Consider the following 60,948-nt stretch of genomic DNA (forward strand, 5'->3'; position numbering starts at 1 on the left):
CCATCTCTGTTCAGCTTCCTCTGCAGCCACATACAGTTTCTATTAACGGCCTACTGATCTGCACAAGACTGTGACCCAGGGCACAGCTGCAAGTGTCTCTGTGATACTTCTGGCACCACGGCATGGGCTGGGAGCCAGGGTGTTTAGGAGCCTGCCCCAAGGGAAATATGCTCTGACAGTAATGGCCGCAGGAACTGACTTAAAATATGGGTGCACAATGGTATGTGGTATACGTGGGAGAGTCAGGCACGGTAGCAATATTGAGAGTATGAAACTTACAGATATGGGAATAAGAAGTGGGAGAGAAAATAAATGTGGAGTTTAACAGCAAAAGGTACTCTGGAGAAGAACACAAGGTGTCTAACTGATTAGCTTAGGTATGATTTTCTCCTGTGCCTTCAGAAAATTTTTAAAGCAGGTTTTGGAGCACATGCAGATAATAACCTTTGTAAGAACATGTGGAGCACTGGGAGCGTGTACAGGCCCTTTCACTGAAACCACAAAATTAAGCTGCACAGGGTAGAATGTTTTAGGTCTTCTGAAAGAGGTTGCGGTTCGTTGGCAGGCTGGCAATACTCCCCTCCCCGAGCTACAGGACCACCTGCTGGGGAGCCTGTTGTGCATCCATCACCTTCCCAGCTAACCATGCCCACAGAAGTCAGGTTTCTAAACGGGCAAACAGCAAAACCTCCAAATCCAAGTGCTGTGGCTGATCAAGGAGATGCTCTGTGCCACATTTCTTCTTTTTTTTCTTATTTTCCTCCCTCTCAGAAATATCCAAGGCTTGAACTCTGGGCTGCATGGAGCAAGGAAGAGGGAGCCAGCACAGGCACTCTGCTACCTGGAGTCCTAATGGATTCAGGCTCCAAGCTTTTCTGTAACAGTGACGATGTCAAGTTTGAGCTGGGGTGAAAAAGATTTCATCCTGCCTATCCTGATTTGTTGTGTACCAAGTGGCGATGGTGGTTTTTACACCAATCACACCAAACTCCTTTCCTCCATCCTTGCAATTCAGTGCCACTAAAGACAGCTTCACCACTGACTTGTAGTGATTTAAATGAGGAAAATATTATTTAAAAAGCTTCGAAACCTCATTTGACACCTTACTTAAACTGGTATGAAAGTGTTAAGTGAAGGGCCATTCAAGTTCTTTTTTGTTTGTTTGTTTTTAATTTTTTTTTTTTTTTTTAAAAGAATGCCGTAGTGTGTATAAAACCAGCAATGCAGTAGATTTTAATGTGCATTCCAGGGGAGGAAAATCAGTTGTTCAAGTCTCAGAACACATTTTACTCTCTTCGCTTTCTAATTGGAAGACTACTAAGAAAATTCATCAAAAATCAAAGCCCTGCTATACTAAGTATACATATATAACACACAGTTCTTGTCTCAAAGCAATGTTTGTGTGCACATTTTAATTCTATGGTTGCAGAGCCTGTTGAAACAATAAAGCAGATTTGATAGCCACAGCCTTCTCTCCATGCGCAAAAATAAAACCTTACTGTGTTTCCTTCAGTGCAGTGACTAACTGATTCAAAGAACAGTGGGAAAGCCTGTTTTCCTCTGCTCACTCCTCTGTTGTCAATATGAAGCAGAACACTCTGAGAAAGGCACACCGCTACCAGTTTGGGAATACTAGGGGGCATTGTAATCAAAATTTCTCAGTTCAGTTCTTTAACTGCAGCTAATATTTTCTTTGTTTCAAAAAAACCAAAAAGTTCAGACGTTGTTAGTGGGGAGAAGGAAACTGAATAAATCTTATTTTCTTGAGTCTTGATAGAAACACTGCAGTAATTACATTTAATATAGTAAGCCATCACCAGACTGACTTCTGAGGCTTTGGTGTTCATCAAGGTAATGAAGGGATAATTGGGCACAGAAGGACCAGCACTGTCACAACCTCCACAGTGACTCCCAGGAAGCCCTGGGCATGGTCCACGAAACCCCTCCTTTCGAGGCCTCCTATTTTCAGGTAGCTTGCTGGGAGGAAAGCCAGGGAAGTCTTTATTGTTCTTAGATTTTTCAGGCAGACCAGGTCCCATACACCGAGGCATGCAGGCTTCTCTGCTTTTCCACTGATCTTCCTCTGACTGACTGTTTGTGCTGGTGGTTCCTGACCTTCTGCTCAAAAAGAAAAAAAAAGAAAAAAAAAGAAAAAAAAGAAAAAAAAGAAAAAAAATGATGCAGCAAGAAAAGTCTGCATCAATGAGGAGCCTGTTGCGGCAGTTTGTCTGGGACTCGCCCCTTGCTTTGGTACATGCCCACGCACATACTCTCAAAAGCACAAAAGGACTCCAGGTCGACGGTGGGAGTAAGCTGCCTTGGTTTTTTTAAGACATGAAAAGAAGGCCTCTTCAAAATAACGGGTCATGGTGACTTTGAGCCGTGCAAGGAGAGGGATGCCAGAGCCACACTGAGTTGCATGTAAGCAACTCCAATGTCTGTAGCAGTCATCACAGGGTCCAGCCCTTTGCAAAGCCAGCACAAAGCAAGTATACTCTGTTATAAAGGCCATCCACGGCTGTCTTTCTACCTTGTTATTTTGCTAGCTTGGTTTCTCAGACAGAGTTTTAGTATCAGTTTTAACTACTTCCAAGCCTTCTTCCATATAGAAATGCAACAACCTGCTGCCTCCTCCTCACATGATATATAGATGTATCTGGCACTGCAAATAAATTTAAGTACTGCAGTCCAACTCTTGTTTGAAGAAAATACAAAAATGGCATAATCTTATACTTGGGAGTTGGAAGAAAAGAATACTAATATTGCAATTCTCATGAGTTTCGAGATAGAAAGTGCTCCTAGGAGGTGGCCACGTAAGGCTAAATCTTGCTTCATGCTTCAGGTGTTAAACTGTAAGGAAGCAGTATGTTTGGTGCCAGAAGAGAGTTGCTCTGGAGCGAAGTCCTTCCTTAAATTTCTAACCTCTGTTTTAAAGACAAATTTGATAAATAGATGTGTCTAATTTACCATCCTGTGTGGAGACAGATTGAATCCAACCTCTACTTGTATTATTCTGTGATTACCCAAGCTGATCCATTCTTGTTTTAGGGAGCTGACGTGTTTTGTCCTTCAACTTCTTGCCATCATTTCCTTTGAGTCTTCTTCTAATGACACTTCTTTTTGGCCTAAAATAGGCTAAGAGCCTTCACTTAGAAGATATTCTCTATCCCCTCTAGCATCCTGCCAGCAGCGTTTCTGCTCATACATTAGCTTAGTGACCATCTGCTTGTCCAGCACCCTACCTAACAGGGTTTTTGTCCAGGACCCAGGTTCCCAAGGGCTGCCAGGGATCCGCAAATGTTCCTGCCATGTTCCCCGAAATATAAAGCAGTAATATGTCATCACAGGTTCCTTTAGGCCAATTCTAATAACCTGAAATATTTCTTCTCACCAGTCCTTCCTCTTTTAAAAATCTCCCATCATGGAAGAAAAAAACATGAACAACTCCAGAGAAAATCTTCTTAGCAGGTATTTTGTTTCTCAATTTATGTTCACAAGGGTGCTGAAGGAACCCATAAAAACATGGAATTAGTTCCCGATGGTGATCTTTCCCTTGCATTTGCAGTTTTGAAATGAGAAAGCATATAGGAAGATGTATGGTTGAATCTTTCCATATAATCCACATCTGGAATTAAGAAGTGAGCCCACAACTTCCGAAGTCAATTTAACCACCCACCCCAACACAGAGCCAAATGAGCCCCTTCCTGAGGCCGGCATTAGTGGCACTCCGGGTGTCTGAGCACAGGCACCACTTCTGACCCAGCTGCCAACTTCTCTCCCAGGCCAAGGCATTAAAAAGCCTTTTCAGCGTTAGTATTTTGTTGCTAAACTGTTCGGGGAAAATAGCATTGATGCCCCGTATCTTTGATTCATGGAGTTACGGTCATGGTAAGTCTGCAGTTTCCCTAAGAAGTTGTGTTTAGAAATGCTGGCACTAAGTTCATTTGAAGAGCCACAGCTGTCTTCTTGAAAAGCTTTAGCATGTTTTTTACCCTCAAGAAGATATGATAGGTAGGTCTTGTTCTGAAAGGATGTCATCACTAAGAAGATGAAACCACCCCCCAACTTTGAAACCCCTTGCTGCCAGTCTGGTATGAAACAGAAAGGATGTATATGAAGGGAGGATGGCCAGATGGGTTGCAACGGAGCAGTCCCCGTTAGCATTCGGTTGTACAGCTTTCCCGTTTGCCACCACCAGCCAGGTCCCCCGGCAGCTGCAGGCTGCCGACTTCTGTAGCAGTAGCCATGCCCTGTGCTCTGAAACCATTCCAAGGGATTTATGGGGTCTCCTCAAGCCAAAGGCTGTTGGGGTTTTCTATTCAGGACCAGCAAAATCAGCAGGCGTGCAAGGCAGAGCCAGACCCTCTGCCGCGGGTAGCCAGCGGGCACGTCCTGGTCCCAGCAGCATGTGTTTTTCCTGCGGGTGCAAGACTCCTCGCCTCTTGTCAGCCTGACGCGTGGCATGACCACACATGATTTTTCTTCCTGTTCTTTCAAACAAAGGTTTCAAATGGAAACTGCTAGCACAGGCTGCGGTTGTTAATTGGAACAAATAAGACATCAGGTACCTGGAAGACACAATAAACGTTCAAACTGCAGGCAAGGCCCAGCCCGTGCCGGGTAACGCAGCCCCAGGAGACCTCTGGATGGAGCTGGGAGGCCTGGAGCTACGCCTCTGGGCAGGTCCCACCACCGCACTGCTTCTGCGTTTGCCCTGCATTCGCACAGGGCTGCCGATGGAGGAGTCAAAACCATCGCGAGACAGGTCTACGAGAGGCATAAATGCCTTTAAAGAGATACCTTCACTAGCAGGTGGCAAAATCTCCCCACGGCGATAAATTTCCACGCCAGAAGCGGGCTCCCGTTGCTGCGCGCCCGGTGTGAAAAGCGTTTCTTTCTAATATCACCACAGCGCTCAGAGCTGCTATAAAGCCATAAAGCTACACTTCAGCCCCGCGGCTGTTTTGTGGCTGTATCTCTGTAAAACGTCATCATTATGAAATTACTATTTCTTCCCCCCCCCTGCTGCAGTGAAACAATTTTTCTTTCTTTTTTTTTTTTTTTTTTAAATTGGATTAGTGAGCTCTGAGGTAAAGCAAAGCTGCCCTCGAGGATGTCTAACCTAACCTATACCCGTAACACAGCGTGACCCGACATAACGTGCCACCCACTGCTGCAGCTGCTGCACGGCTGCAGCCGCACCTAACGCCCGGGGCTGCCGGCTGCACGGCACCGCCCGCGGCGGGGCCGGTTCCCTGCCAGGCGCAGCGGGAGCCAAGCGCCGGGGGCTGCGCTGGGCCTGGGGCCCGCTGCTCCCCCGGAGGCCACCGAGGGTTTCGGGGTGCTCGCCCCCACCCCCCCGAGCTCGGCACCGGCCTCGGGGCGGGGCGACCCTGCTCTCTCCTGCCGCCCGGGGCGTGGTGGCGCGCCTGACACAGGCGGCGTGTGCGCTCCAGCCCCGGCCTCTCGGCCCGGGGACGGAGGCACCGCCACAGGGACCCGCCCGCCCGGCCCGGCCCCCGCCGCCCAGCCGGTGCCGGGACTCGAACCCGCGGCACCTCTCCCTCCTTCGGCTGTCGCTCCGACTGCGCATGCCTGCAGGCCCCTCCCGGGAAGGGGAGGAGAGGCGAGGCGCACGTGCCGCCGGCGTGCGCGGAGGGGGACCGGGGAGGAGGGAGCGGGGCGCAGCGCGCATGCGCAGACGGCGCGGCCGCATCCAGACGCGCATGCGCGGGGGCGGGGCGGGCGGTAGCAGCGCTTCCCCGCCGCCGGTCCGGGCGTCGCCCCCTCCCTCATCATGGACGAGCAGAGAGTGAGTGCCGGCGGCGGGAGCCTGCCTCCCCGCGGGGCGCGGCGGGCAGCCAGGCCGGGCCGGTGGCGGGGGGAAGGCGGGCCTGCCCGCCCTCAGCTGGCTGTGCCGGTGCCGCCGGGAGCCGCCGAGGAGGCAGGCGGGGCGTTTCCCTGGGCTGCCGGCGCTGCCCTGGTGCTCGGCCTGGCTGCCTGAGGAGGGGGGCAGCGGCCGAGGAAGTTAAGCGTTAGCCGCCGCCTGAGGGGAGGGCGGCAAGGCGGGAAGGGCGCTCGCCCCGCGCCCCGGGCTGCTGCGGGCGTTCGGGGACCCCCCTGCGGAGGGGCGGGGGAGCGGGGCGCCCAGCGAGGGCGGCACCCCCGTCTCGGCTTGCTTCGGGTGCCGGCGCCGCCGCTGCCCTTGCCGCATCTTAATGAAGCACGGCTCGGGTGTAGAGCTCATTCACATTGTGTGTTCCTGTCATAAGTAATTATGGTGCGTACATTGGCCCTTCTGTCTCCCACTGATGTAATCCTGTGTTGAAGGGGACTAATTCATAAAAGCGTTTTGTAGTTGTTTTTGTTTTTTTTTTTTTTTTCTTTTTTCATATGGCTGCTGCCCTGTAATTCCCTCCTTCCCTTACTTGCCATGTGCCCCCTGAGGGAAATCACCGAGGAGCAGAGATACGCCTGGCCAAGGGCTGGGCTTTCTAAAATTGATACTCTCTGCAAAAAGTTCTGACTCAGCCTTTTGGCTTTCAGTCTCGCACTCCAAAAGGGCTTCTGTTACTGTCTCTGTGAAGGCTGGGCTTTCCTTAACTTGGAAACTGGTTTGTGAGTAGGGTCTGGATAACTAGCACTCCTAATGGCTTGAAATTTACAGATGTTCACTATTTTAGTTAAGCGTTTGTGCACTGCCACTTCGTGCTCATCTATGCTTTCAAAGGTGAGATGTGAAATGCCCAAAAAAACGTGCTTCTGGTAGATACTATGTGAATTTGAGTCTGTCTGCCTTTGCCTGCTTTATATGAGATTAGTCTCTTGGAGAAGAGGTAAATAAGGGCTGCAGCTGTTGTGGGTGCTCTAGGTGGATGTTCCTGATGTCATTGATCATACTTGAATTTCAGTGCTGCTCAGAGGTTCTGAATGTGGTAGTGAAATTGCAGTTGATTGTGTATTTTACAATACTTTGTTAATTTGCTATTGTCACCTGTATTGTCTTAAGTACTCCTTCAAACTCTGGCAACTTCAACGTGTGGACAAGTGCAGAAGATTAAATTAATGGAGGCTAAGTAAGTATGTCCTCTTGTTTGAAATTTGATCTGCACGTGAAGGTTAGTATGACACAGGATTTTGTCCTAGGCCTGAGGCTGCTTCAGAAACTCTGTTCTGCATCATAAGACTTCAGTATGATCTTGAGCAAGTTGATAACTTGCTTCGTAAACAGAACTGATGTAATTGTTTAGTTTATCGAAGCTTACTCTTTAACTTTTATGAGGTGCCCATCTGCTTCAACAGGTGCTATGTGATGTTAGTTACTAACTATTCAAAGAAGGATATATTGTCTGCTTTTATGCTCCTGGCAAGACTACAAGCCACCACATGTTGCAGGGCCTCCGGTCCTTTTTCATATCCTTTTATGTTCTTCATCCCTTGTGCATCCACACTGTTGCTTTATGAATGCCATCCATTTTTTTCTGCAAAGAATGTATTAGATTCAGAGAATAAGAATGGGACATAAAAGTGAATAGCAGTATGAAGCTCACTGATAGCAACAAAAATGCCTTCTGTAATAAACATGTCATAATGTTTTGAAAATGAATTTGAAACTGACCTGACTTAACACTTGCTAGCCAGAGAGAAAACTAAACAAAAAATGTTTGTGATAGGATTCTGTGAAATACTACATCCATCAGTGGGCAATAGATTCAAATTTCCTTCAGTGTAGAAATACCAAGAAGCTTTACTGTGCTTCGTGCTGTTGTAATTCTTTTATGAAGTAGCTTAGAATGTAAGCCTCAACTGCTGCTTACGTTGGCAATTTTTCTAGCACCCTTTCCGTTACATGTAATTGTAGTGACTTTTCAGAAATTCCCGTTAAAGGAAGAAATGGCAACAGTGCAGTGTTTTGAATTTGGCATGTCTTGGTATGTTTGGAAGAAAATCTATTTATTTACATATTAGTGGTTAGAAAATTACATTAGAAAATATTATATGTTAGTGATTCCTAAAAGGTGACTTTCTGTTCTGGTGGCTTGTGCATTGGCGTTTAAGAAAAATTCTGTCTACTGCTGGTGGATATTTTTAGGCCTCTTGCATCTGTGTTTGTAGAAGGTCTCTAAACTTGTTTGAGTTTGACCAAACCTGATGCAATTTCTGTTTAGAGAAATTGGTAGCTTACTTTAAAAGAGCTTTTTGGTCAGTTGACTTTAACTTTAGATGTAGTGGAAAACCTTGTTTGAGAGCTATCTTCCAGTTGCTGCCATGTATTTGGCCGTGTAAAGGCTTTCTAAGCATTCCTCGCATGTACATCTTTTCCTTTAATCGTATGTAGCTGTAGAAACCAAAACCATTGTTCAGTACTATGTACAAGAAGAGTAATTTTTTTTTTTCCATGTGGTGCAACTGAGTAAGCCCTAAAATCCTAGCTGAAAGAGGATTGGGAGTTTTCTTGTTCATCCAAATTGACAGTTACGTTTATAGGATCTCAGGCTTAACTGCAGGCTGTCTGACATGCGAAAACAATTGCCTCTGGTCAGTAGTGAATGCAGAAGCAGCTGGTTGGACAATGGTGTTTCATCTGCCATTCTAATGCGTACAAAATTGTCTCTAAGCATGTTCAGTTTTAACCAGACAATGAAAAGATTCTGTAATGAAGTGATCAAGACTTGCTATACTCTTGGTTTCTGAAAGAAGCCAATCTGGTCTTGTTTCTCTTCCTCAGAGTCTCAATTTCAGTCATTGCTAGCCAGTCCGTTGTATTCTTACGTAACACCATCACACCACCTGTGGTAAAAGCAGTGAAACTTCACTTTCCTCTGCTAGTGGTTTAACTTTGTGAGCATGATGCTAGGCAAACAGGGAATGGGCTGGAGTACCAACAAATGCATCACTGCAGATTCATTGAGAACTGCGGAGGGAAGGGGTCAGAAGAAACAGGTACGAGCATGGCTTAGGACTAGTGGAGGGATTCCTTACATGGGACGTAGTCTCGAGGTTTGCTGTAGATGTTGTGAAAGGGTAAAATATTTTTCTTGCTTTTTAGCAAATGTAGTAGATGGTTATTAAGAAATTGCTTATGGGAGGGACCTCTGCAACATCTTTTTGGTGGTCTGGCTGTTTTTAAGATGTGCTTATTAGCTCCCCATGCCTCATTTTCCTAAATGTTGGCAAGTAACAATGTTAAGCTGAGCAACTTGAAACTCTGAGTCCAACTGATTAATAATTTCGTAATTATAATTAAGACAGGATTTACTTTTTTTTAAAGAGCCAAATCTAGCATTTTAGAGTCAGATTTGTTTCTAGAACTTATTATCAACCAGCCTGAATTAAACAACAGAAAATTCTTAGTTACCTCCTCACCTTGTTCTTTATTTTTACTTACATATGCTGGTATGCTCTGAGCTTTAATTATACAACTTGGCTTAGTTTTAAGTATGAAGTATTGATGTGTTTTTGTCAAATTCTTAGAATATGTGACTGACTACTCAACAAAATTAGACTTGGTAGTCTTATTTGATTTAAAAATACGTTTTGATGTGCTTAACAGTTTGCCTGCTTAGTATGTGTTCTGTAAGCTGAATCTACTGCCTTTTAATACCTGGAGTAGAACACCACAGAAATAACCTTGATTCTCTTTCTTGGCTATCAGTAAGCTTTCCTCTTTGAGGTCACTTTTAATTGGAATATATAAATTATTCACCAAAATGTTTTACCACTTGTAGAATAAGCTTACAAATCACTGTTACAGGTTTATTCTGTATCTAGAATAAACTGTCAGCTTAGTTATTTAACACTAGCTTCTTTTGGCAATGGAAAATGCTAAGTTTTCTTCTGGGTTAACTTTTACCAGCTGTTTTTTTTCTTTATTCGCTCTCTGTTTGGTTGTGTAAGCAGTGCTTTCTTATCTGGGGAAGTTGTGTATGGCAGAGTGGGGTGCCAGTAGGTAGTCTGGTTTAGATGACTCGGGAGTTGCAGTAACATGGGCAGCAAAACATGTGAAACAGTGGTGTACCATAAAACTGATCCTTGATTTCTCTTAAACTAACAACTGGAGATACTTAGTTTGGTGGAATGCTGCTTAGACCTTTGATATTTTTTCTCCTTTCTAACAAAAGGTATTTCCATCAGAATAAGAGTTGAATTCACCACAACTGGAATGTGTATGATGAATTTCCATATATGTTGAAATGGTGATGCTTAAAAAAATTACAAGGTTCTTTTACAACTTCTCTCACTTGTTTTTGTAATTCTAGGAGACTCTGCAAAGGATTGTCTCTACTCTAGCGAACAAAAATGATGAAATTCACAACTTCATTGACATGCTGAACCATACAATAAAAAATGTTCAGGTATATATATTAAGGCTCATAGGTTGTAGCTGAGAGGGGAGCAACTTTCCAGTTTTGTCAGTCTCAAACTGGGTACTGTGTAAGGGATGGGCTATAAGAATCAAGTTTAAAATACATCTTCATGTAGGAACCAGATAGAAAAATGTTTTATTTTTTAAGTCTGTCAGTAGTTGAAAGGTATGGTGGTTTTGCTTTTCATGCAAAAAGCTATTGTAGGATTTGATTTGTGTAGAAGAGAAAATCTGGATTTTGATGCAAGACATTTTTGCTTGGCAGACTGAAAAATGAGACCATCCTGACACTTGAGATAAAATTCTTTGCTCTTTCTCTTTTCAGTAGCTGCAAATTGTTGGGCTTGATGAGGTTTAGGTTCCTTTAGCCTATCAATAAGCTATAAGTCGTTTGTTTTGTGTTAAAGTAAGTCATCCAGCAGATCTTTAAGCTGGCTTCTTTAGTGCAGTTTTTAGTATCGTGTGAAACCATTTAATGTGGAACTGGGTAACTACCTCCTTGCAAACGTCTAGCAATCCATATGTAATTGTGAGAGGGAAATCGAGGCCTTTTGGCATGGAACAAAGTTGCCAAGTATGTTGGTTCTGTACAAGTTCGAGTATCATGGAATTTTCATGGATTTCAGTCTTCAGTGTCCTGATGTAAAGTCTGCTTAGGAGGTGTCCATCATTCCTAATGTTTTTTCCCTTTTGATAAGGTGAGGAGTAGTCACAAGGTATCTAGTAGTCATGGCAAAGCATGTTTGGGCAAACAATGTGACTTTCCGCCTAGAAGAGTAGTCTGCATTGTTTCCAATACAAATTGCAGCAGTTTCAATTCTCTTCTCAGGTAAACTCTTCTAATGCAATCAGCGAGTTGGATGAAGAATTTGATGGTCTGTATTCTATATTGGATGAGATGAAGGGGAGTATGGCTAGCACTATTCAGCAGGAAGAGGCTCGTAAAATTCAAGCTCTGCAGGTAACTATGTAACTACATCTGTAAATTTTTGCAGCTGAGCAGAAGCAGTTTTAAACTGCTATTTTAAATCTCAACTGAAAGTGAGATTTTGGTAGCATTGCAAGAAATGCAGTAAGTGTAAGGTAAATATTTTCTTTGATATAAGTACTGCTCTAGTCCTTTCTTCTAGGGTACTTCATGGTCTCTAGCCTATTTATGTTCTCAACATTGTTATGTAGAAAGGAAGTGGTATTACCTGTAGGGCTTACAGGTGGAGAGTGGCTGCACAGGAGCAGGACTTAGATATGTTTGCTGCCTTCAAACAGCTTCTGGACTGAAATTGGTTTCTTTCTCCAGTTTGGAATATGAGCATCTGGACCTGTAGACATGCCTAAGTGATTTGCTCAAGCTTGAACTTACAGTCGAGAATCACACCAGGTATCCTACGCGCAAAGGCTGGTCTCCTATTGACAGAACCGGCCATCCTTCACTTGTTAACATCGAGCAAATTTTATGCGCGCACTGGAAGACATATGGGAATTGCTTGGGAACAGGTTACGCTGGTGTCTGCTACTAAACCCGCTATGTGAACTTCAACAGCTTGTAGTTGCATGATTTCATGCAGGAGAATCTTTCCAATGGGTTTTGGAGAAACAGAAACAAAAATGTAACTTTCTGAAACACGTGTAACATCTATGTTTTTCCAGTAGTGTGTAGCAAGCTGGCTCTAGCTTTCAGAAAGTCTAGTTGCATGGGCCAAAGCACAGTTAAATCTTTTAAGCAGAAGCTGTTTCTCCAGCTTTTTTCTTTAAATGATCCTAGTTGCAGCATTCTTCTGTCTAGTTCTTTTTGCTTATGCAAAGCAATAAGGAAGATGTTTGTTCATCCTTGTGTCTAGTCAGTTTGAAGAAGTTCTAGGAGCAGTTTCCTGGAACAAATTCCACAGACTTCCTTATAAGGTCTGTTTTATGTTCATACTTAACGACTGGGTGTAAAACATTCCAGAACTTCTGAGTGCACAGTTTAAGTTAAGCACATAAGTGCACTTTTCCACCTCCAATTTAATCTTTCTCCCCATATATCTGTTTTAAGTCCTTTTGAAGTTTCTCAACAGATAGAAATCTACCCACATTCAGGGACGCTTAGGACTTAAATGCTTAAAGAATCGGTGCTTCTCAATGAACAGCTCACAGGAGAAATTCAGCTGTGGTATATATCAATTATTCTGCCTTCTAGTAAAGAAAAACTGAAGTTAGTCTCGCAAGAAATGATTCTGGAACTGAAAGCTGTTTTGATAGCTACTCATCTGTCAGTTTGACTTGACCATTGAAATATTCTGTTAATTCTGTTAATATCTGTTCATTTTCTAATAGTTAATCTAATTTGATCAAGCTCAGGTATGGTTGAACCAAGTTCTTCTGAAAGCTTGTCAGTGCGGTACAGCTGTATTGAGAATTGCTGCCTGGTGTCTGTGCTGAACAGCTGAGCTGCCACTTAGAAGAGGATGAGGACAAGTGGAATGTTACAGATCACTGGCACAGTTGTTAAGTGCCCGACTTGTCTTTCAGCTGAGGCTGTTCTCTAACTACAGGCCCAAAGGACATTCTCTTTACTTGATGACAGACCAAGCTTCCTCTGTCACTGAGGCACTCCAAGAGTGTTTTTCCCAACAGTCAATCTACCAAACCAAACTAACATATGAAAACTGTTGCATTGAAGGTATTAATGCAAGCCATTATCTTTGACTGGAACTGAAAATTAACTTTGTATGAGGAAACCAAGGAACTTGAGTGAGGTCTAAACATCCTGTTTAAAGGAATGGACTTGCTTAATTTATTGTCGTCTTAAAGTGCTGTGCTGTCTTCTGCAGTTGACTAGATGCTCTTGTTGAGAATAAGCTGTAACTTAAAATATTGGGGGAACATAATGGTGGAAAAGGATGAGGATTTAATATTTAGACTGATCCCTCCCAAATAATGTCTTTGGAGGGTAAGGCTGAAAATAGAAGTTTTCCTTAAACCCTTGCTTTGAAAAATACATTGCTTCATTTTGGAGCAGTGTATTTTGATGACACTGAAGTATTTAACTTCTAAATGCAGATGCATCTCAATAAGATGCTAATGGAAGCATCCAGTTACTGTGTCATTTCTGCAGAGCTGTCTGAAAATGCCTCTGGCATTTGCTTCTCTCTTTTGAGGTGTTTGCCTTGGACATTTTGGCAATATCATGGTATATTGTGAGTTTGTCAGCATTGGATGTCCTCCAAAGAGGAGAGCAGCTGTATTAGATGAATGACAACTGGTGTTAATGGCACGCTTCAGAAGTTATCTGGAAACTGTGTACAAACTTCTAGCTGTTGGACTGTTTCCTTGTTGCTATTTTATCCTTGAACAGTAAATCTGAGGGGCATCTGGCAGCTGGCCCAGGTCAACTCACCACACTTGCCAAAACTAGTTACACTTCTGAAGTGCTTGAGACCCGTCTGTTCTTGAAGTTGATGCAACTGTTGGTTGCTTTTGAGACAGTGACTACTCTAGAGCAAGCTGTCTTTCCTGAAGTGTTTTAAAGAAAAATATTTACTTGCTGTTGACTTGTTGTGAGATATTACAGTTAAGTATCACATGAGTACAAAACCAGCTGTAGGTTGAATGGCTATGCAAAAGCTGCTGGCAGGTTTAAAATGCACATCTTGTTTAACCTACAGTATGTTTAGGATCCTGCAGTGTATTCAAAACTCCTCATCTTTTTTGGGATATACCCATAGTATGTAATAGTGGAAGTTCTCTGTGGACTGTTTTATATACTGGGAATAGTAGTTTACTCATTAGAGTTTTAGATAATCCTGAAAGAAATTCCTCTCCTGCCATTCTTCCTCTGCTCCCCACCCTCTACTATCCCCATTTGCTATACAGCAATATTGATTTTCAGGATTGTCTTGTGACAATTCTAGAGCTGGTTGGGGATAAAATAATTGCCTTTTTCGAGGCTACTGCTACATTAAACAGTATCAGTTCATTGATGAAGTGCAGTTCTGTAAATAGACATTGTAGTGCACATAGATAGAAGCATTTCTTTGCTTCCGAAATCCTGATGTTGGGGGAAACAGGCCTTAAAATGAAATCGGCTTTTAAATCAGGCTTCACCACCTATGCAATTTTTTCCCCTTTGGATTTATAGGATGTGCCATGTATCACTGTGCACTTGTCAAGCACAGTGAAGTTCTAGTTAATGCGATGTTGTCACAAATGCATAGCAAAGCCATGTAGTTCTGGTACTGGTAGTTTTTAAGCCACTTTTTTAATATAAGAGCATCAAATTATTCTTTTTGTTTTTGCTTCAGGATCAGCTTAGCCAGTGTAGTACTGCCCTAGAGAGTTCTGAAGAGCTGCTGGAACTTGCCGCACAGTCACTGGACATAAAGGACCCTGTGGAATTCTTAAAGGTAGAAAACATTGAACAGATGTGCATCAGGCAGATGTTGGTATTTGTCTCAATTTGAAATATCCTTTGCATTACTGTACTGGACCCTGCAAACTTACCAGGAATAATGACAGTAAGGATAGAGAGGCATATAAAAATACAGTTCATGCTCTGTTGAGGAGGCCAAGTCAAGCACTATAGTCTTGAATTTTTATGCAGTCTCTAATAAAATAAGTTGGTTTTTTTTTCTTATTTAGAGTGAGGGGGGAGGGAAAGGAATGCCTTCTCCTGGACAACTGTCAGTGTTAAGCAAACTTGCACTGATGCTAGGTAAGCAAACCCAAAAAGTGAGGGTGAAATTAATCTCTAAAACTGAGCCAAGACTTACAAAATGTGGGATGGCTAGCACTCAAAGCCATGGTAAGTGACCTGTCAGTTGCCCAGTGCTGTTACACAGTGCTTGCAGAGAGTCTGTATTCTAGCTGCAGTCATCTGTGGATGGCAAGATGTTTGTTTTGCAGAACTTCATGCAAGCTGTGGATCTTTAATTTGCCGCCCTGAACTTTATAGCTGTCCTGAAAGATCTTGGGAAACTGAATTCAGGGCAACTCTTCCTCTGTTCTCCAAAACCTTCTAATGCATTTGTATACTGTGTAGGCGAGAGCCTGATTTGGTCCTCACGTTGTGATTCCAATACAAATAATGTGTACTTTACCACAACAGACTTGTAAATAAGGCAACATGTATTTAACTGGAAGAATAGACTTACAAATTAATAAAACAGTTCTACATATACACTGACTCAGCACGCTAGGCTTGCTATAATAATCCTCAGAGCCCTGACTCTCTTTTATTGGCACAAATTTTCTTTGGGTCCTCTAGTAAATCAGTTCAGGAGAAACTAGCATAAGACTAAACTAAGATTATTTAAATTTTTTTTTTCTATGTTAGATTTTTGGTTGCTTTGTTCACTGAATTGGCTTACCTGGAAGTCAAAAGAACATGAATGCCAGCACACAGGAGGGTTCAGTGGTTAGATAGGATGTGATTCGACAGTGCTGGGCAGCTCATCTGAGATGGGCTGATAGCCTTCTTTGTCAGTAGCCTGGAAACAAACTAAATTCAAAGGAGTTAAGCCAGGACTGTCTTGCAGAAGACTGTTCATTGGGTCCTGGCTACCACATATTCCACAAGGTGTAGAGGTTATGAAGAAGGATTTTGGTTTTAAGTAGTTCTGTTTTGTCTACAGCTGTCATGTCAGAAAATCTGTCCGTAGTTCCTACAATAACTTTGGTTGGAGGTAGAACAAAGCTACCTCTTAAGCTAAATTATTTCTAAACACTTAGGGTTTTTTTCCTGCTTCCCACTTTGGGAATATAAAGTTGATTTTATAGCAGGGACAACTGTAACTTTTTTTTTTTCATTGAGTGTGCTTTGTATTTAATGAAAATTTGGAAGTCCTCCACTTTTGTTTGACTTCAAACTGGGAAGCCACCTGATGTTTCTTGTCCCTTCTTTAGAAGGGAAAGTAGTTCAGCTGAATGGCAACTAGATGAAGTAGCAATGTTAACTCCAAGCATGGATTCGACAGACCTAACTAAGCCATCACTACGTCAACAATAACGTTTTGTCTTAGGTTTGCAGTTCCTCTTGCTGAAGGACAGGGATTTTGTCTTTCCAAATGGTAGTTAATGTTTATCTTTGAAATATGCCATCACCACTTCTGCATCTGCTTCAGTGGTATCACTTAAATGCTGGGAAAAACTATGTTCTGTGGTTTTGAATAGTGACATAGGGAGAGAGCCTTTTAGGAAGTATTGTTGGAATAGTACAATAACTTTCAGAGGAAAAGTTAAAGCAAGTCTTATTTTTTTCTTCTTTGTCAGCATATACATCCTGTGATATATAGCCAAACAAGTCAAGTGTGGTTACATGCCACTAATAAGCACTTTATAGTTTCACAGAAAATACCATGGTAGTTAAATTTTACTGACTTGGTTGTGTAGCTTTTTTAAAATGTGACAGAGAGTAACTTAACTGATTAAGAGAAATCTGAAGAGACAAAGTCACACCCAGGAATTTGAGTAATTTGGAGTTGGTTTGGTGTGGTTCTTGAGATCAGTTTTTTCCCAGGTGATACATTGTTGCAGTCCTAATCAGTACTATTAACGTGCTTTATGGGAAAAATTTATTTTGATGAAAGTGTTAAACTCGTTTTGATCTTCAAATCTGAGCAATACAGCTGAGATTGTTCTCAGCCTTCTTGCATGTTACTGCCATTGATACTTGCATGGAAATACTAACTACTTTCTCTCTCTTCTCCCTGACGTGCATCAAGGCTGCCACACAGATCAAAGATAGGTACAGTACAAAGTCTGTCGCTTTTGTGTCTTTGAATTAATCTTATCCTTGAAAATGCATTTACCTTGAAAGGGTCATAGTCAGCTTAAATCGAATTCATTGACTCTTTTGTAAGTGTTTGTTGTGACATCACAACTTTTGAGAGAACTAAAAATTTCTGTGCTTCTCATGTGGTGTTTTTCCTTGCTGACTGCTGGCCTTTCATACCTTAATAAAGAGAAAGATGTTTTTAGTGCAGGGAAGTAGACCTCTGCAGCAGCTGCTATTATTATTATTATTTCTTTAAGTATATATAAGTATATCGTAATACGGTATATAATTAAGTATTATTAATAATAAAATTCTGATTTATTATTAATACCTGATGGCTGAAATTTAACAATGTTTCAGGCTGACTCTGCCCCTTTAAATTATGAGAAAATCTGTTGGTTTTTTCAGTACTTACAGACTTTTGCTAGCTAATTTGCCATTTGAATGTAAAAAGTCTTGTAGCTGTTGAAATATTTCTGGTGACATCACTCTAATGTCGGTGAAATTGCTATTTCTGGTAGCTTTTCTTGGAACTGTGTCTTCCAACTATTGTTTAGAAAGCAAAACTTCACGGTTTCAAAATAAATGCTAAGGCAATTTTTCTTCAGTTGGAAGAATGATAACTACGTTCTGAGAGTCTGACCTCCTGGTTCAGAAAACTTACTATAATGTGCATAATATTTTGAAAGACAGCTCACAGGGTGTTTCCAGCATATGCTGCTCTTATGGACAAAACAGGATGGCTTTCAATTTACAGGTTTTCAAGGAAGGGTCTGATTGTCTAAATTCTATCATGTTTTGTGTAAAATGAGTAATTGCTAGACAAATTAATCTTTGCTTTTCCAAGGGTAAAGAGTTAGTGTCCTTAACAAATCAGAGCGATAGTGGCAGTGATAGGAATCTTAATACTTTTTATCTGTAATAAGCATTCTATTACTCTAGTTTCTTGAAATGCTGTGTGATCTAATCCTTTTGAACCAATTGTGGATGGTTCTCTTGTCTAAGATCGGTCCCTAAACAGAAGTTAAAAAGCTGTCTGAAGCTGGCTACTCGGTGTGCTCTTACTGCTAATCAGAGGATTATTCTTCCTTAAGGAGAGATTTACTCCACCCATCTGGCCAAGCAGCGGAATCTGCTCAGCAGCCCATACTGAATTTCAGAATGTCAGCTCTGTCTTGGGAAATCAGTTGACCTGTATCTTTTATGATGTGTCCTATATCCCAAAATTGTAATGCTTATCACTCTCAACATGCCTATAACTTTAATACTCAACCTCGTATTTCCTCCCCCTTCTTCACTACCTGAATTTTTTGTTTTTCACCATTCTTTAATGTACCTGTATTTAGCACACAATCTCTCTTACATACTAGTGAAGTACTTACTGTGTATCACTTCCTGTGAGCTATTAGGTGTTGTAAAGGTGCCACAGATCTGTAGGTGTAAATTGGTTACAACTGTTTGCAGTTGACTTTCTTTTGTGGTGTGTATATTACTTTCTAGTTAAGAATTTATTTTTTTTAAAGGAGGAGTTAGGACCTGTGTGCTGTCTGGATCAATATTATTCAAATTCTGCTGTGTGGCCTAATGTCTTCAGAGTGACAAACCTATACAAGAGCCTTGTCCTCCTTTTTTTTTGGTGGTGTAGTTAATGGAGTACAGGAGTGTCTTAGGAGTATTCAGAATAAGGACTGAGCTAAGATTTCAAAAGTGGAAATGGGAGCTGTGCTTCAGTGTATTTTGTAAGACTGATCTGATGCTTGCATGTTCCAAAGCAATATAGTGTCTGCAACTTAAATGGTTCTTCATTCTCTGATAAGATCAGAGGTAGATATGAAATCAGAATATTCACCTTGTTCACTGCTATTTATAAATGCCTTCTGAGCAATATTTAACACGTGAAAATGCACTTTGGAGGTAGTGAATGGATCTTGTCGAGCAGAAAAGTCTTTGGACCATTCTAAACTAAAGGTTTAAGTTTCAAATTTCTAAGTGTATAAAACATGTTCCTGATTCTGCAGTGCTTTAGATTTTTCATACTTCCTGATTTTGTGTGAAGTGATGTGTGAGTTTTGTCTCCTATCCAAGTTTTTTTCACTAGTAAAAGACATATAAGCTCTTCTGTAGTCACTTCTAGTCTTTCTTTGCCTAGCAATGTGGAACAATTGGGACATAGCACCGTATTCTCTTTGAGACAGTGACATTAGCAAAACTTTCTGTTTTGGAGTCTGTGCTAAATGGTAAACACTTTTCTACTAGAAAACTGGTCTTTGATCAGTATTTTGGCTAACAGTTTGACATTAACGATACAGATTATCTGATTGCTGTTTTTGAAAATGGCTATAGAACTTAAACAATGCAAAATCCATTTTGCTAATGCTGCTTTCTTGACTTTAGAGTCACAATGGCTTCAGCATTCCGCATCTCTCTGAAACCAAAGGTCAGTGATAGTATGACTCATTTGATGGTGGACTTCGCTCTGGAAAGGCGCATGCTCCAGGCTGTAAAGTTTTTGCCAGGTAAAAACTGTATGTAGTGAGTTTAATTTGTTCCTACTTGAATAACTTACTATATTTAAAACAAACAAATCAAAACCATAACTCTTACACCCTAATGAGCAGATTTTTCAGAGTACCTAAATCCATTATTATTCATTGGATGTTAAGCTGAATACCTTGAGGGTAAAAGAGTTTTCTAGTTCTATTGTGTCAAAATCTACATAATATAGCATTTCAGAAAATAACATTGATCTCAGAAGTGAGAATGAGTCTTCCAGACCATGTTTTTTCTTGAGTTGTCAGTTCCTCTGTACTTCCTGAAGTTACCTTAAATTTCTCAAGACTGCACCTGCTAGCTTGATGCTTATTGACACTCTGAAGTCCTAGTTGCCTGCGGTAGTGTTATGCATGGAACTGTAACCTAATATGTCACTTAGAGTGGTGATATGGTCTGAAATGCAAGAGAGGTATAATCTACTAGGGCAGTGATACTACCATAATACAAAAAGGTGTATTGATGCACCTATTTGTTACTGTTCAAAAGTAAACTTAGGTGCAGTATTCCACTGTATGTCTTTCATGTCTCTTTATTCATGGTGCTTTCCTATTTAAACCACTTTGCCCTTGACTGATACCAAGAATATATTGACAAGAATACTCCTGGCAGGGATGTAAATTCTTTTGTCTCTCGGTCACTAATCCAAATCTGTTAAAGACTTGGCAGCATCAGTTTACATTTCTGCCTGTTTATCTTGTATGCTGGAGATACAGTATGTGGTAGCAGGTGTAGTAAATGAACATTATTCCTAGTGGTCAGCTAGCAATGTCTAGGCAGAAATTCACCTTTTAGTCTGTCCTGGTTTTGGCTGGGATAGAGTTAATTTTCTTCCTAGTAGCTGGTATAGTGCTGTGTTTTTGATTTAGGATGAGAACAATGTTGATAACACACTGATGTCTTGGTTGTTGCTGAGTAGTGTTTACCCTAGTCAAGGACTTTTCAGCTTCTCATACTGCCCTGCCAGCGAGGAGGCTGGAGGTGCACAAGAAGCTGGGAGGGGGCACAGCCAGGACAGCTGATCCAAAGGCATATTCCATACCATATGATGTCATGCTGAACAAAAAACTGCGGGAGGTTGGCTGGGGGGGGTGGGGCGGGGCCGCAGCTTGGGAACTGGCTGGGCATTGGTCAGCAGGTGGTGTGCAATTGGATTGTGCATCACTTGTTTTGTATATTCTTTTATCATTATTATTATTTTCCCTTCTTTTTCTGTCCTATTGAATTGTCTTTATCTCAACCCATAAGCTTTACCTTTTTTCTGATTCTCTCCCCCATCCCACTGTGGGGGGAGTGAGCAGACAGCTGTGTGGCGTTTAGCTGCCTGCTGGGTTAGATTCTGGGTGGCAATCGTTGCTCTGTATTTCACAGATAAGGAAACAAGGTAGGTAAGCTGATCACAGTGCACCTGTTTAACAGGAATGGGAGTGTAAAGATCTAAAGGCAAGCATGAACAAAGTCTTATATCTAGGTGAAGATATTACTTAGTATGACCCGTCTTATACATGTATTTTCCTTATCAAATATGTGGGAAATTGTTTGGGCCTTTGATTTGTAAACAGGAAAATTAACTGTCTGTGTATCAATCTTGCTTTCTTCTACTGTAGTGTCAAGCTATCAAATTACTGGGACACCAAATACTGATAGCTCAAACTGTTGCAGGCAAAATTGCACTGAGCATTGATAGACCTTCATACACCAGGAAATACTACTGTCCTAGTGTGGGAAGTTGAAAACAGGTTTGTTGTTGTGGTAATGCAGGCATTTGAACACTGCTTGCCAGAATTATGCTGAAGACTTGGTCAGTCCAAACACATGGAAGACTCTTTATCTGGTATCTGATACCATGACAAAAATAATTGGGGGAGGTAGCTAAGCTTACAGGTATATGTTCTGAAATACTTGTCCTCATCTTAATTTTTTCTTTTGTCTAAGAAGGGATCTTACTGTTCTTATTCTCAAGTTATTGTTGGATGACTTTGAAATTTGATGGCAAATACATGTGATGAACAGTTGAGAATTTGTTGTGGTTTAACCCTGGTGAGCAGCTAAGCACCATACAGCTGTGTGCTTACTCCCCGCTGCCACAGTGGGATGGGGGGAATCAGAAGGGTAAAGGGAAGAAAATTTTTGGGTTGAGATAAAGACAGTTTAATAGGTAAAGCAAAAGCTGTGCACATAAGTGAATTCATTGGCTACTTCCCATTGGCAGGCAGATGTTTAGCCATCTCCAGGAAAGCAGGGCTTTATCATGTGTAACAGTTAATTGGCAAGACAAAATGTCACTGCCCTGAAGGTCCCTCTGTTCCTTCTTCTTCCCCCAGCTATATATGCTGAGCCTGATGTCATATGGTGTGGAATATGCCTTGGGTCAGTTGCGGTCAGCTGTCCTGGCTGTGTCCCCTCCCAGCTTCTTGTGCACCCCCAGCCTGCTTTATCAAAACTGTTTTCATCACAAATCCAAACCATAGCACTGGACAAGTCTCTATGAAGAAATGTAACTCTATCCCAGCCAAAACCAGTACAGACTTGAATACTTTTGCTTTTCGGTCTCTTCTATGCTGCTTTTTTGTTCTCAAGCATTTTAAACCTATGCCACCAATTTCAGTGTAATTCCTGCTTGGCTTAAACTGCAGGGATGTGAGGGGTAAAAGGGTGTGTTTCAATAGTGCTAGGTTAAAATATTTGAACAGATCATGAAGAGAAGGTGTGGGAAGGTGTAAAGTAGTGTGCATAAAGCAAACAAGGCCTTCTGCTTCTAGTGGACCTGCTATAGCTTGGAGGTGTTTGTATCTAGATGGTAAAATTACAGATCTCTAAATGACTCAACCATAATTAATGTGATGCTGATTGTCATCAGTCGTTGTGGAGGGGAATCATAGCAAAAATATGTTCAAGAAATAGTTGTTTCAGCTGCATAAAGGCAACCTGTAGGTAATTAGGACTTGGTCACTGGGACATAACTATACAGAACAACGCAGTTAAGGGCTTGTGTGTTATGGAAAGGGATGATTTTTGACAAAATCTGCAGATCTATCAGTTCCACAGATCCGTGAGTATTGTACTTTTTTGATGTTCCTGCTTGATACATTGACTTGCAGGCCACTTTTATATCTATTTCAAGCTTTTGTGAATGCTGAAACAAAGGAAGAGCTTTTGCAGATTCTTCCTCCAAAAACTGCAAACAATAAAAAATCTTTATCGGTTCCTTCAGCAGAAGTCTTCCTTGAATGTACTTTGAACGCTATGAAGAGTATGAAAATGCCTTCTTCTGAAAAACATTTTCCAGTGACTTAAGTGCTCTTTGATTTCACAGAAATAGGCTTCTATTGTCTATAAACAAAACTTCAGTCTTTTCTTTAGTGAATCTTAGGAATTCTTTAATTCTTTCCCCTTCTTTCAAGACACAGGATGAACAGGAAAGAAAACTAGGTAACTGCTGACTGGCTAGTGGAAACTATTACACTGTTAGTTGTCTGTAGTGGTGGAAGTAAACTTAAGTGATTCCGTTTGAGGGCTGCAGCTGTACTTACCTTCCAAAGACTCAGAAATAAAAGTTTGCTTCTTAACGTTCTTCCTGTGTAGTGTTATTCTAAACGTAGGTTCATAATTGTAAGTCCACTCTACTCTAGCATGTCCTTCTTACTGCTTCCAGAAGGGGATCACCCCAACTTCCTGACACAACAAACATCTGGAAAATGTGATGCAAATGTTCACTCTAGAGCTAATGTGTATTTCTTGTTTTGTAAAATGGATGTTAAGTGAAAACAGTATGCCTAGTCTTCTATCGTGCTTTGCTAATGGAATAGATCCTCTGAAAGGAATGAGTGTTACCAGGCCAAGGGCAATTTCTGAACTCTGTAAATCCAAGGAGAACAAATTAATATTCCATTCATTCTCTTCTTTAAACTGATCTGTATATTTGTATTTCTGCAGTCCCTAAAGCTCCAGAGATAGATCTAGCAGCATGTCTGGTTGCTGATAACTGCATAACAGTATCGTGGAGAATGCCTGAAGAAGACAGCAGAATTGATCATTTTGTACTGGAGTATAGGAAAACCAACTTCGATGGGCTTCCTCGAGTAAAAGATGAACAGCGTTGGGAACTGATAGACTATATTAAAGCTAATGAATATACACTATCAGGTAAAGGTTTTTATACTTCAAAACTAAGAATATTGATACAACTTTTTATGCTTGGAAGTTTTGCAAAATACCCATTTTCCTGTACGTAATGAAGCTTCCATTGTTTCACATTACTCTTGGGTGCTTTGTACAATAATGGCTCTGCCTTTTATTTTTACTTTTGTCAAAAGGTTTTGTAAAAAATCATGTCTTAAATGAAGTTCATACTGATATTTATGCTTTTTTTTTTTCGGATTGAGATAAATGGAGGACAGCTACATGGAATAGATCTTAGTCTTGTAAAAATTGTCAGTAATTAATATCAATTCAAGCTTCTAAACATTCCCTTTTTAGGTCTGAAATTTGATACAAAATACATGAACATTAGAGTACAAGCTTGCAACAAAGCTGTGGCAGGGGAATACTCTGATCCTGTGACTCTGGAAACCAAAGGTAAAATTTGAAAGACTCTAACCTTAGATGTAGTGAAAACTCTGCGCTTACTGTTCTGTCTTCATATATGAACTTGTGTGTTAAGTCTGCTTCTGCATGAGCACTGCTGAAATACGTTTCCTAAGTGAAAAGGAAAACAACCATTTCTGTAAAGGATTAAGAAGCTTATTGGCACAGAGCTGGACTTTTAGCACTCAGATACTAAGAATGAGGTACTAATGTAACTTTCTTCAACAGAGCTTGACATTGCTTGTTTTGAACTGTGGATTGTCAGTATTATGTGCTGCTACATCATACCAACATATAGCAAGAGAAGATATACGTTGTGGCTTAGCATCAGTAGGACTGTTAGGGCATCTAAACAGCTGGTGTAGTTGGCTGGTTATTGGTACTTCGCATGTGACAGGTAATAGCTTTCTGTAAATAGAATGCGCTGAAAAGGATTTTTGACTCGGTAGCTGCAGATTCTAATCACTGTCAATATTCAAAAAATAGGGAGCTCCAAATTGCTAACGTTATTAAGTCATTGTGGTAGAAATCAGTTGGTCTGAGGATGGTGGCTTCCTAACATCATTTTGTAAATAAACTAGAAGAACAATTTCGTGCAAGTGATGTTTTGTGACAGAACACAAGTCTTAACTATTGTGGGTGGAGGTAATGATCCTGAGGCTTTAATTATAGCCAAGTCTGTAGTGTAAAGAGCAAAATGACTGATCTGAACTGGATAATTGAAACATAAATTCTGTTACTTGTGAATGTTACTTCATAAAAACAAAGCTATATGGAATTTGAATGAGCTGATGGGCATTCTGGTAACTTTTCTAAAACAATTTTAATACTCTTAAGCAACACTCATTGTCAGATATATAGTATCCATTTAATAGCCACTTACATTCCTTACTCCAGTACCAGAAAAATAATTCTGATTTTGATTGTTTGGGCAGTTATCATGCTTCCCGTATTATTTTCATTTTTTCTGTGACCATTTAGTTCACTTTCTTTAATAATCAGCCCATAGAAACTCAGTATCCTTGTCCATGCATTTACCTTATTGTTTTTTAGACTTGTGTACTGTTGAGCTCTCAACTACTAAAATCTCACATGCACTTTCTTTCAGAATCAGACTATAATATCTGATGGTAATACTGATGCTGACAGAATATCCTGTAAATAAACATCTTTAGGGAACTTGGCATGTTATATTAGTTTTGTTTTCTTGAATGAAGGACTTGGCTGCACCAAGTACCAAGTCTCTTCTAGTTGCATGCGTCCTCTACTGTTCTGCAGTTGACTTCACAGTTCAACTCTGTCTGCCTGTATGTGCTACCCTGTCAATTTAGTGTTCTCCAAGTCTGCAGTCCTTATTAATCATAAACACCTTGCTGGAGAATCAGTGCTGCAAGGTACGGAAAATAAGCATACCTTTTTAAATCATTCATGGTTGTAATGATCTAGGGAGTAGGCTGTAACTGGCAGAAAACACTAGCTGAATTTAATTGCTGATACTGCAGCATTATAAAGATGAAAAAACTTACTTTGATGTAACCTATGCACTGACGGTAGATAGTTGGGCTTTATTTAAAGGGCTCCTTACCTTGATTACAAGCATCAGACTAAAAAGCTGATGTTTCTACTAAGTCGAATAGTACTCTGCTACAATCTTACTGCTGCTTCTATCATTTTCTATGAATAGCTGCTGTTGGAAGAGAGCATTATACCATTTCACTGTTTTGCATTTTGTCTTGACCAGCATTTGTGTTCAGTTTGGACAGTACTTCATCTCATCTAAACTTGAAAGTTGAAGATACCTATGTTGAATGGGATCCTACTGGAGGCAAAGGCCAAGAAAAAATAAAAGGGAAGGAAAATAAAAGCAGGTGAGAACTCTATTTTGTAAATGCTTATGTTGTCTGGGATGTCTCATCTGGCAGTTAAGGGAAGAGGACAAGGGGGAATTAAAGCACTTGAGGACAGTGGGACACCAAAGGAATTTTCATTCAGAAATCTTTTTCTGGAAGAAATCTTAATTTCTTATTTCCCTTACTATGTCACACAGATGCGGAGGCTATTTATGGAAGCTGTTAGAAATGTGTCCTAATCATTAAATGGTATTTAGTTATTTTTAAAATACATTTGTTAGGGTATCATTCAAGGTACTGAAATAACTTGTAGATGTGGTGGGTTGACCTTGGCTCACCACAAGGTGCCCACCAAGCTGCTCTATTGCTTCCCCTCCTCAACTGGACAGTGGCAGGGAAAATACAACGAAAGGTTCATGGGTCGAGATAAGGACAGGGAGATCACTTTGCAATTACTGTCATGGGCAAAACAATTGAGTTGGAGAAATTTAAATTAATTTATCACCAATCAAAAGTCAGAGTAGGATAATGAGAAATAAGAAATCTTAAAATACCTTCCCCCCCCCCCCCCCTTCTTCCCAGGCTCCACTTAACTCCCGACTTCTCTACCTCCTCCCCTTGAGCAGTGCAGGAGGATGCGGAATGGGGGTTGCAGTGAATTCATGATGCGTTGTCTCTGCTGCTTCTTCCTCTTCACATTCTTCCCCTACTCCAGCGTAGGGTCCTTTCCACAGACTGCAGTCCTTCATGGACTGCTCCAGCATGGGTCCTTTCTGCAGGCTACAGACCTTCAGGAATGGACTGCTCCAGTGTCAGTCCCACATGGGGTCACAAGCCCTGCCAGCAAACCTGCTCCAGTGTGGGCTCCTCTCTCCACGGGTCCACAGGTCCTGCCAGGAGCCTGCTCCAGCGTGGGCTCTCATGGGCTGCAGCTTCCTTCAGGGCCCATCCACCTGCTCCCATGTGAGGTCCTCCACAGGCTGCAGGGTGGCTATATTCTCATTTCTCTCTCCCAGCTGCTCCTGCACAGCATTTTTTACCCTTTCTTAAATATGTTATCACAGAGGCATTACCACAGTCGCTGAGTGGTTCAGCTTTGGCCAGCAGCGGGTCCATCTTGGAGCTGGCTGTCACTGGCTCTGTCTGACGTAATGGCAGCTTCTGGCATCTTCTCACAGAAGCCGCCTGTGCAGCCCCCCCCACTACCAAAACCTTGCCACGTAAACCCAATACAATAGATAAGGTAAATGTCAGCAAGCGACCCAATGTAATTCTATGTTTAGTAGTGTTGCAGGTCAATACTGGTGAATAGACAACTTTCGTACTATAAAATGTCAGGAAAGAGCTGGCTGCTTTGTCTTTTTGAAAAAGGTAAGATTAAATAAAATTGGTACTATAGGTGGTGTCTGAATTTATCTCATAACCGTCACTGGTGAGGAAAAGGTATCAGTAAAACAAACCAGTAGCAAAAGATAATGGATAGTGGAACATAACTCTTGTAAAGGTGGTAGCCCTAAATGTATTTACCAACTAATTTAATCTAGGAAAAGCTCTTAAGCAACTTCAACAAAATTCTTGGTAGATTGTTGAGTGTTAGGCACTTAGCTTTGTGCTATTCAGAATCACTGAATAAATATGGTTGGAAGAACATCACTAGATCAGTCTACTCTGGCTGATCATTGACTATATCCAGGGATGAAGAACGTGTAACTTGCTGGGCCTCTATTCCAGAACACCTTCATGGGAGAGGAGGAATATCCTGATATCTGACTGGAATTTCCTGTGGTGCAATGAGTACCAGGTGCCTCTCAGCTATCAGTGTGCACCCCTCTCAGAAAAGGCTGCTCGATCTTCTGTGTACCTTCCTGTTAACGTTGTTAAAGACAACAACTAGCTCTTGTCTTCCTGAGGCTGAGCAAAGCCAATTGTCTTCCTGTGCTCCAGTCCCTTAATTGTGTTGCTGGTCCTCCACTGGACTTGCTCTAGCATGTCAGTGTATAGTCCCGAGCAGGCCAGACCTTGATGCAGGACTTCAGGCTCAGTCTGACAAGTGCCAAATTGAGAGGAGCAGTTGCTTGCCTTGGCCTCCTGGTTGCTGTCTTACTGCTACAGCCCAGGATGTGGTTGGCCACCTCTGCCACAAGGGCACAGTGCAGTGTGTTGTCCACTGTTGTTGTCCACCTGTTGTCACCTACCCACTGCTTTTCTGCAGAATTGCTCTTCCCTTAGTTGTCCCCCAGCCTGTCCTATTGTGTGGCGTTCTCTCATCTGGAGAACGCTATCCATAGCTTGAGCCTGGTGTTCAACTGGTTCTGTACACAGCTTATGGCCCACTACCCAGTTTGTATCTCACCTCTTGAGGTTTGGGAACGGGTCAAAAGCCTTGCTAAAGTCAAGGTGTGAACAGTGTCTGTTGCTGTTGCCTTGTCCACAGAGCTGGCTACTTCTTCCTCAAAGGCAATTAATTGACTTTCAACATGCGCTTTTCAGTATGAAGATCCCTGCTTGAGATAATTTATGAACAAACATCTTCCCTATAGGCGTATACTGCCAGAAGCATGGTAGAATAAGTTTTAGTGGCATCTTAAAGACGGGGGTAACTTCTATAATAATAGAGCAGTTCTTTAATGACTACTTATTTCTGTCAACAGTGGCCAGAATCCTCTGCTGAAGAGCAATAGAAGGTGACAATATACCTCTTACTCCTAGGATCTAGCACCTAATTTTGTTGGGAGTCTGTGCTACTTTACTTTGCTTGATGTAGTGAGAAATAAATCTAATAGCCTTTATCAGTAGCAGGACACATATGCTTTTAAAAATTATTTTGAAGTTAAATTTGGATTCATAGAGATTATGTAGATATTTTCCAGTGACTGGAAAACAGTCTTCCTGGAAGGATGCATTGCAGTGTGTGGGAGACCAGATTTGCAATGGTTGGAAGAGCATTATGTATTCTAGTTTTGATACAAAGATCCCTGTTATTTACAGATATATTAATAAGGAGATATATATAAAGTACATCTAAAATAAGGATATGATATATAAAATGAGGTGATTGGTGACAGCCAGCATGGCTTCGCTAAGGGCAAATGGTGCCTGACAAATTTGGTGGCGATCCACAATGGGGTTATAGCATTGGTGGTTGAGGGAAGAGCAACAGATGTCATCTACCTGGACCAAAACAAATGCCCAAGTTCCTGATTTCTTTTAGGTTTTGCTCCTCTGTATTCATCCATCAGGTAGATATATGTTTGGCTTGTGGTCAGCAGTAAAGAAAAGTTCGTGTTGGTGAAACAAGCTTTTGAAGTTGTTGAGCGTCAATAGCCTTACTACACAAAGCGTATCAACTTGTGCTAAACTAAGTTTTAAAACTGTGTTGGAGATATCGGTACCTGCTCAACAAACTCTGGGAGTCTTAAACCTTGGTCTCTCTTTGTAGTTGTCAGTAAAGAACTTCCCTAGTTCTGGCCTTTGCTTTGGTAGAAGGACATGGTCACATGTCCAACTTTGCATCTCAGGCTGACTGTTTCTAGCAGGAGATTTAGATGAGCTTTGATTCTTGCAGGAGGCTTTTGTTCTCTGTTAAGAGTATGTGTGTGAGTTTCTCTGCATTAGAGGGAAAATTTGAAGCTACCTCCATAGCTGGTGGAAAAAGTTGCAGTATAATTGTTCTAAACATCTAATGCGCAGCTTTCAAGGGTTGGAAAGACATGATGGCAATAAAATGCTAAATGATCTGTAACATATTTGTTAGACTAGAAAACAGCCTCTGGGTAACTTCTGATACCCCTCCCTGGATAACTTCTGATATCTCTCCTTGACCTTTCTTCTCCAAAAGAGAATACGTATTGCTTGGAATATGTTTTATTTGCTGAAATGAATAAGAAAACTGAGACTAACTGCAGTGCTGTAGGCAACAATCCTAATCATAAGATGAGAATATCTGGTCACTGAATAGTGGAAGAAACGCATCAGTTACTATACTAGCTAATGAAAACTGCTGTATTGGAAAATGGGCACCAAACAGACTTTCTGCTATAAAATTTCCTTCCTTTACCTGTTGGAAGGGAGACTTAAGCATGGGGTGGGAAACAAACAAACAAAACAAACCAAAACTGTTTTTTCAAACTTTTATACCAAATATTTCATGTTGTTGTCTGAACTGTTAAAGGCTGTTAGATTTTGAGTGGTGGTCATTTACAGAAGACTTGAACAAAATAAATGGTATTGAGGACCTTTAAATGTCTTTCTAACTGAGGAAATACGAGCAAAGCACCTGCATTTTTCTTATGATTCTCTAAATGGCCACATTGCTTTCTGCATAACTCATTTATACTGAATCTAATAGGAAAATTTCAGCAGCTTTTATTGGAAGTGTGAGTGAATGATCTTTGATGTACTTGAAGCAAGATGCACTCTGCAGAGTGATGCTTCCCCTCAAAATTATGCTTTAATTCTTGGCTTTGCTTTTTTTTCATGCTATCACTTGTTACCTTTTTCTTTGGTAAGTAAATTACAGCTTCCTCCATGTTAACAAAATTCAAAAGCATTTCATGTGGTGCACTCGCACGATATACACTTACCCCCTTCATGTAACTCTTGGAAGCAGTTTAGAAGTGTAGCTGTCATCTGATCAGTACCGGCAAATTTATATGCAAAATGGTAGTGCTAAAGTAGACAACCTTTTCATTGTGATTTCTTGTAGACTTGTGTAACTGGAATAAACCAAACTTAGTCATGAAGATGAACCACAGATTCTAGCATACATATGTATGACAGCTTAATACCACTCAGCTTTTGATTCCTATGTGACTTTATTTTAATGAAAGTATTAGGCAAAAGGGACATTTTCTAACCCTTTATGAAATGGCATTTGAGAACAATTCCAGAAAACTTGAAATCAGTGTTGAATGAATCAGAAAGGAAACGAGCTAAACTTCACTGTATTAGTGGACATTTAAGTAGCAATTAGCTTTACCAAATGGTAGCTGAAGGGAAAGTTGGAGAGAAAACTTTGTTTTGTGTGTAGTAATGCTAAGGCTAATCTATGATAGACTACAGAGGATGAGGATTTGAAGATGACTTCTCACATGTGTATTTCACAGACTGATTTTGTACTTTTAACATTTTTTGTCAATGAAATTAAACTTCAAACTGCATAGCTATTTCTGAGGAGTTAAAATCCTTTGCTACTGATCACCTTTAAAACAATAACCAGACATGGTTCCCTGGCTACTGAAATTTAATAGTCACTGTAATTTGCAAATAGTCTTCGTTTTGTTTAATGGTTAAATTGCTAGGAATTATTTTGGGGGGCATAACTGAGGTAAAATGTTTGAAAACCTCATTAGGTTAAAATTATTCTTTTATGCAACTGATTGCTCATTAGAATATTCTCCAGAGCAAAGTGTGTCTTCATTTATTTTGCTATTGCCTCCTGGGAATGCTTTTGAAAAGTATGATTAGAAAATCGAAGCCTTCCTTGATTGGGATTAGACTCGTAAGTTTTATAATGATTGTCGAGGAGTTGCTGTGTGCTTCTCAGCACATTGTGTTGTGACACAATTTTCTTTTCTGTAGTGTTTGATAGAGTTAACATAAACAAATAAAATCCCCACCCTTCAATGTACTTCTGGTGTTTGATTTTTTTCTTTTTTTGAGGAGAGCTGTGAGACATGAAACTGTGGAAGTCTCACTTCATCTTTTTTAGTATAAATTGTGTTTAGATTCGACACTCTTGGGCTTTATATCATCTTCAGTGTGTGTATTTTGAAATAAAATTACCACAATTTTATTCCTTTCACTCTTCATTGGGTTATACTTTTTCCTGCGATTTCAGTTATTGCTTACACAAGCCATACATGTGCTGAAAAACCTGCCTTTAACATAACTGATGTTATTTTCCCATTCACTGGTATTTACATTCTAGTGAAAATTAGGCATTTTGGCATTGAATATCAGCAGTGTATTCATACGTATCTGATTGTTGTAGTTGATCTACAAGACTTATTAGAAATCTCATGTGGAAAACCAGAAACATGAGTTTTCTAAGGTTCTGCATAGTATAGGCGAAACACTTTTATACAGGCATTCACTGAAACCATGTGCCACACATCTGCTTTTTTTTCCTCCTGTTTAATTTCTCAGCTGCTTCTGAACTTGTTTGTTACAATGTCTTGTATTTTTTTTCTGGCTATCATCTCTTCTCTCTCAGTTCTTGTGCATGCGTACTGTTAGAGGTGTTAAGTAGCTGAACTAATGCGTCATTCCAATAGCTTATGTATGTTTATTGCACCCTAATTGACTTGGGAAAACTTGTTTGAGTGTGCCTTTCTGTCATTGTGTCCTAATCTTGAATGGCTCATTTCTTCTTAGAAGTGGTGGACCGTCTCCAAAGAGGACATCTGTTAGCACAAGATCCTTACCCAGGGCCGGCAGAGATCACTTTACTGGTGAATCATACACAGTGTTGGGTAAGGTGAACTTTTTACTTCTGTTACAAGTGTAATGCTTTGGAAGGGCACATTAGGTAAGAATTTGAGGGAAAACTTGTGATTGTTCAAGGCTGTGTACTTGATGCTGTCCTGCGCAGAGGTAGTTTTGCCTATATAGTACCCAAATTCTGTGCTACAGCAAGTGTCTTTAAGTTTGTTGAAGCTCTTTATTACACAGCTCTTAGTGACTGACATTCACTGCTATTAAATGTGAATCGATGTTAAATGTATCTTGTCTCAATAAGGGTAAGTAAAAACTGTTTGATTCTATTCTATATTCTATTTTCTTGTACATTAATTTTTTTTGTTCCTTGTAGTTCAGATTTTTGTATTTCTAAGCCTTCACCTTAAAATAAAACAGGGAAGACATCACTGGTTCCTATAAGGAAGCAAGCATTGTAAGGTACCCTTAATTGTAGTAACTAAATGTATTTTCTTTTTTTGGTAGGAGATACTGCTATTGAAAGTGGACAGCATTACTGGGAGGTGAGAGCCCAGAAGGACTGCAAATCCTACAGCGTGGGAGTAACGTATAGAAACCTGGGAAAGTTTGACCAGCTGGGAAAGACTAATTCAAGCTGGTGCATCCATGTCAACAACTGGCTGCAAACCACATTTTCAGCAAAACATAATAATAAAACCAAGACTCTAGATATACCTGTTCCAGACAGAATAGGAGTATACTGCGACTTTGATGGAGGTAAATTATAATCTTATGAGATTTACCTAAAAACTTAGTTAGCTATCCCTGTCAAGTTGAAGCAGTACAAGGCTAAAGTAGTATGTTACTTCCAGACTAACAGAGTCTCTTATGAAAATAAGGCCCAGAGCTGTTTGTGTAATAGTGCTTGTAATGTCAAATGACCTGGGTTCATCTATGTGACAGAGCTACTAACTGAGAATTTTAGTCATGTGGACTGTATTTAATGTGCTCTGGAAACCTTTCCCTGGAAAAGAATCGATTTTATAAGAAGTTGCACAGCAGTAGCATTTAAACATGTATTTCAACTTGTTTTCTGCCTCTCTTAGGTCAGCTCGCATTTTATAATGCAAACTCAAAGAAGCTGTTACACACCTTCAGAACAAAGTTTACCCAGCCATTATTACCAGGCTTCATGGTCAGTATCTATAAAATTTTGTTCAGTTTCTAGCACTGAATTCAGTTTACTGAAGACTTACTTGTTTTTTAAAGGAGGAAAATGGGAGCGCTGTTTTTGGCTGACTAATAATATTTAAAAATGTTTAACTTTTTTTGATTTCATGTGGTGCTTATAATTGCACTGCAATAGGAGAACTCTGCACCTGGATGTCTCAGCTGTGTAAATAAAAGTCATTAACCTTTTGCAGGGTAAATTAATACACATTCCAGTAGCTGATGAGCCTGCTACAATAATTGGTGTGAACTGATGCAGATGGGAGCCCAAGATGCTGCAAGCTGTCAGAGGAGGTGTCATGAGACCGAGCACCACCAGGTGCTTCCCTCTGAGACACAAGACTCTAGCTTTCAAATCTTTAAAAGCGCAGTGGGATTTTCTTGCCAGTCATTTCACTGGTCTGCATAACTTTTTTTGTGGCTCTAAGGTAATCAGTGAAAACTTGCTGCAATTCTAAAGACTCAAACCTTGCAAAAACGTGCACAGGAAAAGATTAGTTACTGCATATTGGTTTTCCTTTAATGATTTAAGTAATTTGTTCAGTAAATAGACTTGGAGGCCTCAGCTGTGTTATAAGGTGCCATGAAGTGCATCATACTTTGGGAGCAGGGTATAGGTCTAGGAAAACTTAGGAATCTGGAGGAGGCTAGCATGCCAGTTCATACTGACAACTCAGCTGCCTAGACACTGATCTCTAGCCTCTTGTAACTTAGCCCATAGAAAACAGAGCATGATAGTTTTTAATTGGCCTAATCACACTTTATAAAGTTATTCTTCTTTTGGGCAAGGAGGAGGAATGGAAAAGTAGTAACTTGCCCAGGCAGCCTTACATCTAGCATTTCCAAACACCTGATTTTTCACTTGTATCAGAATTCCTTTCGCAATTTCTACTGTTGGCTAGATGTACTGACAATAGGTGTCGGGATTTTTAATAGCTATTTATTCGGAGGTGACTAAGCAAGTTGCCTTACTGATCCTGTTCAACATACAGGGAACGGAATAGATTCAGAACAGTTGGGATACATGTGTTAGTCATCCCTCTAGCATTGCTAAGGCTGACTCATTAAGTCAGTTCCTAAGGCATCCAAGGAAATGCTTACCACACCTCAACCTATTAGTCTGTATCTCACACAGCCCCTAGTACTTAGTGATAGCAGTCTTATAGGCACTCCTTGGGTTAGCCTGAACAGTTGAAGTAAAGATGACAAGCTACTTAATTACAGCTCTCAAGTTTATTCATAAACATGGAGATACATTATTTCATGTAACTCAGTTGTAGAATAGAGGTCAGTGGCACTTGAGAAGCACCTGAAGCTTCTCAAAACTTAATTTTTTTTTTGGTACTATGTTTACATTGACATAATTCTGCCATGCTAAAACTAAGCACTGCTTTCAGACACATAGTGAGAATATTGTCATCCTAAATACTTGCTGCTAGCACATCAGCCTTCAAAGAAGTTTTCCTATTAGGATCAAATCTTTTAGTATTAGATCTTAGACTTGCTTATAAACTTAGAGTCATAAAGCATAGTATGTGAAGCATCTCAAACTTTATGGTCTTAAAAATTAGCTTCTGTGTGATTAGAATGTTTTACAGAGTGCTGTGACTAGAGAGCAAGTGAGAAAACAAGCGAGCTGCAGCGTAAGTTTTGTGTTACGTCCATTGTGGGATGGGAGAAGAGAGATGTAGATGCTTCGTAATGTTCAGAATATTGATTTTTTTTTTTTTTTTCCTCCCTTAGATCTGGTGTGGTGGACTTACAGTGAGTACTGGGTTGCAGGTGCCAAGTGCTGTGAAAATGCTCCAGAAAAGTGACAATGGATTGAGCGGTTCAACAAGCAGCCTAAACAATATTGCCTAGTAACATCTATTAAACATTTCTATTGCTGAATGGTTTTTTTTCTGTGTAGCTGCTACTCACAGAAGCTTGTGAGCATTGGATTAAACTGGGTTTGCTATCTACTGCTGTTTAAAGCCTGGGTACTGATAGTGCAAAGTTTTGGGGCTGAAGTGTTAGACAGAAATGTCAGACAGAAAACTGAAGGGTTGCCTATTTGAAAAATAAGTGGAGAAATCAAGAGCTGTAACTATGTACTTTTCTAATACTGTATTTAAGCATTTTGTTATGGGCTTGAATATTAATTTTGTTATGAATATTATTTTTCTATGAAGAATATAACAAATACCATTTTCTTAGCTCTCCTGACATGAATTACTTGACTATATATTTTATTATTACTGGGCTTCCTATTAGAACTTGTGATATCAAACATGCATTTCAAAAGAATATTGATTTGCTAGCCTAACCTGGCAAAATACCACAGCAGTATGATTTCAAAACAATATTACAAGTCGTAGGCCTGATATGAAGAAAGAGTAAGAGCAGTCTGATTTTTTTTTTTTTTTCTGATACAAAATCCTCCTATTTCCCATGAGAAACTCATTTAAATATCATATTTAGAGTTCGGCTCCTGTTAATCACAAATTACAGAAAATGTAAACATTTACAGGTATTTAAAAACATTCTTATGTCCTTAATGAAGATGCATTGCGATAGCCAGCCATTGAGCTAGAAAGTATTTCAGATAAGAGGTTCAGAACCAAAAATCCAAAGCTTTTTAAAAAACTACAGCATGGTACTGCTCTCTCAGAAGCTCTTAATTTTGGGTCATCTCTTGGCTTTCCAGTTTTGTGGCATTATTCCAATTGGATTCTGATAATCAGCAATTCACATTGTTCATCAGATGCAAATGACAAATTGCGTCTTTGTTGATAGCAGAGCTGCAGTGCAGCTGAGACTGGGAGCAAGGGTGTGAGAGCTTCAGTTCAAATGCATCTGCCTGGAGAAGAGGTATGGGGCTATTGCTAGAACATCTTTCAGCTTTTTCTCAAGCCAGCTTCAAGGCTGGCTAAGACTTTCTCAAACACCTGTGTCAATATCGAAGCTGGCTTTCAGCGGAAGCAGCAGTAAATTCCTGGTCATAGGGCAGTACCCTCTGAGCCCAGGCATGAACTTTTGCTATCTGTTTTGACTACCCTAGTGAGAATTCCTGGAACTTTCTGGATAACCAGAGAAGTCTAAAAATTACATGATTTCTTTATCCAGCAGAAATGTAGCTTATATATATATAGCATCCCACTCTCAACTTGCTAGCTTGTACCATATGTCATGTACATGTGGCTATGAGACTGGCTTTCAGAGGATCATATTCTAAAGGATGTCTTTATAGCATTCAGCTTAATGCCTTCCCCTTTTTTAAGGGCAAGGAAAAAAGCGGAGAGTGAGCAAATGCTTTGCCAGCTAACACATGATCTGCTTCTGGATCTGCAGTAATATGCTTCCATCCACAAATCAAAAGAAGTTGTTGAGCCTGGGTGTTCCATCATCATAACTCCTAGTTGGAAGCTTAGTAACAATAGTAGAATGATTCATAGTAGTGGGAGAACTAAAAAAAATCATGTTATATTCTTCACGGAAAATCTCAACTTTTCAATGAGAATGACTTGTGTATTACAGACTGTTTAAATCTGCTTTCTTCCCTCTAATCAAGTCCAGGAGCCTAGATATAATTTTCAGATACACATATGAATCAACTGTTTCCTAACTGAAGATTTTTTCCTAATATCACCTGAAAACTGTTTCAAATTCATGCTGATAGGGTCCATAATAAGTTGGCTCCTTTCCTACAGGGCCATGGTAATTTTTCTTCTGTGTATCTTTTAGTCTGTAAAAACATGACCATCTAATCATGTTAAATCTTGTTAGTATCAATGGGTCCTTTATGTCCATCAAGATTTCTCAAGAGGAGGAGAAATTCCTTGAAATAACTCGTAATCAACTGGTTATGACGTTTGGTGTAAAACTTAAATTTTTCTTCTTAATTTCAATACCTGCTCTAGAAAGTTTTGTTTCTCTTGAGAAATATGATGTTGACAGGACAGTTGAGCCCTTAATGTTCATTTCATATCTGGAACTTGAGCATCTCTAAATATTTGCATTGTGAACAAAGCCAGCTGTAATCTCTTGTAGAGGAATGTGCAAAACAATTCCCAGTTTAACTGTACCTTCCTCTGCCAGTTTAGTGTTTTGGGTCTTGAAAGCGGAAGGTGACATGGTTCTTAAATGAACAGTGTCTGAATCTGTTTCACACATTATCTACAAATGTTGTTATGTCTGTGTAGTAATCTTAAATATTTCTTCTTCATTTCTTTCCTTTTTACTGCAGTGAACACCTGACTGGGAGTTCTAGGGTCTCAGCTGCTATGAATTCAGTGGTATGTGAGGGAGTGAGACTTGCACGCTTGGACCCTGGTGCTGTACAGAGAGAGGAGGGTTAAGGCAGATGCGTCTTGTTCCGAGACTTGTTGTATTGAATGGCTGTGGTAAACAGACATCGAAATAGGCTAGTACCTGCTCACACTGCCCAGTCGTCGGCTTGATCTTGGGTGCTCAGCTGCAGCTCCTGTTTAAATTTCCCTTTTTGGAAAGAAAGGGAATGTTTACAGTAAGTTAATGCATAGTGAGAAAGAACCATGAGTAATCTCCAACCCTACATAAGAGCATTTAAATTATGAAGGTTTTTTAGCAAGATGTAGTGCAACCTGCAAGGTAAATTTGATATGCACAATGTAAAAATGTAATTTTTCTTTAACACTTAGAGGAAAGCTTGAAGTATTTGATACTGTGACTTGTGACTTGCAAGTTTTAGTTTAACTGATGTCCTAGATGAACTTAACATGTGACTTTTTACCCTTAAAGGATGAATTTGTTATATAATAGTTTGCACAGATGTCAAATTTTTGCTGCTAACAGCTAGTCCAATTGTTTTTAGTAAATGGGGATATGAAGAATTGCCTTAAGCACTTTAGATTTTTTTTTTGGACTCTTTTCTGAGCTAGTGTCTGTCCGGTACCGGTATATTGGTGATACTTTGTTGCAGTTGGTGCACTGTTTGTGCAGCTAGAGGGGGATGCATGCAGCCTGTGAAGTTACTTTTTCCCAGGGGAATCTACTTCAGGGATTGGAGAGGTTGTTCTTTCGCAATGGATTAGACCTGCTGAAGGTCTGTAGTTTTGCCCTGTAGTTAACAGTATGTATTAATATGCCTGGTGACTTTAATCCTCTCTGAGCCTGCCTGCTCTGGAGTTGATGCTGTTTGGTGGCTAGACAAGAATTTTTTTCTGTATGACCAAAATGAGATTTTTTTTTTTGTTACTTTTTTTAAAAGTACTGATTACTGGTAGTTAAAATAACTTCAGAATAACTTGTGAGGAACTGAAGGTTTCCCTTAAGTTCTTAATACATCAGAAGACTGTAGCTTTCATTGTTTCTGTGGAAAGCTGTATGAACTGCAACAAGGGATGTTGATTTCAGAAAGGATGATTTAAAAGCATCCAAGGTGATCGGTGCTTCTCCAAATACCAAATACGGATGGCGGAGGGTGACAGGTTTGTTTCTTCAGCCATCCTCTAAGCAGAAAGCGTAGAGGTTAACGTACCAATCGTGTTCCCCCCCCCCCCGCCTTGCACTCTCCCATGTTGCTGTCGTTTCATGTTAGGACCGGGGACACTTAACTGGTTCCCTCAGGAAGAACATCCGACTTGCTTTATACTGTGTTTTAGGCTGGTGCGGATCACAGGTTACGAAGGTGATACGTGGTTTGGCAGACAGCGGCAGCGAGTTCTCTGGGTCGTTGCCGCCCCCGCCTCGCTTGAACGGGGCGGCTCCCGCGGCCCAGCTGGCAGGGGACGCCGCGGGGGGGGGGGGGGGGGGGGGGGGGGGGCTCTCCCTCCCCGCCTCGGCCCCAGGCTGGGCAGGGGCGATGCTCCGCGGCCCGCTGCCCCCGCCGCCGCCGTGCATCGGCCTGCAGCGCCGGTCCGGTGCGGGGCCCGCCCCTCAGGGACCCCTGCCAGAGCTTCGCCCCTGGGCCCTGCGGAGCGCCCCCCGGGGAGGGCGGCCTCCCGCTGCCCGCGCCGGGTGGCAGCGCTGCCTTACAGCCCGCGGGGTATTTTGATGTCCTTGACGTGTGTGTGACGCGAGCTTTTTGTATTGATAAAGAGGTTTGGAATCTGACGTGGCTGACTTGTCCTCCTTTTGTCTTCCTCCGGGGCGGGGCGGGGCGGGGGCGGCCCTCGCCGGGCATGCGCGCACGGCGGCGGGCGGCGCTTTACGGCCGCCGCGAAAGGCTGAGGCGGCAGGGAGCTGCAGCGCGGTAAGGGCGGCCGGGCCGGCGGGGGGGAGCGGGGAGAGCCGGGCGCGGCGGGGCGGGGGTCGATCCCCGGGGGCCCCGCGGGGCTCCCGGGGGCCGCCGTGGCGGCCGGTTGGGGCCCGCTGGCTGCAGCTGGCGGCGCGGCCTGCTCAGCGCCCCGCTTTCCTCTGCCGGCGCGCAGGGAGGAGCTGGGAGACCGGAGAAGATGAGCGACGCCGCGCTGCTTCCAGGCGGTGATCGAGAGCGGCCCGAAGACTAATGCAGAAAATCAATAAGAACGTGGTCTTGGGGCTCCTTTCTCTGAGCAGCCTGGTTTTCCTCCTCTTCCAGCTGTACTATTACAGGTTCTACCTGTCGCAGAAGGTAAGAGAGCGCTGTCCTGCACAGGCTTGCTTTTGTGCAGTAGCCGAGTACAATGCCTGCTCTCTCCGGAGTCTTTTAGCAGCGCTAATGCCACCCCCAAACTCCCCTCATACGGCTAGCGATTCCGATGGCATGGGCATGAAGCGGCCGGGCAGCCCGAGACACTTTCTGGGGGCGGGGGGTGCAGTCGGATTTCAGCCCGAGACTCAAGTCGTTGTGTCAGGCAGAGGCATCCCATTGATCCTCAGATGAAATGCCCCTCGGTGTTCTCAGCTGCGGTTTGAGCCACCAAGGCTTTTAGTCTTCACAAGCCCTCCTACTCTGGTTAAGTGACAGTGAAAGTCAAACCAAGCGCTGTCTCAGGGCTTTTCTGAAGAAATAAGGAAGGTAGTACTTCTTGGTTGCAGGTTTTTCCAACAGTGGTGTTTTTAAAAGAAAACCCAGCTTTTTCCGCAGTTGTCTTAGCGCTTTGTGATTCAGTGTTCATAATTTTCTAGATGTTATAGATTAAATCCTGCTTTTATACCACCCATGATGAGTGTGATTTTCTGTAACAGAACAACAGATAAATGTTACTGTAAATGAAATACTCTGGTTTTTTGATGGCTTCATAGTTTACAGTTGCAGTGCAGATTCAACAAAGGAACTCCTTGCAACTGTATACCTTCGTTTTATTTTTACAGAACCACCGCGTAGGTATCATGTTTCCTGAGTTTGTTTTCTTTTATTTGAGGACATTCTCAATAAATGCAGTCAGTCTTAGTGCTAGGTGGTATCACAACCTTTGACTTCTTTCTTACAGTTTCTGATCATAAACAGCAAGGCTGTGAATGGGAAATTCTTCATAATTCTGAAAAGCTGAAAGCTGAGCCACTAACCAAGCTTTATGATATGAGTATACTCTCTCAAACTTAATTCTTTAGGATTACATCTGGAAAGACTGAGGCATAGTCCTGCTGTCTTAACCCCAGTGGTATTTGCCTAACAGTGTTTGTCATCTTCCTATTTTACATTTACTGGCACACTGACTTAGAAACCCGAGGCCTGAGCGTGCAATACTTGCATGTCTGTAAGCCCCCAAGGCTTGCATTGTCCTTCTAAAGGTGCTAAGGCAGAGCAGTTGTTTATGACTTCACATTCAGTACTGTAGTTGAGTAACCAGAGGCATAACCACAGCCATAATTATAAAGTGCTAACTGGATAAATGCCCCTGAATGTCCTGTTAAGAAATCCCAAGCAAGGATTCAACTGAAACTTACTTTTTTTTCTTTTCTTTTCTTTCTCCCTCCCCCTCCCCTTCTTTGGTTCTGATAGAATGGAGCAGTTTTTTCAAAACTCCGAGGAAGCCACTCAGGCCAGGACAGCACTAGATGGGTATGTACAACATCATTGGTTCATACAGGTCTTCTGCAAGTCTCGGAGAACTTACATGGAATTGCAAACTCAGGGTCCAGTTCTCTTTCCCCTTCACTGAGGATTTTCTAGTATTAAGGACTAGGAGATACTTTCTTCCCTGAGTAAAGTTATGGAGTGTTTCAAAACATCAGTTTAAAATGGAGTTGAGAAATGGTTACAGCTTAGCAGCCTTTGCCTGTGCAGTCCTTAGTAGTGTTCTTAATATTTTAAGAAGCAAACCTTGTTCTTTCTGATACAGAAGTTTTGATCCAGGCTTTTGTGTTCTTTCAGACCGAGTATTGAAAAGATTGTCTTATTTGACATGCAGCTTGTTTGATAGGCAGTAGCAGGGTAAAAGAATCGGCTACAGGTCTCAGGTCACAGAATACCTCTTTGCTCGCTCTAGTTGTTTAACCTGCTGCTCAATGTTTTGTGTTACTTGCTTATGTTGGGTCATAAAGCTCTTAACAAGCAGGAAAATGTTACGTTTCAGCGTTCACTGGTTGCTGTATTCCAGTGTTCAGGAGCAGTATTAGAATTGCCATTAGATACTTGAAATGGGATATTTTTTGTTGTGTCTTAATTAAGGTTTGCAGGATTGACTGCAACCAAAACATCATGTTGGCCTCGGGGAATCAGGAGCTCAGTTATGATATTTATAGTTATAATTTGTTTGGAAACACTTTTACAGAAGTCTTTTGTTAACAGATCTCCCAGCGGAAGAACAGCACAGACAGTTAAAGAGCAAGGTGCCCTAGGAGCTGTCTGCCTTTCACTTTGGATGCAGTATGATAATGTTGCTAGTTAGCAAAATAGCTATTTTAAATAGCCTTTTTCTGCTGAGCAAGAGGAAAGGTGCTCTTGTTATGAGCTGTTCTTGGGAATGATCCAAACCAACTGCTCTGTGGACTGCTTGCTTGCACCAGGAATGTCTCACTATTCTTGGAAGTGGCACCTCGTGGAACGACCTACTGGGTGTTAGGTGACATGGTCACAGTGAGCTTCCCATCTGCCAGTCTGAGGACAGAGTTCTCATTAAGCCTTACCTTGATCTTACAGGATCATTAGTAACAAAGCAGAATGCTCCATGGTCCTGCCAGGGACCTGTTGCACTTCAGGCTTTCTTCAGAGTCCTTGCGTGATGAGTCCAAAATACCCTATTTGAACGCATTTCTCTTAGCTGCTTGACATCACCGTCATGTCTTTCTACCAATTATTTAAGTGTCAACTAGAAGCATCTGTTTCCCTGGAGAAGTGTGTTGTGGTTTAACCCCATCTGGCAACTAAGCACCACACAGCCACTTCCTCACTCCCATCCAGTGGGACTGAGGAGATAATCGGAAAAGTAAAAGTGAGAAAACTGATGGGTTGAGATAAAGACAGTTTAATGGGTAAAGCAAAAGCTGAGCATGCAAGCAAAGCAAAGCAAGGAATTCATTCACTGCTTCCCATTGGCAGGCAGGTGTTCAGCCATCTCCAGGAAAGCAGGGCTCCATCACGCGTAATGGTTACTTGGGAAGACAAATGCCGTCATGCCGAATGTCCCCTCCCTTCCTTCTTTTTCCCCCAGCTTTATGTGCTGAGCATGATGTCATATGGTGTGGAATATCCCTTGGGTCAGTTGGGGTCAGCTGTCCCGGCTGTGCTCCCTCCCAGCTTCTTGTGCACCCCCAGCTTAGTTGCTGGTGTGAGGGGGTGAGAAGCAAAAAAGACCTTGACTCTGTTTAAGCACTGCTCAGCAATAACAAAAACATCCCTGTGTTATCAACACTGGCACAAATCCAAAACATAGCCCCATACCAGCTACTATGAAGAAAATTAACTCTATCCCAGCCAAAACCAGCACAAAGTGATGTGGGGGAGGGGAAGTAGGTATTTTTGCACAGATTTGCTTCCTGTTCATCAGTCTGATCTGCTAGTTTTAGTTACAGAAATAACGTTAGCACATCACTTACCTTTCAGCTCCATATAGTTAAAATCACTAAGAGGGTGGCCTTGCCTCTGCCTGTGCAGCACCTGTAGTGCTGCTGCCTAAATTCTCTTTGTTGATCCACATTCTGTCTTCATTCATGTTTTCATGCTGCTCTGAAGCGGAAGCCCCATGCCAGAATTCGAGGTTGGCCTGTGGAGTCTGTTGAGCAGACTTAGTGGTGGACAGGAGGAAGGTTAGAGCTTCAGTTAGAAAGCCAGGGTCAGCTTGCTCAACAGGTAGCTTGGGCAGTAGGCCATTGTTTTCCCTTATCTCACCTCTTCTGGAAACCTTGAGATGTAACAGACATAGAGCCTGACAGTGCTGTTCTAAGCACATGTGTTTTTCTGAGTAGAATGGTACTTTAAGTCATTAAATTTAACTGTTACAGTTAAATACATCAGCTACATTTTTAATAGCAGGTTGGCTATGATTGCTGTAAATCTTCTGTGTGCCGTGGACATTTACTTGTTCAAAATTCTTCACCGAGTCAAGTTAATAAATCCTCTCACCAGGCACAGGACCTTCTGGTTACAGCTTTTAACCCCTTATGCAATGTTGCTATGGTTGAGTTCCCTGGGTACACTAGTATCCAAAGACTGGATAGCACTCACTTCCTACCTTCTCACTGAATCACCCTTCATGTACAGCAGACATCATGCCTGAGGTTTGGGGATACCGTTTGGGAGTGGGTCAAAAGCCTTGCTAAAGTCAAGGTATGAACAGTGTCCATTGCTCTTGCCCTGCCCACAGATTTCTTCAAAGGCAGTCAGTGTGATTAGGTGCAGTTTGCCTTTGGCTGGATTTCCCAATCACATTCTTGTCCTTCATGTGCTTGGATGTGACTTTCCAGGGGCTTTTGCTCCAGAAGGTTCCTGGGGACTGAGATTAAGGTGACCAGAGTTCCCCAGATACTCCTTTTTGAAGATTGCATGAGATTTACCTTTTCTCAGATTTGAGGAACAGCTCCTGACCACCGTGGCCTTTCAAGCTGTTGCAGAGCAGCCTCGGAATGACATCAGCCAGCTCCCTCAGCACCCACACGTGCTGATCCCATAATCTCTAGTTTATTCAAGTGCTTTCTAACTCAGTCTAGGGCTGGAAAGAGTCTCGAGTTTAGCCTAGAGTCCATTCTCAGGTCTAGCACTCTACTGTTAGAGTGCTTTAACTTGTAGAAAGTTCTAATCAAAGCTGCAAGTTTTTTCCTCTACTTTTAGAGATCTGGTAAGCCTGAGAGCAGCCTGTTCTTCTGAAAGAGAAAATTTCCATTTCCACACTTGTTCATGGAAGTAAAGTACACGCTCAGAAAAAGTATTGGGAGATAAGATTTCCTTCTGTCAGTGGGTTGGGTTTTCTTTCCTTCTGTCAAAGAGCGTTAAGGTATTAACCTTTGTATGCTTAAAGATGGTGTTTCTAACTTCTAATCTTACCGTCTGTCAAACAGCACGTGGTTAGGAAATTCCTAGGTTTAATATCCAGTCACAATATACCGGTATATTTGATCGATCCTTTGATTCTGGGACTGGTTGATAAAGACATTGAACGGATCAGAAGTTCTCCTGATGGTCCTAGTCCAGAGTGCAAGTACTTTTGTGCTCCAAGAGACTTTACTACGTTTGCACTACTGGACAAAACATGGAAACATGAAGTAAGTGCCTTTTCTTCAGTTCACATTTGTGTATTGTAATGCATTCAGTTGTTCTATGATTTTGTGACATAATGCTTTCATGTTTGTATCAAGGCCTCTGAATTCATTGCGTGGAAATCTCATAAAGGTATTGGTAGAGGAAACTTTTCTTTTTAACGTAAAAGGTATCCAGGCACCAGCCTGGACACATTAAGAGTCCTTTACAGATAACTAAAAGTTTTTAGAAGCTGTCTGCAATATTCATAAACACTTGTAGTAAGAGGCCACACCAAAAAGAAAAAAGAAAGTGGTCCATTAGAAAGGAAGAAGGAAAATGTTAAGCCTGTAATGTAGGTACGTCGTAATAAATCTCGAGTTTGGGGATCTATCAAGGAGGAAAAGCAGGTATTGATGTAACAAGGCTAGAAAGATTACCACTGTCTGCTGGTTTACATTTCTTTTAGTACATCCTTGTACTTAACACCATTTTATTTTGTCACTCAGTGTATTGGTATCTCTGCTTTTCTCAGGTGTTCTGAGACTTTTAAATGGATGTGTTAAAAATAGAGGCGTAGCGTGTGACGGACAAAATGGAATTCAGGATTAATTTCATCAATTAAGTGTCATCTGGAAACAATTATTAGATTAATTTATACAGACTAAAGATACCAATGACAGCCTTTTTTTTTTCTTTTTTTTTTTTTTTTTTTAAGAAAAAACAGAAGACATTAAAATGGTCTGTGACTATTTTACTGAAAAAGTCCCACTCAAGTGAAGAGTGGTGGCACTCTGGCTCTGATCGGGGAGTTGTTTTACCTGTAGCTGTAAAGGAATTAAAGACATGGAGAATAAGGTTATGTGGCAGCACACTAACATAAATCCATCTCCCCATTCCTTTGTGGCTCATTGATAGAGGAGAAGCTGATATGCCTGTATAAAACACTTCAAGGGGGGTAACTGAAAGGGTCTTCAGATGCTGATTGGTTCTTTTCTTATCAGCCAGAATTTCATTCCCTTTTTTTATGGAAATATGAAAGCCTGTTACCTAGTGCAACATTTGGTGTTTGGTGAGATTTAGACAAATTTATTATGTACACAATAAAAGAAGATTTTGCAGTAATCGTTTTTGTATTAGTGGTATCATTATTTGAGGACTTACAAATGCCAAGTTCAGCCCAAGTGTAACTTGAGAGAACAGTTTGAGGGTGCAGAGAAGGGTGCTATGGCAAGGAGCAAACCTAATCCAAGCACGACTTACAACATTTATTTGTTGTTTTATTGAATAATTTGAGGGACAAAATTTAACGAGGAAATACAGTGGTTGGAATTGCTTGTGGTTGCTGATCTTTAAGGTCTTAGAAATTTTTGAGTAGTTTGTGCTCAAGTCTGATTAGAAAATGAAAATTGGGAATAAAATCAGTTAGTAATAAGCATTTAGCATTCAATTTTGGTTTCTCTGATCTTTAGTTTCTCTCTCTCTCCCTCTCTCTCATTTTTAGGTGGGCCTTTTTAGAACTGCTGAGAAAATGGGGTTCCAATGGCTAAAGATTATAAACAAGGACCCCCGCTTGGACGGGATGGATGACCTGTCTGGGATTGAAATACCCTTGCACTACATATTTAAACAGGCATCTCATGCCATTCACCTGGTGGTCTTCTATGAGAGGAGTGGTAATTATCTCTGGCATGGCCCCCTGAGGCTCAAGCAACATATGGACAGAAAGTTTGTGCCTTTCCGGAAACTCCACTTTGGTCGCTACCCTGGAGCGTATGAAAAGTGAGTTCATAACAGAGGAGGCAAAAAGCCATAATGGCACTTCCAAAATAACTCCTTTCTCCTGTGTATAAAATTACTCTCTTTCCTAAAGTCAGATTGTAAAATTTAGCTCGTGTATATTTCAGCCCTCAAAGTGCAGGTAAATTAAGGTATGAAGGTAAATCCAGTTCTATTTACCTGAAAAGAAGAGCTTCCCACCATTTATAAATTAAGAACTACATTTTAGAGGAAGTAAGTTGCTGTGTAGCCAGGTCGAAGCAGGCAGAAAGATGAGAGGAGAAGAAGAAGTAGTCATGACTGAGGTTGAATGTACCAGAAGATCTTGTGCTACAGTCAGTGGTTTACCATTAATATGTTTACAAGTTAGAAATCTGTTGATAGCCATCTGTGCTATCAACACAGGGGTAAAGTAGAAGTGGAAAGAAACTTAGTACTAGCTGAGATGTATCTGGTGTTCTTTCTATAATGGTATGTATCCAAAAGTTGAATACAGATATGGAACATTAAATGAAATGGGGAAGCAACAGAAATCCATTCAGTAATAGTCCAGATAACCAGTGTTAAAGAACATGAATAAAGAGGGGTGATATTTGTACCACAAAGACATGTGCCAACCATTGCGTCTAACCCATGCTCTTAACGTGCTGAGGGGATTCCTTTCTTGCATAAATGTTTGAATTGGTGGTGTTATTTTTCCATAGTCTTATGCTTAAACTTTGTGTTACATTGGTAGAGTTACTGTAAATGTCTGCTTTTTCTTACAATGCTTTCAATAACAGCATTTCTGGAAATACAGATCATGGCAAATCTTGTCACTATTTTTGAAACTAAGTGCATACCGCTAGGCTTTGAGAACAGTGTTCCTGTAGGGTATGTGTATATGTCATAAGTAGGAGAAAAACAGCCAAACATTTCACAGATCAAAATAAATCTGTTTAACTTTTTCCTTAAAATTGACATCATTCTTTCTTCCTTTTAAAACATGGAATCTGTACCGGTTGTGTGCCTAAACATTTGAAATCGACTGTGTAAGCTGTTAAACATCACATTTCATTCATTGTGAAGGCTGAACAGTTTTTAAATTTTAAATGTGAATAGCTTCAAAGAACAGGGTAAAATTTGGTTCTTAAGTGCGTCCCGTACTTTAGACAACCAAATAAATAGCCTGAATTTTCAAATGCACTGAACAACAGCTCTGAACAAATTCAGTGCAAATCATGAGTCAGTAAAGGAATCAGTGGTCTGACAAACTAACTATGGGCTTATAGGCATCAAATTTCTTTTTAAACAAAATTTGGAAGTGTATGAGGAATTTGTTGAAGCTCTTGTATTTCTTTTATAATTGGTTTTGGGTGCATTTGGGCAGAGGAATCACTGCCAGTAGTATGCATTAAGATTTTAACTTGAGCTAGAGGAAGAAGTGGCTTGTAGTTTGTAAAGGAATTGAATGGGGTAATGCATCATCTTTCTTTCCCTGCAGGCCAGAACTTCTGCTTGTTTCCATTGATGACTTAAAAGTTCAAATTCCAAAAAATCCGTCCAGTTTTCTAGAAGAGATGTCACACTCTAGATTTCTTGAATGTAGGTACAGAGAAGCTCGGGCTTTCTTTCAGGTTAGTGGTAATCAGGTAGTGTCTCTGAGATGTATGTTTTCACTGATTGACCCAAACCTACAAACAATTCATTGTTCTTTACCTAGATGTGGGACTGTTTGCATACATAAAGCTAAATACAGCCTCTGAGACTCAATGCACAGAGTTTAGTAAGTGGTAATAAAACTAAAACTTTAACTGAAAATCATGGTCTGTCTTTTTTACTTCTGAGGGCATTTTTTTCCACTTTCCAAAACTTTGGAAATAAGAGGTAACCAGCATTTCCATAGTTTTCACACATAGTTACTGTTAGATAGATTTCATGTAAATAAATCTAAGATCTTGTGTATGTTTATAGTTGAAAATCTTCCTTATGGCAATTCTCAAAGTTCTGAGTAATATTTCATGTTATATTCTTTTAAACCGTGCACTGCAGTTGCATGTTCCTAGTTCGGTTTATTTGATTCATTCCAAAATTACTTACTTCATTGCTTTTTGACCATGTAAGCTAATGTTTTCACCACTGTTTAAAGCATTATTTAAAAAATACTGCTACCTGATTTAGCAGATGGTGGAAAACTTTCTGCTGCAGTATGGAGAGCATTTTGTCCTAACTTGAAAAGTGCCAAGATATAAACTGGTCAAGAGTTACCACAATTAAGACTGTGGAGTCAGAATCAGGTGACTGAATTTGAGCTATCTCTGATTTCATGGAAGGAGAAAAAAAGAGGACACTAGAGGTTCCATTCTTCAGACGTTTGAGGTCTTGGGGAAGGGAATTCTCAGGGAAGGGAAGATCATCCTTGTTCAGCCTAGTAGGCTGTAGCTCCCCGTACATGTAACAGGACAGTTACTATACCCAAGGGTACCTGTGTGTTGTCGCTGCACCTGTAAAGGACAGAAATTGTAAGCATGCTCCACTTCAGCTCTAAAACCTCCAGGCAGGAATCGCCACAGGCAGAGAAAATGTGCCCCAGAAGGTATATTGAACTTTGCTGGAGCTTTAATATTGAAATAAGCAGCTGGCATCTGTTTTGAAAAGTAAGTATTCTTTTCAACTGTTTGTTGCCCAAGAGCTCTTAATGAAATCAGTCGTGAAGCCGAGTGGTGCGTTGTTCCTGTGTTTGATTTGGTAATGTTTGCCCAGACTGCCGTGTTGTTTTTGGCTTTGCATTACAGAAGATCTTGCCACAGTTGTACCTGGAAGATGGGCATGATTTTCTGTTCACATTGTTTCTACTATATGGCAGAAGTTGTCAACATCCAGTTGTAACACATGGTGGCACCAAATAAACTAATGTGCTGGAAGTAACTAATTCTCTCCCTGTTTTCCCCCTGGACTGTGGGTATTGGCTTCAGTGCGTGCAGAACTAGGGTTCATCTGTGGTGTTGCCAAGTGCTGAGAATCAGTGTCTAATACATCTATTCTTATTCTATTTTACTGTGACTTTACATTCAGCTAGTTTGGAAGAACTGCAGATTGATGTTTCAGAGTTTAAATTTAAACTTGTCATTCTAGTGCATGTTCTCAAACTGGGCTGTACATGTGAAAACAGATACTGCCCAGATATGAGTTAAGTCAATTTTTAAAGGTCATTTTTTCTTAGGACACGGAAAAATGAAGGGACAAGTTTGCTCTTCAGCAATAGCTTGCTTATCTTCCTTTGCCTTCCAGCTGTATCCTGATGATGCTTCTCTTGATGCAGTGGAGTTCAGAAAAAAAGCAAAATCCTTGCTCCATCTGGCTGCCCTGACACTGAATAACTTAGGAGTAAAGTTCTGGCTGAGCAGTGGAACATGCCTTGGTAAAACATTTGTGTTATATTGCATTTTTAAACTCATTTGAAATGTTAAACATTTCATCTTCTATTGCTTATGATGTCAGCTGAGGTTAGCAGCTAAATGTACCAGGTTGGAAGGTAATATGTGACATTAGCTATATTGAAATAGGCCTTTTTGCTTCTGACAAAATGCTTTTTCTTTAGAAACTTGAGTCTTTGAGGTGCCGAGCGAATTTCCAGTGAAGCATTTAATGTTGTTAGCAATTATCTGTGTTGATCACTCTTAGAAAGTAATCATCAGTTCCCTAAATTGTGTGGCTTAGAATTTACTGAAGAGCCAGTTGGAAAACACAGTGATGGGCACATATTTCTGCTGTTCATGTAGACTTTCACCTGATTTTTTTCTTCCCATACAATTTTGTGCTTATCGCTGACTTTTAAAATGTAGTTTACATTTATTTACTTATTTTAAAACACATCCTTTTAATAAAATGTCAGCCTATTAGTGTATGTACTGCAAGTTTTCAATTCTGCTGAAGGTGGAAGTAGTATCTTATCACTGGTAAAGATTCTTTTATTATTGAAAAAGGTTTTGAAAACTCTTGTGTGTGCACGTTTGATAATTTTCTGAATGAAAAGTTATTAAAAGCTGCTAATGAAGCAGACAAAAGGATGTCCCACTTGTTTTACTGTTTTGCAATGGTGCTTGAAAGGTGATTAACATCTCAGATACTATTTAAAATAATAGTTTCAAATTAAACGCACAGCTGTAGCCCCCTAACTGTTCATTGCTGATTAGATTTGGGCCCAGATAAAGAATATATTTTCTTTAAAGACATTTAGATTAGAAAACCGCAGATATTTTATCTTTGGAAGAGTTAGTGTTGTCTCTCTAATTCTTGGCTTTCTGGAGGAAATAGCTAGCTGTCAGTGCAGTAATAGTTGTTTTCTTCGATGTGGTTCATTTCATACTAGAGAAAGGCAGAAGTATTGTTTATGGTTTATGATAATTCAAAGATCTCTGCCTGGTGACCTTATGGCAGTTCATTTTTATGTTGCTTTTGTTCTGTTGATATATTTCTCATGTCCCTGAATTAACTAGCTTGGTTTTTTCCTTTTTTTTTTTTTGTTTTTTTTTCCTCAGGCTGGTATAGACAGTGCAATGTCATTCCTCACAGCAAAGATGTGGATTTGGGCATCTTTATAAGGGACTACAAAGCAGATATCATTCCAGCCTTTCAGAAAGCAGGGTTACCACTGAAGCACAAATTTGGCAAGGTATGTAGACAGTGAACAATTTGCTTCATGTGCCTTTCTGTAGGCTCATAAGTTTGAGTATAAGCGCAAATCACTTATGTAGAAGTGGGTATCTGAAGTGTCCTTGGCAGACATTTACTCATTAGGGTTTTACCTAAACATAGAATCTTGTTGATTTTTGTGTGTTTTCTTGGACAGTGTGTGAGAAAACACCTTTCTTAATAGCTTCAGCCCTGTTTGGGGAGTCTGAATTCCACCTCAGAAGAGGTTTTCAATAAATTTTAAAGGGGTCTAATCTGTGTCAGTGGTGCTAGGGAATCTTAAGAATCAAGGTAGAATTAGTCTTTGAGATTGGATGAGCCTTGTCACACAGGAGGATTGGTGATGGCTCTGAGATTATCTGTAGCCCAGTACGTAAAACTAGCAGAAAGGGAAGGATGGCTTGAAGTGGGCACTGGGCTTGTTCATTATTAGCTTATGTGGATCTTTATTTAGGTTTTTCAGAGTGTAGGCTGCAGAATGGTAGAGTGAAGAAACACAATTACAGGAATATGTTCATGTACAGGAATAAATACAGTTCGAGTGATATATCATTACTGGTGCTAGCGAGTGTTTTATCGTAGAGGAAGTGTGTTAAATGAAAACACCTACTAATCGTGTTTATTCACTGAGATTATTTTGCTTGTGGCAGAGGACAAGGAGATGGTGCTGAAGCTTTTGGGGCTAAAGGGAAGAAAGAGAAGGTAGTCCTACCACAATGCAGAAAATTTCCAATGTTTTAAGGAATCAAAAAAAAAAAAAGAAATGCAGAATTGGTGTATTTTCTTCAGTCAGGATAGGAGTCACTTTGCATACTTGACCAAAATAAATTTGTTTTCCGAAACCTGCTGACATAAGTAGCTCTGTATTTTTATGAGTATATACAGTGTGTATTTTTGTCTTGCAGGTAGAAGACAGCTTGGAACTCTCTTTCCAGGGAGAAGATGATGTGAAACTTGATATTTTTTTCTTCTATGAAGAGGATGACCACATATGGAATGGAGGAACTCAGGCCAAATCGGGCAAGAAATTTAAGTATGAACTGGATTTGTACCTCTAATAGGAAAGAAATCGAAGAAATTAGTGTTTAGTGTTGGCGTTTTGTGTGTTGTGTTATTGCTTGGCAAAGTCTGTGCTCTTTGTGGAAAAGGCAGTTATCAGAGGAGAATCAGTGGAGATTTTGTGCTTTGAGACCAGAGAAGTAGAAAGAGAACACTGCTAGGCCTTCCTAGAGAGGTGCTGGGCTTGTCAAATGTCAATTCCCTCATGAAATCAAAAGCGGTGCTGGCATGTCATGTATCAAGCAGATCTTATCTAGGCTGTGACAAGCTCTGAGTTAAATAAACAGCTAAGATGAGGAAGAATTCTCTAAAACTGTGTTTGCACAAACTAATTTTGCAATAAAGAACGAATCCTGAGGCATCTGTCTCAATGACAGATAGTTATGGCAGAAAGCCTCAACTGTCCTTGCAAAGTAAACCCCATAGTTTTGGATTTTATGGTAATGATTTGGAATACTTTATTGACTGTAATGTTGTGACAGCAACGCAGATGACTACTGCAGACCTTGTTGTTGTGCATGTTCTGAAAATGGAATTTTAAGTAGGATCTCGCATTTCTTGCTTCATACCTCTCAGTATTAAATCAACAAATAAGTGCAACAGCTTCCTAATCTACTCAGCAAACTGAATATAGGTTTTGATAATTACATTTGTTTCCTTCCATCACCCACCTTAACTCAGAAGGAGACAGTTGCAAACTAGTTGAAAACCTTCTTGACTTCTATAGGATTTCATTATCTTTCATATTTTGCCTGAACTGTATTTGCTTGTATTTAGCTAATGGGAACTCAGTGTACACTGTCATCCAGATGGTGATAATGTCTGAGTCCTTGTCTTAGTTATCTTTGTTCTGAAATGATAAACAGAGATTGGGGAAGATATTTTGATGACGAGGGTCAAGAGGCACACTTAGAAATAGACTAAAGGAAGAATTCTTGGAATATTCCCACAGAAAATGTGGTATGTTGCAGATTGTTTTTCTTAGAATACAGCAACAATTTTATAGTTTTCCAAAGCAGGCTTAATGTCTGCTTCTCCATACAAGATTTTGGAGGGTTTTGTGTGATGCATTCTGAGGAGGAAGCTGATAAATAAATTCCTTTCCTTACTTTGTGCTTCTGTTCTGTCTAAATTGCAATAGCTTTTTTCTGTGCCAGTGGAGTTGACATGCTCTTTCAAAACTCCCTTGTAGCATCAGACCTTAGGTACTTGAGAGCTGGTTTTTTCCCCCTTTGATGTGACTGGTCCAATGTATGAGAATAGAAGGTAGATGTGAACCTGTGCTATCCTCCAGCTCCTGTATCCTAGGATATTACAGCTCTTTTGGAACTCCAGCTTTCATAAAACACTTCCCTTTTCTTGTAGCCTAGTACTTTTTTTTTGGTGGTAATTTTTTTCAAAGTTTACAAACATGGCTTTCTAGTTCAATAAGAACTAATTTGCTTAGACATAACAGTGTAAAGAAGCCTGTAATTCTGAACTGATGTTTCTTAGGCATAGTTTACTTAATCCATACAGAAAAGGAGCAAGAAAATGCTTGTTTACCATTATAAAGGCTCCAAGCCCTGACAGAACATCGCTGTTCAGAAAGTTTAGCCAAATAATTCCAGATACATATTATTCCAAATACCTTCTCAGAAAGCGAAAAAAGATCACAGCTTTTTAGCTGTAAGTTGCGATGATTTAACATGCTTGATCTGTAGGCCTGAAACACCAGAATGACCCTCAATTTTGCTTGGTCTTCAGTCCTTTCAAAATCCTGGGGGACAGTGAAGTGAGGAGGTCAGTCAAAAGAGAAGTGGTTGCTTGATCATGCAGAATCCTAAGTCCATGTTAACAATTTAGGAATAAAGGAATCTCACCAGTTGTTTATGTGGTATCAGAAGAGATATTGGTCGCTACTAGATGATCACAGGTAAGGGTGGGAGTTCTATTCCAAGATATTTATGTTTTTAAAAATGAAGGGTAAAAGACATTTTCTTCAGAAAGCTATGTACTTGCACAGACATACTTTCTATACATCTTGCTAAATAAAAGTATGAAGAATGAAAGTATTTCTCATTTAGTCTCTAAATATTTTTCATTAGTCATTTTTAGTCTCTGTTTCCTTGGAAAGCTGGTTTCTAAATCTCACAAGTCTGGTTGTACGGTTTGCATTTTCATGTACACAAATACTTCCTCAACATTGCAGACACAAGCAAGTGTGTACATCCTCCTTGTCTTGTCTTGGAGTTACAGCAATTGAGACCTCCTGTTTGTTTACAAAATTAATGCTGGACGATTGCATTCTTCAGCAGAGAATAAGTATTTACAAAAACTGAATCTGCGAATCAAAGCTATACTGTATGCTTTAATCCTTAAAATGAGTTAATTCTGTAGGTTCTTACCATAGAGGACTTTATGTAAGCATAAAATCTTATCAGTACTTTTATGTCCAAAGATTGATGAGACTGAAATTGGAAGAAAAAATGGTGAGCAGTGTATATGTACAAGAGTACATAGCCTTATCCCAGCCGCTTGGAATGAACAAACAATGAGCAAGGATTCCAGTAGCGTGAAGCATCACTGAAAGCTGCATTTTTCATCAGTGAATGTAAACGTTTGATATTAATAATAGTTAAGTAATTATTTTGGTGAAACTTCCAGCTGACCTTTTAATTTGCAGATTAGTTTATTTAAATTATCCATTGGTTCTCCTTAGAATTATTATTCAGAATTCACTCTCTGGAGGATATATTATTTTAGTGGTTTGCTGATGGCTTTTGTGTATGCACACCCACTTCAATTCTGATAGATGAATAATTTTCTGGGTTAATAACAGCTAAATAATAGCTATTTGATGATTATAGATCCACTAATAAAGTTTGTTTACTGTGTTTTCCCCTTGGTAGCTGGCATTTTTTTGCTTTTTAGTTTAGTTTAGAACTAATTAGTAATCTCTGGATATATATCCAAAAGTGCTTGATCACTTTTTTCTCTCCCTCCATTTAAGGCATAAAAGCAAGGTTGTTTTAGTTTCTGAAACTGTTTGCTCAGCGCTTAAAAATAAAATCAGTTTTATGCTTAGAGGGGCACACAGGGTTTCTAATTCATGCAAATGCACAAATCTTTCAACGTTCTTTTTCAAAAGGCGTAAGTGCTTATGCTTTAATTCTAAACTGTGAAAAGGAATTTTAAGATCACTTTTTTTTCTGTGGAAGAATTCACAGCTTCAGAAGTGGGAGTGATCCTCTGCAGGAATAGTACATAGTCTTTGGTATTTACTTGTTTAACACATCAACTCTTGACGCGGGGCTCCTATAGGATGTCATTCTGATCAAACTGTGAAATGTACCTGTGAACTTTCACTGGTGTAAGCATACTTAGAGGCAGGGCTTATGTTGGCCCTTCTACAGAAAAAAACAGGTACAGAACAAGGTCAGTTTGGTAGAATAAGTTATTTTTTAAATTTGAATGGGCTGAGACCGTTTCAAAAAGTACAGGGTGGCAGCTGTACCTTAATTTTCTTTGCAGCCGCTCCAAGTCTGGCACCATGTTTAAATGTGGGTAGTGAAGGGGAATTGCATGCTTTGTTTGGTAAGATTGAAGACAGGTAAAAACTTGTTTTTAAAAAAGGCCTGACTCATAATGCAGTATTCAATGCTGCTTTTCTCAAAATCTCCCCTACCAGATAACACGTATCATCCTCTTGACACCCTTCTAAATGAGGTAAATCCAGTTTGTAAGTGGAAAAGTAGAGACAGCGACTAAGTGATTTCCTATAGGTGGCAGAATTATATGGGAATAAGCAGAAAAAGAATTAGAAATGCTCCTTCCTGAGAACAGGTGGCAAATGTTAACCACCTGCTGTTGATAATAACACCTCTGTCCAGTATGTAAATAATATTTCATAGATAGGAAGCTATGAAATGTGAAAAAAATTATTATAAATTTAACATGGCCACTCTCTGCAGTTTCTTGCTTTCTCCATGAACTTATTTAGAGATGTATTTCAGTCTTCTGCCAGTGACCACGTTCTCTTGTTCTGACACAGGTATCTCTTTCCAAAGTTTACTCTGTGTTGGACTGAATTTGTAGAACTTAAGGTACACGTGCCCTGTGAAACCCGTCAGTATGTTGAAGCCAACTATGGCCCAGACTGGAAGGTTCCTGTGAAGACGTGGGACTGGAAGAGCTCACCATCCAATGTGCAGTATAATGGTATCTGGCCTGTCGATGAATGGGACGATGTTATTCAGATCTACTGACTACCTGACTGCTAATAGAGCATGCCTGCTATCCTTTAAACTGTCAGTTTGTAATTTCCTGTTTCCTGAAGGCATCAAGATCTGTTCCTTTCGTAACTTCTCATCTGTTTCCTAAGGAGACGTTTACCTTTTTTTTTCCTTAACAGGTTTTTTTTACCATCATCATGCATCTTCCAGGTAGTTAAAGGAAAAGATTAAAGGCAGGTCACGGCAACTGAAGAGAAGGGAAGCTGAAAGAAAAGCTGCACAAAGGGAATAGAGAAGTGTTGCAGTAAACTTATGGGAAGTTGACTACTTAAATGTAAAGAGTGGCCAGATGGCTTAGACTTTCCTGGGATCATCAAAACTGTGGGACTGTTCGCTTCTCAAGCTTAAGAGAGGGATAGGATGGAAAAATCCCAAAGAAGTTCCTCTTTTTTCAGGGGAGATCCTGTGAATATTCAACTTTTGAACACCAGAGGTACGAGTACCTCAAATGTGCTTGATTGGAGACTGATGTATCCCTACAATATGTAACAAGTTGCTCTTGGGAGTGGAATCTTTGTTACACAGAACCAGTGTGACCCACCTGCTTTACATGTAGAAGGTATTGCGTAATGGTGTAATACTAAATGAATGGAAGGAGAAACTATCCACCTCAGAGATCTTCCAGTAACAGTTGGGTTTTCTGTGAACTAACCACTGCATGCAGTTATGACAGGGAGTGTTATCTGCCTTTTTTCTTCTTTTTTTTCTCTTTTAAGAACATGAAGGTGTATGCCACAGGGATGCCTTTCCCATGAAAAAATAAATATTCTGGTTTTGATGTCCCAGTTAGTGTGTTCTCTATGTAGAAGTTTTGGCTACATTTTAGAAAATTATAGCTATCCCTGTTTTCTTACAAGTAGATCAAAATGGGAGTATTCATAGTTTTCTGTTTAACATGGGCTCATAGAACAGAGAATCGCAGCTCTTTAAGTGTAAGCAGAAGTGTGTACAAACACCAACTGGTCCATCAAATTTGCAGTAGCATAACTGCAAGTGAAGTGTTAGTGTAACAGTAGGCTTTGGATGGGAAGAAAGTGGAAGCCTGACAACTCTCTCCTCCTGCTTCTGCTTGTGCTTTTGGTCAATGAAATAAGCTTTCTTCTTCAGTATTTCGGAGGCGGATAATAGCTTGCATATGAGCATGTGTGTCCAAGTTTGTTCCAGTCCTGCTGTGCAGGGAAGACAAGGGCACTAGAGCTGCTGGTGTGTTACAGCTATAATATATGGTACAGAGCCAGGAGTGTTTGTGAACCGCTGTCAAGGTGCTGAACGGAGCTTACGTTTACTTGCAACAAACTGGTACCCATTCTTTCCTTGCTAAAGCAGAAAGGCTATCTATGAGTCGCAGCTTTTCCACCTTTCAGTGGGTAGAGGTAGGTTGAGTCTGTGGTTTGCGTTCTGTTGATCTGCAGTTTTTGGCTGTGCGTACAGTTCAAAGGTGCACAGTTCTGGAGAGATGAAATAGCTACTGCCGTGTGGCGGATTTACTGCTCTATCATTCCAGGTGCACTCCGGGGCTTCCCTGCTGTTTTCATCCTGGAGTGTGCTACATGCTTTTTCCTGCCAGTCCTCTCAGTTCCAGTGGTCTGCTGCCACTGAAGCACTGGAGTAAGTTATTCAGCTTCTGGCAACAACTTGTGATGATGGCTGTTCAGTTGCTATGGTAACGCTGTTAGCTTTGCCTAATTAAGGAGAGAGAGATGTAAAATCCTGCTAATGCCATTTACTCGGTAAAGTAAATATTACATCATAAGGGATAATTTCTCAGGTAGAATCTTTGGTATTTTTTCCTTAAAATGAAAAAAGCCAATGTCCTTATGGTTTTCGTCTTCAGAACTCTGTTGTTGTGAACTTCTTTGTTTAATAACATACAGTAAGCCTCTACGTTTCTCAAATGTGATAGATGTTTAGGAGTGAAAAAGAAGATACTATCAGAAAATTATAATCCTGTCAAATTTTTGACTTTGTATTTGTAGTTGGAAAGACTAATGGAAAAAAATGCATGTCCCTGAAACGGAGGATGTCTTAAATAGTTGATTATACCTGTAAGTTATTCTTCAGGTTAGAATATTTTCAGAAGATACAAGTGTATATTTAACACTGATTAAAAGAAGGAGAATCTTAATTTGCAACTCAAGATGTTGTTTCATACTTTGTTTTGTCATCTTGGGCAGCTTTTAACACACTTCATTGCAGTGCAGTTACTGTGACATAACGCAAAGAGAAGAATTTTGAACTGTTTCTTACACTGCTTATTGACTGTCTATCTTGAGCTTTTATTTTTTAATAAAAATACATGGACACAACAAAGAGACTTGGAATAAAGCAGGTGCCCATATGTAGAAAAAAGGATCCTGCAACTGCACAAACACATTGCACTTCTGCATGTTTCCTGCCATGCTTTGTGCAGTGCCCTGACCACAGATTTCCTGCTCATTGGATTGTGTCCCAAGGAGTGGTGTAAGCATCATAGAACCGGTGCTCTTCGAAGGCATGCTGTGAGGCTGAAGCCTTACCGTTCCCCGCGGGACCACCCAGATTTAGGCATTTGTTTCCTGTTAGATTCTCCTGAATTGCCTCATCTGCAATGGATTTTTACTTCCGTATTACCTGTCTAACTTCCTAACTACCTTCATTTTGAAAGTGCTCTGGAGAGGAGGGTAATTTCTAAATTCTCTTAATGGCATGCATTTAAGGTCTTAAGCAACAACATGCGAAGCACCTTGACTTTCATGTAGCAAACAAAGCACATTACCTATGTATAACTTAAAGATAGCAGAACCTATGCAAGGAATCCCCATGAGCCGAGAAGAGAGTAGCAGGATGTTCAAAGCTCTGGAATAACTGCAAAGAAAGATTGAAGAAGTAGGTTGGCCTGAAGAGAGGGGACCATAAAGAGCCATTTTCAAAATCTGTAAAAGATGGTTACAAAGAGGAAGGGATGTATGTGCTCCCTTTCTGTGATTGGTAGGAAACAGAAGTAAATGGGAGGAATGCAAATTGAGGTTGCCTGTGTAGAATACTGGAGTATTTTACATGTGGAAATGGGTGAAGCCTTTGATGTTGGGGGTCTCTGAGAAAGCATCAGACAAATGTCAGCCAAGACTGACTGTAGTTAAGGATTGACTGTAGTTAATCCTGTCTTCCAGCTGGAGGGAGTTCCTATCTTCCATGATTCTGTAACAGTTTTCAATAACTTTCTGCTTTTACAAAATGGAAACTGGAATTATTGTTTGTATATGAGCTTAAGAAAGGTTACATTTCTAGAATCAGATACTAGAGCTTATACTGGGAGTGACGGTGAATCGCCACCCCACTGTGGAAATGATAGGAAACCACAGCATCTTGCAAAATGTGTTTGTTTACAGCACGAGTACCGTGCAGCTCTTCCAAAGGATATGTTTGACCCGAACTGAGGCTGTAGAACAACCTCATAATTCCTGCACAGAACAGATGATGCTTGGCCACGCTGGGCAGTGAGCGCCTGAGGGAGATGCCGATGCTTTTGATCCGTCTGGAAGGAATCTTCTGATAGAAGAAGGGCCTGTGTATGTTCCACCCCGCTCTTCTTTTAAAGTTGGAAATGGAAGGTAGACGAAACTGTGATGATACAGATAGGAGAGAGTCCTGAAAATATGGTCGAGTCTGTCTCTGCTGTCCAAATCAAAAAGTAGCAGCTGATTTTGTTATGCCCTTTCCCTTGAAACAGAGTCTGTGAGATGCTGGTTCCTGGTGTTAAAACCAGTTTGCATCCTTTGCTGCTTAAGAATTCTTTCCCTTCGCCAAAAGTCTTAAAAGTCTGTCAACTCAAGAGCAAAACAGTCTCTGATTTGCACTGCCAGTTGGAATTG

At 40.6% G+C, this 60,948-nt stretch overlaps 2 protein-coding genes across 9 annotated transcripts; both read left to right on the forward strand.

The window, feature by feature from the left end:
- Positions 1-5,677: 5,677 nt before the first annotated feature.
- Positions 5,678-39,518, forward strand: FSD1L (fibronectin type III and SPRY domain containing 1 like). 3 transcript variants are annotated; one of them, XM_087742383.1, is made up of 14 exons: positions 5,678-5,812; positions 10,260-10,355; positions 11,196-11,327; positions 14,647-14,748; positions 17,065-17,087; positions 19,512-19,633; positions 23,604-23,813; positions 24,147-24,245; positions 25,996-26,122; positions 28,756-28,788; positions 32,480-32,577; positions 33,047-33,298; positions 33,628-33,716; positions 35,495-39,518. In XM_087742383.1, the coding sequence occupies exons 1-14, from the start codon at positions 5,798-5,800 to the stop codon at positions 35,612-35,614; spliced, it is 1,518 nt and encodes a 505-aa protein (XP_087598509.1). In that variant the 5' UTR covers positions 5,678-5,797; the 3' UTR covers positions 35,615-39,518. The 3 variants fall into 3 exon arrangements, with proteins under 3 accessions (XP_087598509.1, XP_087598507.1, XP_087598508.1); XM_087742381.1 differs by lacking the exon at positions 28,756-28,788 and having other exon boundaries at positions 35,495-35,613; positions 37,980-39,518; XM_087742382.1 differs by lacking the exon at positions 28,756-28,788 and having other exon boundaries at positions 32,483-32,577; positions 35,495-35,613; positions 37,980-39,518.
- Positions 39,519-39,878: 360 nt separating this feature from the next.
- Positions 39,879-59,234, forward strand: FKTN (fukutin). Of its 6 annotated transcripts, none has more exons than XM_087741577.1 (11): positions 39,879-39,965; positions 40,144-40,325; positions 41,640-41,699; positions 45,134-45,337; positions 46,816-47,093; positions 48,574-48,706; positions 50,361-50,490; positions 51,611-51,744; positions 52,670-52,797; positions 56,857-57,112; positions 57,217-59,234. In XM_087741577.1, exons 2-10 carry the CDS (start codon positions 40,221-40,223, stop codon positions 57,068-57,070), a joined length of 1,386 nt encoding a protein of 461 aa, XP_087597703.1. In that variant the 5' UTR covers positions 39,879-39,965; positions 40,144-40,220; the 3' UTR covers positions 57,071-57,112; positions 57,217-59,234. The 6 variants fall into 6 exon arrangements, 5 of the variants coding, with proteins under 5 accessions (XP_087597703.1, XP_087597704.1, XP_087597705.1 ...); XM_087741578.1 differs by having other exon boundaries at positions 56,857-57,023; XM_087741579.1 differs by lacking the exon at positions 57,217-59,234 and adding an exon at positions 54,669-54,738 and having other exon boundaries at positions 56,857-56,987.
- Positions 59,235-60,948: the final 1,714 nt, after the last annotated feature.

This window comes from Nipponia nippon, unplaced genomic scaffold, assembly GCF_047370975.1.
Source record: "Nipponia nippon isolate SJK-2023a ecotype South Korea unplaced genomic scaffold, ASM4737097v1 scaffold_8, whole genome shotgun sequence".
Taxonomy (NCBI): Eukaryota; Metazoa; Chordata; class Aves; order Pelecaniformes; family Threskiornithidae; genus Nipponia; species Nipponia nippon.

What these genes read in the sequence shown, in the direction of transcription:
- FSD1L (XM_087742381.1), top strand. An exon ending in ATACAATAAAAAATGTTCAG is followed by an intron (nt 10,356 to 11,195) that starts GTATATATATTA and finishes TTCTCTTCTCAG; the next exon opens with GTAAACTCTTCTAATGCAAT. An exon ending in TAATGAATATACACTATCAG is followed by an intron (nt 23,814 to 24,146) that starts GTAAAGGTTTTT and finishes TTCCCTTTTTAG; the next exon opens with GTCTGAAATTTGATACAAAA.
- FKTN (XM_087741576.1), top strand. Translation starts at nt 40,221, where the DNA reads ATGCAGAAAATCAATAAGAACGTGGTCTTGGGGCTCCTTTCTCTGAGC. An exon ending in GGTTCTACCTGTCGCAGAAG is followed by an intron (nt 40,326 to 41,639) that starts GTAAGAGAGCGC and finishes TGGTTCTGATAG; the next exon opens with AATGGAGCAGTTTTTTCAAA. An exon ending in AAATCGGGCAAGAAATTTAA is followed by an intron (nt 52,798 to 56,856) that starts GTATGAACTGGA and finishes GTTCTGACACAG; the next exon opens with GTATCTCTTTCCAAAGTTTA.